Source organism: Heteronotia binoei, chromosome 3 (assembly GCF_032191835.1).
Source record: "Heteronotia binoei isolate CCM8104 ecotype False Entrance Well chromosome 3, APGP_CSIRO_Hbin_v1, whole genome shotgun sequence".
Taxonomy (NCBI): Eukaryota; Metazoa; Chordata; class Lepidosauria; order Squamata; family Gekkonidae; genus Heteronotia; species Heteronotia binoei.
The window spans coordinates 50947390-51019257 of NC_083225.1; the positions used below are offsets into that span (position 1 = coordinate 50947390).

At 41.4% G+C, this 71868-nt stretch overlaps 2 protein-coding genes and 1 non-coding gene across 3 annotated transcripts; 1 reads left to right on the forward strand and 2 right to left on the reverse strand.

Annotated features, from left to right (window-relative positions):
- The first annotated feature begins 434 nt into the window (after window positions 1-434).
- On the forward strand, window positions 435-50067 carry UXS1 (UDP-glucuronate decarboxylase 1). The gene is made up of 15 exons (XM_060233779.1): window positions 435-774; window positions 8551-8578; window positions 15090-15138; window positions 18801-18844; window positions 22168-22228; window positions 25252-25432; window positions 28011-28115; window positions 28920-28979; window positions 29973-30094; window positions 32165-32284; window positions 35148-35191; window positions 45546-45606; window positions 46351-46408; window positions 47168-47271; window positions 49245-50067. The coding sequence occupies exons 1-15, from the start codon at window positions 675-677 to the stop codon at window positions 49374-49376; spliced, it is 1269 nt and encodes a 422-aa protein (XP_060089762.1). The 5' UTR covers window positions 435-674; the 3' UTR covers window positions 49377-50067.
- TRNAL-GAG (transfer RNA leucine (anticodon GAG)) lies at window positions 6724-6790 on the reverse strand. The gene has a single exon. It is a non-coding gene; the product is annotated as a tRNA-Leu (tRNA).
- A 1668-nt stretch (window positions 50068-51735) lies between the features above and the next one.
- ECRG4 (ECRG4 augurin precursor) lies at window positions 51736-59066 on the reverse strand. The gene is made up of 4 exons (XM_060233780.1): window positions 58943-59066; window positions 57171-57218; window positions 55967-56124; window positions 51736-52117 (listed from the first exon to the last, which is right to left on the reverse strand). The coding sequence occupies exons 1-4, from the start codon at window positions 59025-59027 to the stop codon at window positions 51956-51958; spliced, it is 453 nt and encodes a 150-aa protein (XP_060089763.1). The 5' UTR covers window positions 59028-59066; the 3' UTR covers window positions 51736-51955.
- Between the last annotated feature and the right edge of the window lie 12802 nt (window positions 59067-71868).

Sequence of the window (71868 nt, forward strand, 5' to 3'; positions counted from 1 at the left end):
AAACTCACAACTAATAAAACACGCACATATACAAAATGTTTTTAAAATGTCCCAGCCGTTACGACGTCTCCCTCAACAATTCAATTTTCACTCACTTATACCGACGGCATTTCGCGGCCTCGATAGCGGGCATTTTGTGCCCCCCTCCCCACAGCTATTCATGAAGTTTAATGCTCTTGTGCACAAATGCTTATTATACTGGCATCTACACTGCAGCTCATGTTTAAGGCGTTAAGACTCAAGTTTATTTTCACGCACACATCGTGACATGAAACGGTGAGCTAACCCTTCCTCGCAAAGCGGCTTACTAAAGCCTTTCCGTCTCCCGCATCTAATCATGCTCCAAAAACATAAGTAAACCGCGGCATGCAGCCTCCCCGTCTCGCGCACGCGCAGTCGTCCAGAGTGACCTCATACCCCTTCGACCGCGTCGTCTTCTCCTTCCGCCGCTTGAATCTCCTTCCATGTCGAACGCAGGGACTGAACCCGAGAGCGTCGCTGACGCGCGTGCGTGGTGGATGTTGCGGCCGGGAACTGGTTCGGCAGCGGCTGCTGCCGCTGGTGGCGCGGCGGGCTGAGGTGGTCCGCGCCGTTGCTGGTGGGGTCTCCGGGTTGCAGATGCTTCGCGGTGCCTGCGCTCAGCACCCGGTTGTCTCTTCGTTTTCCCTCTGGGGATGTTGAGTAAGGGGACGTTGCAGCGCCTGCTAACTGCCGTCAACAGGAGGAGGAGGATGAAGCTTCTTATGGGGCTCGCCCTGGTCGCCTATGTCGCCTGTAAGTAAAGGAGAAGGGAAGCGCGGGGGGAGCTCTCATTCATTCGGCTCCGTCATGCTGCTTCTAGTTAGGGGCGCCCCTTGCCTTTTCCCAAGTGGAAGGTCGTTGCATGCTGCTTACTTGCTGCTGGTGTGTGTGTTTTGCAACTGTAGTATCAGAGGTGTTGAAGTGCACCAAGACAACAGTTGCACCAAAGCGAGTTGGGAGAGATGCGAAAGAGATAGTATTCTGGGAGTTTGAAGAAGATTTTGACCCTCAGAGGCAGGCTGAGTTTCTGGTGCAGTTGACAAGTCTCACCACGGTACAGTTCTGTTTTGGGAAAAGGGCAGCAGGAGAGAAGGAAGGGAAATCTGATTCTTGGTTATTATATTTCAGCAAAAACTTTAGAAAGTCTAAAAGCAAAAGACTGAGGCCTTTGACTCTGAAGTTGTCACCAGATTAGGCCTGGGCTGTGTATTTGAAAGCTGACAGCCATCTATTTTGAGTTTTGGTACTATTTGTGTATGTTTTGCTAGAGAACTTCTCCAGAACCTTTGTGAATGTTAACACTATGTGTTTGTGATATGGATTTATAATAAAGTATAGCTATGTCTTTTAAAAGGTATGCCTATTAGATGGGAATCCAGCTGCCCATGTTATTAACTAAGGGCAGTTTCACACGACCAGTTTGTTTGGCCCTATGTTTTGATTTTCTGCTTTTGATTTTGTAGCAAGAGAGTGTCTGTATTGTCTTGTATGTTTACTCCACTTGCAGGGTTGGCATTTAGTAGCTGCTGGAAAACATTCATTTCTGGATGTTGTGAATGCATGCTGGAAGCTGAATCATGCACATGGCCAGGAGTGGCAAAGAATATCTCAGTATAGCTGGGTTGCTGATATGTCAAATGCCTTTCACTGATCTTGAGAGCCTGGTTTTGTAAGCTCTTGCAAACAGCTTTATCTTGGAGAAATAGCATAGTGTATTGCATTGTGCCCAGGGCTTTTTTTGTAGCAAGAACTCATTTTCCTATTAGTCCACACACCCCTGATGTAGCCAATCCTCCTAGAGCTTATGTAGGCCCTCTACTAAGAGCCTTGTAAGCTCTTGGAGGATTGGCTACATCAGGGGTGTGTGGCCTAATATGCAAAGAAGTTCCTGCTACAAAAAAGCCCTGGTTGTGTCTAAAAGAGATAATCCACATGGTATAGTATGTGTTAGAGTAAGGGAGACATCTACCTTTGTTTGACATTTAATGGGATCCTAATCCTTTAGGCCAGGGGTGTCAAACATGTGGCCTGGGGGCCAAATCAGGCCACAGGAGGGCTCCTGTTAGGCCCCTGAGCAACTGACCCTTGCCTATTTCCTTTTCCCTCTTTCTTGCTTCCTTCTGCATCTGGTCCCATGGGGAGGGAGGGAAAGAGCCAGAAACTCCTTTGCCCAATTCCCTGGATCCCATGAGAGAAATACAAAGAAAGCACCGTTAAAACCAACAAGTGCTAATGTTTTAAGCATGTTTTATTTTAAGTTTTTTAAAAAAATCTTTAGTCATGTTTGTTTGTGTCCTTTAAAAAGTTTATATCTCTGCTAATCTTAAATAGGGACACACATGGCCCGGCTCAACATGGCCCGGCCCAACAAAGTCTAATTTATGTCAGATCTGACCCCCATAACAAATGAGTTCGACACCCTGCTAGATGACTGGGGATGGCAATAGCAAACCACCCCGTAAAAGTCTGCCAAGAAAACGTCCTGATGTGATGTCACCTATGGGTCGGTAATGACTCAGTGGTTTCATGTATCTCACGAAACGGTTGTGAATAGTCTCACAACTGTGCACATACACTTCTGTAGGTGCTGTGGTGTTGCCACGAAGCAACAGCTTTCTTTTCTAATTAGGGGGCAGCCTTCAGAGCTGTAGATGTGGAGACAAGGTCAGGGGAGGTGACAAAGTCTAATGAGGTTGTTACCTTGAAGTGTGTGTGGAAGAAGCTTTGCTCCGTGGTTTAAGAGCTGACATTACAGGGACATTTTGGGAAAATGTATTATATGGGAAGTGGCAGTATTTTCTTTTACTTTTTACTTCCTTTGGACACTTATCTCTCGCTTTTCCTGGAATACTTCCTCATCTTTAAACTAATTTTGGATAAGTATTTGTATGAATTAAATGGCTTAGAGAAGAGAGAGCATATTTTCATGTAGTGCTGCATATGTAGATGGGAAGGAGCAGCAGGGTCGAAAGAAAGAAATGAGGGTTGAAAGAAATGAGTTTCGGGGGAGTCTTAACTTTCCTTGTAATCTATACTGATTTTTAGTCAAATACAATGGTGGCTCGTACAGGTAATGCAGGTGGTTAACAGGAAGCAAAGCTTTGTTCTGGACATACCCAAAGATGTGGAGTGGGGGGGTGGGAACACAGCTTCATTATCAGTGAACTACAGGAAAACAGTATGTTCCATTATGAGTATTCAAGTACATGTGCTGCAATCTGTAATGATGCCTTGAGGGCGAGAGTGGGCATTGCCAAATGAACCATCCTGTTAATGGTTTGAATGCTGTTTTCTTGCTTTGAGATTCTTCGGGTAATATAGTGTGTTGGTAATGCCCAAGATTGTGAGGGGCAGGGAGTAAGGTTGTGTTCAGATCATGGATTTAGTATTGGGATATTCTATAATAGGTATAGCACATCAGCTATGCTGAAGAGACTGTATCATGTTTTCAAACTTTTAGCTGTGTTGGGATTATGTAGAAATATCAGAATGTTGGTGCTTAAGACCTCCCATTTTATTATATCCTAATCCACTGTGTGTGTTGTTCTGTCTGTAGTTTGTATAGGGTAATTTGTTTTAAATGTTTCGAAAGTATTATTTTCAAAAGTTGTCTGAGCTTCTGTTCTTTGTATTGATTTCAGGATGCTTAGTAGCCTTTGGAAAATAATGTGTGTATCTTGTGACCCCCATTGGTTGCTTGATGAATCCAGGTGGGTTTGTTCTTTGGAGGTAGTACCCACTGTTTGGGGGGATAATATTATCTTAAGAATCTGTGATATCCATGTCACTATTCCTGTTAAAGTTTCTGCAGTGTTGTTGTATCTTCTGTCTTCTCTTCATTGTTTTAGAAAGTCAATGCAAAGGTTAGCTGGTGGTTCATAGTAAACTTCCACTCCACATATCCGTATTAGCTTGAATGGTGACAAAGTCATAGCTGTGGGCTCAAAAGCCACCCTTCCTTGTGCTATGCAGTAGCTCCTGAGTTTCCTTACTAAAGATAAAGTGCACTTGTGTTTCATTGTGCTATAGACGAACCTTGGCCTAACTATACTTTTGACAGTGTTAAAGCTTTCTGGAGGGTTCGGGGTGACTCCTACCCTATTTTTCCTTAGAATGGTACACATAGACTATAAGAGAAAATCAGATCCTTTTTAGGCATTTGACAAAAGTGCATATGTTGTCAAATGGGATAGCCATACCAAGTTTTAAAAGTATCCAGCTAACTCTGTATCACTTCAGAACTAGTACAATGTGAGAAATTGCCACACATTCCTAAATCAAAAGGCTTCATAAAATGGTGCAGAGGTATGAAGAGAGTAGTGGTGGAGCGTTCTATTGCTTGGTGCTAGTTTTGTCACAATGTCCAAAAAGTGGCTGGCAGCACAATCCTATGCAGATTTACTCCAGTGTAAGCCCACTGGCTTTGTTCGGTTCACACTGGAGTAACTCTGTTTAGGATTGCATTGACTCAAGTTGATGATGATGATATTGGATTTATATCCTGTCCTCCACTCGGAAGAGTCTCAGAGCGGCTCACAATCTCCTTTACCTTCCTCCCCCACAACAGACACCCTGTGAGGTGGGTGGGGCTGAGAGGGCTCTCACAGCAGCTGCCCTTTCAAGGACAATCTCTGCCAGAGCCATGGCTGACCCAAGGCCATCCCAGCAGGTACAAGTGGAGGAGTGGGGAATCAAACTCGGTTCTCCCAGATAAGAGTCCACACACTTAACCACTACACCAAAAAAGTTGCTGTCTTACACATATCAAATAGTTGTAAAACTTCAGAATATTGCACTTTCCTTCCTGCGTTTGAACTAAAGTCTAGCCAGTCACATGCTGCCATGAGTTGTAACCCTTTATGGAAACAGACAGAAGTCCTAAGTCCCAGTGGCTCTTAAAAGAGAAGATGATGATACTGGATTTATATCCCACCCTATACTCTGAATCTCAGAGTCTCAGAGTGGTCACAGTCTCCTTTACCTTTCCCCCCACCCCAACAGACACCCTGTGAGATAGGTGGGGCTGAGAGAGCTCTTACAGCAGCTGCCCTTTCAAGGACAACTCCTACGAGAGCTATGGCTGACCCAAGGGCATTCCAGCAGCTGCAAGTGGAGGAGTGGTGAATCAAACCTGGTTCTTCCAGATAAGAGTCTGCACACGTAACCACTACACCAAACTGGCTCTCTACCACAGAGGAGGCTGTGGTAAGCTGCCTTCTGTTACTGCTGCTTGTGTTGGTCAAGAGGTTCATGGGTTCCAGGCAGGGAGAGGCATCATGGGGGTTCATATGTATACCATCCCTGCAATGGGAGCGTTGAATGAAGATTGAACTCAAGTCGCATTCGCATATGCAGCTGGTTTAGTGCCATCCCATTTTAAACAAGGCAGAACTATGGAATGTGAATGTGTCTTTTTTTGTGTATTCTGGTATAGCATTGGATTGAATGCATACATGGTATAGATTCTCCGTGTTTCTGCACTGCTGTACCAGTATGCATTCTGTTACTTCAACGCCTTTGCCAGGCAATTATTTATTTATTTAAGATGAGCCTTCTTTCATCTCTGTTCTGGAGTTTTCTTTTTAAAACCATTAAAAAAAATCTCTATTTTTCTTCAGTAGCTTAGCTATGGTTCTGCCATGTTTGGCAGTATACATCGCTGCTAACAGATTGCTTTTTAGCATTATTTTCTGTGTATAAAACCTTTCTGTATGATATCTTCCATTTCTGAAACATCATCTCCTTGGTGATTGCTCCCTTCATTGTCCACTGTACTCTTAGATTAAATAGTGCTGACGTGAAATAGCTTTTAGCAGCTTGATCGATCCACTTCTGCAGGTATATGTGCAGATAATATTGGTCTTATATGCTTCTGGTAAATGATGCATTTAGAGGCTACATGACCTTGTCTGCCTTCTTTCTTAAAGCATTTCCATTAATGGAATAGTCCTGGTGAAATGTTAACATTGATTTTTAAAAACACTTTTTAAATACAAACAGAAAGCCTAACTGTAATTATGTTACATAATGTATTCATGTGGTACTTACTGCTTTAGTAGCTGTGCAGCATACATTCAGAGAAGAAATTTAAAGACCACAGTATAAGAAATTCCCTTAGCTATTATTTTCCAGAATCATCTATCTGTAGAGCAATGCCCCACATATGCAAAAAAGAATTGCTGGTTGTAGTACCAGCAATTGCTAGAATTCCTGCTAAAAAGCCACAGGATTCTAAGCATTGCATCATTTTAACTTAACAATGGGAAAACAATAAAAGGAGATGGAGGAGGAGCTCCTGGCCATATGTTCCTTAAAAGTGGCATTGCCACTGAAAGTCCCTCTTGCTTATAATCATTCACAGCATTTTAGATTTGAGGGTAAGTGGGGGGGTGCTTTTGATGATGTATCTCAGTTCTCAGGTAGATTTCTGTGGAAGAAAGGGGTTCTTGACATCTTAATCCCAAATCATGTAGCACTGTAAAATCCAAAACAAACACTTGGGCTTAGAAACTAACTGAAAGCCAATGTGGTTGCTGTAAAATCAGAATTTTATGCTCCTGGTGAACATATGAACATATGAAGCTGCCTTATACTGAATCAGACCTTTGGTCCATCAAAGTCAGTATTGTCTTCTCAGACTGGCAGCGGCTCTCCAGGGTCTCAAGCTGAGGCTTTTCACACCTATTTGCCTGGACCCTTTTTTGGAGATGCCAGGGATTGAACCTGGGACCTTCTGCTTCTCAAGCAGATGCTCTACCACTGAGCCACCGTCCCTCCCCAAATAGTGGATACCAGCTACTTCCTGGTAGCTTTGCAGAAGAATATTACCTAGAGCACATTACAGAATTATGTTACTGTCGTGGAAAGCATTTCTGAAGCATTTACAACGTTTTCCTTTGCTGCCATGTACTTTTAAATCTGTTGGTCTGATGAAATATTTCAAGTCTGTTTCTCATTATAAAGAAATACCTGTTTGGCAAGATGGAAATCATAAATATTCTGTAAAATGCAAGATATTGAATAAAACTTTGGTGCTAGTGCTAAATGATTATGCCTAAGAAAGAAAACCAGATTTGATCTTGGCCTTCCCAGTAGATGTATTTTATACCACAACATAGTATGACATGGAAAAATGTCATAAATTCTAAGATGCTGAATAACACGATGCTACATTTAAGATGGGAAAGGAACACTTGGCTTATTCTTCTGTAATGAATGTTAAAAAGCAGGTAACCAGTGTTTTGGATGCTCTCCTCTTGCTATAGGCAGGCGCTGAAGGTGACTTTGAAGTTTTTTGATATTAATCAAGAACTGCCTTTGTTTATGGAATCTAGTAAAGTATTGTGACTAAATATCAGTTTGATCAGAGTAACACTGCCACTACATTAATTTGAGCAGCATTTTCCATGAAACAATGCACATTCATTTTGGCATAATGGTGGTTCTGGAACAAGAACAAGGCAGCAGTCTATTAAACAAACCCACCCTTCCCCCCCCCCATAGTAGCTATGGTGTGCAAATTAGAAGTTACTTATTTTAGAATCTTTTGATGTTACCCTTATTAATGACCTGTTGCCCATTGTTCTCCCATTTTATTATTTTCAAGCTGCAAAGTTGTTTTGTTAATTAACTGAAATCTAATGCACATCATGCCTATTTTTGAGTGTCGCCCCATGTTTCTCTTGTAGTACTTTCTTACTGACCCTGTCTCCCTGAAAACACTAGCGTTTTCCCCCACATGTACCATCAAGAAACAGTGAAGGCTATTGTGAATTCACATACAAATTACTGATGTTTATGGTAATACTCTTTTCAAAAGTGGGGAGGTTGTCTTACCTTCAGGGCCATCTCTTTTGGGTAAATAAGCTATATGTACCCGTTCTATGCATATGTGTGTGTGTGTGTGCGTGTGCTATAATAGGGATAGAGCCATTTTGGCACCTTGAGTATGAATGAACAGATGACATGTTGAATAATTTTCAGTGATGTTTGTGCTTAAAATCTTGTCCTAGCCTAGCAGGTGTGATCTGTTGACAGTTGCAGAGATGTATCTGCCTCTACTAAGTGAACCAATTCTGATAACTGTTTGTTCACCACCGCTATTAACCTGAAGCATGGAATTCATGAACATGAGTGTGTAATAATACAGATGTGAATTGCAGTGCTGTTTTCTAATCTGAAAGGCATTCTCTGAAGGAACACAAAGCACTCTAAAAGCATTTGAAAAAGAAACACATTAAATTCCGATTCTGCCGGAAAGCCTTGTACAGTTTTGCTGTGTTGAATATTTTTTCAATTAATTGTCACAATTTATTTTTACCTCAGTTTGAAGGACTAATTATTGTGGTTTAGTTCATTGGTTTCTGATAGTTTTCTAGCAATTTGAGGTATACGGTATGACTTTTTAAAGAATAGTTATTCTTATTAGTCTAGTTTGATTTGGAGATCTGAGATGGATGTATTTTAAAATACCTCAAATTGCTAAGCAAGGGCTAATTCATTCTCTTGTTTCTTCTTGCTCTCATGCAGCTGTCTGGGGAAACGTCGTCAACATGAGGTAAGTTTTGAAGACACCTTTGTGGCTGTAAACTAAAACTGTTTTCCTTATCTGAATAAGAAATCTCTGTTTACTCCCAAATCTTTTCCTCCTTTCCTAGAAGAAGAGGAGAGGGGAATAAATAATAGCTATCAGGGATATCTCTTGCTAAATTGGCAAGCTGCAGATCTCGGAAATGATTTAGTGAAGGGGCAAAGAGGATGCAAGTTTTGGTTATTCTTTTATATTTCTTTGGTTTTATTTGCTGGAATTTTTTTTTTTTGTCAATGCAGGACAAAAAGCTCCATTTCTTGTTCAAGTAATGCTGTTTCCCCCATTAAAAGTGCTGATCTGATACCTTCTGGTTGCCTATCTGGATTTGATGTGAAAGGGGTAGAAATAGACTGAGAGAAGTTTAACTTCTGTTAGTGTGCCTAATTCCTCCAGTATCATGTGGAACCATGTTTAGGGCCACGTTTATTGCCATTCTCTTTACTGCTGCCTCTTCTGTTGTGAAAACTACTGGAACCCCCATACCATAAAACACATGCTTTTTAAATAAGGAGCCTTTGATAGCTATACTATACATCTGTGCTCTTCATGGTAGCTTTTTCTGTGTAGAACTAATGGTAGATCTGACAGCAGCATTTTACGATGGTCTGTTGGCCCACTGCCTTGCTGTTATAGAAGTCCATGGAGTAACCTTGAAGTGGCTCACTTCATTACTCCAGGGTGGGGGACAGAGTGGTGCTTGGAGAGAGGGTGTCACCCTGACACCATTTGGTGTGTGTGGGTCCCCCAGGGGGCCATTCTCTCTCCTACATCTATATGTGCACTCCCACGCAGCTGGTGTGGAATTTCGGGCTGGATTTTCACCAGTACACTGATGACACCCAACTGTATCTGATGATGGGTAGTCAGTTGGCCACTGCCCCACATAATTTGGCTGTGGGACTGGATGCTGTAGCTGGATGGTTGAGGCAGAGCCAGTTGAGACTGAGACTGAATCCATTAAAGACAGAGGTTCTGTGACTTGTGATGTGGGGTGATTTTAGTTTGGAGTGCCAGCTCTAGACAGCGTGGCATTAACACAGGCATTGACCATCAAGAGTCCAAATGTGCTCCTGGACTCCTTATCTGTGGAGACCCAAGTAGCGAATGTTGTCAGGCTGGCATTTTCCCAACGGTGCCAGATCAGGCAACTAGCCACCTTCTTCTCTAGCCCTGACCTTGTCACAGCGTTCCACACGAAAACTGGACACTCTGAAATTGGTCAAGTCAAGGCAGGCAGCTGTAAAACTTTGGAGTCTGCGTGTGTAAGCAGGGTTTTTTTTCTTCCACCTCCCTCTCCCCCCCACCCTGGCACTTAGCAGCCAGCAGCTCCATCTGTTTCTCCTCTCCGGCCCATTCTTTGAAGCTTCCTCCGCCTCCTGCTCCTCTGCCTCCCTTCTTTCTACCTGCTGCTTTTGCTGTTGCAGTGCACTGTGCCCTGCTCAGCTCTCCCAACTCCAGGTGCCATTGGTGCCACTTCTCTGGCTTAGCCATGGTAAAAAGAAAGAGAGAAAGACTGAACCCCAGAGACCCCCCTGGAAGTTGAGGGCCCTGCCTGGAAGTTGAGAGGCAGTTCCCCCTCAGGCCCCCTTGTGGCTATGGGCCTGCTTGAAGCTGACTCAGAAACTACATCTTGTCAAGAACGCAGCACAATTTTATGCCATCAAGTCCAGCTGATTTTATTGTATCACCATAGAATCTCCAAGAGTCTGACACAACCGAATGGTTAACAGCAACAAAATTAAGTTATTCTGTATATTTTAACCTCTTGTACACCATCCTGAGCTATTCAGGGAAAGGTGGTCTAACAATAGCAGTCAACCATGAGAGCCACAGAGTGGGCCACTGCTGTCCTCAACCACAGGTTTGCTAGAACATCTGTTTTTACTTGCCCTTCAGAACTAAGCAAGATCCCCCCCTGGAAGTTGAGGGCCCTGCCTGGTAGTTGAGAGGCGGTGCCCCCTCAGGCCTCCTTGTGGCTATGGGCCTCCTTGAAGCTGACTCAGAAACTACATCTTGTCCAGAACAACAACATGTGTACTGGGTTTTCCATTTTATTTCTTCACCACAGCCTGTGAAATAGGTTATGCTGAGAAATGGTTTCTGGTCCAGTGGTCTCTTCTCAGCTTCAGATCCAGCAGTAGACTTGTGCTAATGGAAGAGTGGGTCTCTTTCCTTTTTGCCATCTCCTAATTCCTATTGCAGACCTCCAGTTCAAAACCTACCCCCTTTCCATGCTGTTCCTTTCAGCCTTTTGGAGGGCATTTCAGAATGCAGCGGAAGTAGGCAAGGAAATCCTGTTTGGTTGACTGAAATGCCATCTGTTAGCAGAGATTTACCATGAGATCTGGGGCTAGATCATGCCGCTGTAAGTTCAGCTCTCTGTCTACAGTACAGTAATGACTTTCGTGCTTCCTGCAGTGACCAGCTCTTTCTATAGAAAGAGGAAAAGTTAGCATATGCTGTTTCACTTCTTCAAAGGCTGAGGGATAGAGTCTCTTTCTGGCCTTAAAATTGCAGGTGAAAGAGTTCTCCTGATATGAGCAGAATGTGTTTGATGTGTGTCATAATTATTTTGCGTGCTTCCTTTTACCTAAACGTTTCTTTATTAAGTCAGCCTAAGGTCAGAAAAATTGGCTGGTGTCGGGAAAACATTGAAATGAGTGATGGTGTTCGATTCTGTTCCTTGTAAGTGCTTTTTTCCTGATGGCATTGGCTGGTTTGTGGAAAGGCAGCTAAGCACTCAACTGTTGAAAAACAAAATTACAAAAGGTGGGAGACTTGTTTAAATTAGAGTGCATATGGTAAAACAGTTTTGCAAACAAATGTGAGAGGAATTGTTTACCTGATTTCTCACACACAGTGGCATATGTGTATCTGGTTAATAAAAACCCTTCTGTTCCTGAAAGGGTCCCAGCCATACATTAAAGAGTCTTGTTTTTACCTAAAAGAACTTTAGTTGAGCACTGGAGCCTCCCATGAAACCCTTAGGATGCAAAACTCATTAAACGGTTCCTTTATTTTTCTGTTAAACAGTATTAAAACTAGATGCCCAAACAGATCTATGAAAGTTCACTCAGAAGTGAGTATATTAGCTTGGTGGGTACAAATTCTCCTTATGTCGCTATGTTGTCAGACTTCCTGTTTGCACAAATCCTCTTAAACAATTATATGCTAAAGAAAGTGTTTGAAATCTCTGCATGAACAAAGTACGTATTGTTTCTAAAAATCAGACCTTTTTGTAGCAGGAACTCCTTTGCATATTAGGCCACATACCCATGATGTAGCCAATCCTCCAAGAGCTTACAGGGCTCTTAGTACAGGTTCTAAAGTAAGATCCAGGAGGATTGGCTACATCAGGGGTGTATGGCTTAATATGCAAAGGAGTTCCTGCTACAAAAAAAGCCTTGCAAAAATCATTTTGAAATAGCATAATGATCTCTGAAGATGATTCTCAAAGGCTGCTTCCTGCATAGTCTCAATGTAAGGGAATGTGTATGGGATATCTATTGTTTTCGTGTGCCAGAAGGCAAATCAAGGAATAGTAGCAGCCTAGATCACCCCCCCCCCTTCCCAATTGAAGAGATGATGAGAAACATGCAGCAGTATTTATGCTGGAATTAATAATGGAATAGACTAAAAAACCAACTGCTGCCTGAAAGATGTCATCCAAATAAAGTGTTTGAACAGTTCACCCTCTATAATTGTCAGGATAGGCTCCTGACAATGGTCCTGAATGCTACTGAATGTTATTTTGATGCTAAAAGTCTACTGAATATTCTCTGTATCATTTTCATTGCTCATGAATTATGTTTTGATTGTATTTTTTGTTGCTTATGAGTTAACATACTCGTGTATTCATATACTTTAGATGTTCATGTATTCATATAGAGTAGTATGGACTGGTGTGTATCATGAACAACAGATATACCAGACTTATATTTCACCAACTGTTATGTTCTATACCAGGGTTGGCCAAACTTTCTTAGCATAAGAGCCACATAGAATAAATGTCAGATGTTTGAGAGCCGCAAGACATGAATGTCAAGATGTTTGAGAGTTGGAAGGAAGAAAGGCAAATAGATGGCAGGAGAGAGGAGGGAGAGAGAGATGGAAAAAAGCAACATTAAATGCATCTTCCAAGCGACTGGCTGGCTTGGAGAAAATAATTTAAAAAGACAAATGCCTTCTGCAAGCTGGCCAATGGGGTGGGGGGCTTCAAGAGCTACACAATATGTGTGAAAACCACATGTGGCCCCCGAGCCGCAGTTTGGCCACCCCTGTTCTATACTTAATCCTTCTGTGTAACTTACGTAAGAGTGTTCCAAGTAAAGGGCCCAGAAGAGGGAAATGTGACCCTGAGAGAATTGCTGGTTATTGCATCTCCTTGGAAACAGAAGATGGAGACAAGGGAAAGTAGCTTTGGGCTGGAATGTGCAACCTCAACTCACCCAAAACATTATGGACCTGAGAATTCTTTTAAATATATTTTGTCACTGGAATTGTGCACCCTGAATTCTGGCCTGTAAGGCTGGGGCCATTAGGTTATCTGTATATATATTTAGGTTTCATTTTACTTCTGTTCTGGCAAGGAAAGGCTTTCTTGGCATAAGTGTTTGCTTTGCTGATTTATCTCAAATAAAGCTTCTTCTGCATTCATCCTTAGAAGTTCCCTTGAGTGATATTCAGAGCAAACCTTACGATAATTACCTTTGGTTGCGTTATCCATGCAGAACCCTTCTGAAGTTGATCCAGGAGGCCATGAGAGTTACTGTTCTGTGTAAGCCATAATCTTGAGTTTTCTCTTCTCCACTATTCTTAATATTCATCAGAGAGAGAGAGTCATTTTGTATTTTATTTTTTCTAGTTGGCTTGTGCGCTGAAGGTTCTGCATAGGTAGTCAGTTCATATTAGCAATGGCAGGGGTCTTGTTGAACTTACAGATTTGCCTCTGTGAACATCAATTTGTGCTTCTGAAACATACTTTACTCACAGAAACTCATCTGCAGAATTTAATGAGTGTCTCAATATTAAACCATTCTTATTTTCCAACTCTTGCACTTCACATTTGAATGGGTTCTAAACATTTGCTACAAAGCAAATGTGACCTCATCACGGGAAAAGGGCAGTTTCCTTTGCTATCTTATTTAGATACCTGATTTAAAATCCTCATAAGCAAATGAATGAATACTGTAGGCAGTGAATATTATTGTTATAGAAGATTATGGTGCAAGTTTAAAAAGTTCTGAATTAAGTTTTCTTTGAAGTGTCTTTTTTTTTTTGTAATGTGCACATTAGGTCATTTTTGCTTGCTTAGCAATAAACACTAAATTGTTCCAGTATTCTGAAATCACATACAGCAAAATTGTTTCTGAAAATAACTGCATAAATAGTCTCCTTTTTAAAACTCTGCTTCCTGATGCATATTGGATTCAGATTGGATTTCTCTGAAAAATGTTTACTTTTGCTATTCCTGCAACAGCGATATGAAGGAAGTCAGCCGGGTTCTGCGTCACATCACTCATTGCGTACTTATATGTGTTGCATAAATTCTTTGCATAAAGCTCATAGGATTAATGTGGTTTGGCTGAGGACATTGCTCACACTCAGAAAGCATTTTATATGATGGCCCTTAAGATTAAGAATGCAGCTGAACTCCGTAAACACAAAGTTTGGGTTACCCACAGATGTTCTGAACGAAGGTGCTACCCTTGACAGGTGCAGAACAGAGTTGTATTCTCTATTGCCTGAAAAAATATCATCAGGTGCCCATGTGTTGAGGCTTGTAGATCCCTTCAGGTGTATGTGCACCTTCAGATCACACCTGATGTTCTTCATGTGGCATATGAGAGTATGTGGATGCGCAAAACTGTCTTTGATTTCCTCTGTTTTAGAGCCTCCATTCTAGTCATCTCTGTAAAGTAGCACAAATTTACATGATGAAAAGAAATTATAATGCTTTCATTCTCAAAAAAGATTTATCTGTTATATGTAAATAGCAAAGTCTCCATATTTGAGTGTAGAAAAGATGACAGTAGATTTATACCCCGCCCTTCTCTCTGAATTAGAGTCTCAGCATGGTTTATAATCTCCTATATCTTCTTTCCCCATAACAGACACCCTTAGAGGTAGATGGGGCTGAGAGAGCTCTCCCAAAAGCTGCCCATTCAAGGACAACTGTTGTGAGAGCTATGACTAACCCAAGGCCATTCCAGCAGCTGCAAGTGGAGGAGTGGGGAATCAAACCCGGTTCTCTCAGATAAGAGTCTGCACACTTAACCACTACACCAAACTGGCTCTGGTGGTCCTGATTACCAGGTTCTGGAGGAAACAGGCAGTGGCTGTTGCTTTCATGCCCTGCTTATGACCTTGAGGGAGCATCTCGCCATTACTTGAGACTTATTCTTGGATTAGACCTTTTGTCTGACCCTGCAAAGCTGTTCTTACAGACTTCTGTTCTCTTGTGGCTTTATACCAACAGGTCTATCCAGGATAATGGTGATCAAAAAATGGAAAACAAGATTGAAGAGGTACCCTGCTTATTTAATATTAGATTGGATTTATTGTGTTCTGCTCCTGCAAACTTGAAATATTTACCCTAATTTCATTTCCAGATATGAGTGTGCCCTCTTTTCCTTGTTTGTTTTAAAATGGATCTTCATCCCTTTTATTTCCTCCCTCTGAAATGTTGCTGCAGTTCTTAAATTATCCATTCTACTCTGGCATGCAGTTTTGCTGGCCTTCGTGCCTGTTTATTCATGCTGAAAAGCACAAATCCATTGGCAAATGTTTTCTAGATTGTTTCTATTTTTATGCCCCACCCTCTCCCAGCTCTTATGGTGGATAACATATGATCAACAATGATGCAAACATAAAAATCCGTTAATATGCAACCAAATTTACTTCATGCTGTTCAGAAGTGCTTATCTACTTTCAAGGATTGCATTATATATGAGCACTGGAATGTGCTATGTGTCCTTTTGGATGTTTGGTTAGCTACTTAATAAAATGCAGATATTTCAGGGCAACTCTGGATTCCATTTTGTACCTGTAATAATTATATTAGTCAGTCAGTAAATGGTTCATGTTGAATATCAGATTGAACTGCATAGTGTTCTAGTATTTGCTGTGGATGGCTACTAGAAGCAATTAATAACATACTTGGCGAAGAGTTAACAGAAGGGATACTTGATGCCTCTCCCTTTCTACTGAAGTCCTCTGAGGCACCCCTCCATGCACAGCTCTTGGGAGGTCAGAGGAAAGTTACCAGCTTTCAAAAATCACCCATTCCTTTGCATTTTAACAGCAGTTTGACTTTTGCTCTGATCAATGAATTCTAGGTCTCCCCTCAGTATATCATCACCAGTCCCTGATCCCTGCTGTGTATGCAATTTTCTAGAGCTTCTAAGCAATGGAAGGCTTTAGATTTGCCAGAGAGGGAAGGGAGGGGGGAATTGAGAAGAAAAATAAACTATAATGGGAAAGATGGATCTCAACTATATATAAAGCTAGGTGGATGGACATCTATAGAGGAGCAGGGTTAGCTTAGGAATCCTGTTATAGGCAGGTTAGTGTACATCTGAGATATAGCATGTTAGTGACTCGTTAGAGGAAGGAGGGGAAAATCCTGAGAGACAAACTAATGCTATTCAGGAGTCGGAGATTCCTGAGTTTATTGAGCCATTCCAAGTAAAATCAATCCATCTCTCACTGTCATTTCTGTAACCTTGAGTATAATACTGTACCCTTTTAAAGCAAAGCTTCAGCTCCCCTTAGCTATAAATAGTTACTATACTGGTGTACCCCGTTACTTGCCCATCCAGCCATTTTTTGTAATCTCTCCTTTAAAAAGACAATAATTTATTCTTGTCTGGTTGAAAGAAAGTGTCAGTGTGAATCATACCAGGAAAGTGGGAGAAGAAATAGAAATAATTTCAGATACTTGTGCTGCCACCACTCCCTCCCCCAATGCTGTCTGTGTCTTCAGCACATTATCCAGCATGATTATTTTTCATATCTAGTTTTATTGCCCACTTGCAAATGTATCAAAACCCTAATGGCTTGGTCACTGGCACTGGGGGTGTGAGACAGTACCCTGCTGTCACAGCCTTTCCTGAAAGTGATATGAAAAGCTTTGCCTGCTTAATACTTGCACACCAAGCTGCACGGAAGCAAGACCAGGAGGGCCAGTAGTATCTTGCCTCCATGTATTAGTTTTCAAGGGATAGACAGATCTCACATTGACGTGTGACTAGGGATGGGCATGAACCAGTAAAACCCGAGGTTCATTTTGGTTCATGGGACTGCACCTTCCTGTTTACCAAATAGGTTTCTTTTGTGGGGTTTGTGATGCAGTCAAATGCCCCCGCCCCCATCAGCTAGAGGTACCAAACTCACAGTGAGTCTAACTGACTCTCCTCTACTGGCCTTCCAAGTTTGGTGAGGATTGGATTTAAGGGGGCCAACTTATGCTCCCCCCCCCCTCAAAGTAGGTGCCCTCAGGAAATTGATCTCTGGGGAAATCACAACCAAAGGTTCAGGACTGTGTCAAATGATCCTCTTGCAAGCTAGAGGCATCAAACTCATAGTGGACCTCTCTGGGATTTTGCTCTACTTGCTCTCCAAATTTGGTGTGGATTGGCTTGGGAGGGTACCATGAATGACCCAAACCTCCCAAAACCACATAGAAGGTCGTGGGAAGTTCAGTTCATGAGCTGAACTTCATGTCATCCCTTCATTTGACATTTCCAGCGATTTTAAGACCAGGGGTAGGGAACCCTCAAAAACATATAAATATATGCAGTCCTAATGTTCTTATCAAACCCATTTCACTGTTTTAAAATCATAAAATGCATCATTCATAACTTTGGTAGCATATACTTCTTGACATATTTATGAATACTCCTCTAACATGGTCTTATTAGCTGGAGAGGTATCAACTATCTCCCCACCACCACCACCACTACCTTTGGCTTGAAGTGCAGAGACTGGGCTTCAATTTGCAGTTTTCTGTATTTGTATGTTTATGGAGTACATTTATATCTGTTTTTATATATTATTTTAGATCCCCTGACAAAAATATTTGTGGAAACAATTAGGAATCTCTTAAGTGAAACCTAATAAAAATCTCTTCCCACTGCACCATAGTTTGTTTCTTCTTTGCTTTCACTGTGTATCGATTGCTGTCCCACTTTCTTTTACACTTCAGTTTTCAAAACCATGTCAAGGGTGTGAAAGAGTTAAAATCCCCTTCATTTCTGAGCAGATCAAGTCATCCCCCTGATTTGCAATATGGGTATAATAAAACTATTTTTAATGTTGGTAGCATAGTGTCCTGGCCCAAGTGTTGAAGTAGGGATGTGGGAGACCCAGGTTTGAATTACCACTGTGCCGTCAAAGCTTGCTGGATGACCTTGGGCCAGTTACACACTCTGTCTAACGTGCTTCATAAATTTGTTGTGGGGGTAAAAGAGAAAAGGAGAATGTTGTAATCCACATTGGGTCCCTTTTGGAGGAGAAGGGTGAGTTATGCAGTTATCTTGTTTACATTTACAAGCAGCCATCTTGTTTACATTTACTTGGGAGGAGACCTCCCAGATCTCAGCAGGAGGTTTTCAGAGCAAGTGTATGTAGGATTGGATTGTAAGAGAGAGAGATTTGGATTGGCATTTTTTCCAGTAGGACAAGGCAAGAAGATACATAAACAATATCAGATTTCCCAGGTGCTTAAAAAATCATAGTGTGAGTTCCACTCCTCCTTCCACTCCCATATTTGAGGTCATGGAGACAACTAAGCAGTGTTAGCATTTCATTGGTGATGGGTTCACATGGGGGCATTTAAAAGCTTTGTGTGGGGCTGAATTCAGCTACTTTCTTACTACTATACGGTACTAGCCTATGGGCTTACTTTCACCTTTGCTCTTGTGTAAACTGAGCAAAACAGTTGTGAAAGATGGGCCTGTTTCTATTCTGTTAAATCTCCCTCATCCCTCTCAAGTTACACATTTGTATTGCAGTGTGTATTTTGAGAGCATAGCTTTAATATAAATCAGTGAATCTCAGTTCTATTACCTAATATAGCCAGGTACTAGGCACTAGTAATTCTTGTAATCTCTTATGATATGTTGCTCTTGTGGAGAAACATGTGCACAAGAAGAACTAAAGAATATTTACTTATAATTTCTGTGCTTAGGTTGTTGCACCTTTAAGGGAGAAGATCCGAGAACTGGAAAAAAGGTATGCATGTTTGAAGATATTGCCTGTAGACCATGCTTAATTCTTTTGAAAAATGAAAGTACTTGACCAAAAATATTGGCATGGTAATTTGGAACACTGACTGGCTCACATTTGCATAGCTTCTCTGCAGGAAATACCTAAGCCTTGTACATTCTGAAGTCTGTGACATTGTTTGAAGCAGAGCTTCTAGGCCTGTGTTTGGGGGATCTTAGTGTAACGTAGTTAATGAATACATCCAGAAAATGCAGTCAGATTGAAAAAATGATATTGCAAATTTTGAGCCTAGAATACTTGTTTCCCCACCTTTCTTCCTTGCCCCAATGTATTCAACGTCCAGCTTGCCTCGACCAGGGCCAGGGCTTTTTCGGCCCTGGCCCCGACCTGGTGGAATCAGCTCCCTATGGAAATTTGGGCTCTACTGGATTTGTTGCCATTCCGGAGGGCCTGTAAGATGGAGCTGTTCCGCCAGGCCTATGCCTGAGGCAAGTGGGCATCCTTATTTTATTACATCATCTAACTGGCCTCCCAGCCCTGATTGCCATCTTGATTTTTAAAAATTGGGCTGATACAGTTGTATCTTTTTGACACCTAAACTGTGACAACTATGTCTTAATTTATGTGTCCACACCATCCATGCTACCTTAAATTAATTCTGAGCTAATGGCTTAATTGTTTTAATTTCTGAACTCTTTTAAATGTTCTACTGTTTAACTGTTTGATTGTTGATTTTAATTGTTTTACCATGTTGGAATCCACTCTGAGTCCATTATGGGAAAGGGCAAACTATAAATTTACATAAATAAATAAAGTTAATGGGTATATAATAGAATAACTTTGTATAGGGTGGCAATGTAAATGCACGGAATTACAAACTCACAAGAAAAACTACTGTAATATCACTCAATAATTCAATCATATTAAAATATTACAAAAAAATCATAGAGTAATATATGCAAGACATAGCTACTCAAAATCCAACACTATGCAATGTGTACAGTTATAATTCCTATGCTACATGCTGCATTAATCCACAAGTCAAAGTGCATACAATGAAAATTCACAGTAAAGTGTAGCCTTCATAATTTGCATATGTCAGAAGAATCAAGACAAGGAATTGGAGGGTCAGTTCTCCTCAAATGTGCAATTCACATTCAGTTCACAGGAGAAATCCTTAGTACAAATCTCGTTCCGATAACCTTCATCAGTGAACCCACTGGAATTACAAGATAGCAAATGACCACCAAAACTATAACTATACTATGCTGGGAATAGTGCTTTAGTTAAGCTTTGAAGTTGTGATGGTGCCTGAGAGAAAATAAATTGCTTTTTTCTTTGGATTGACAACACAGAACTATGCATAGTTTTGGTGGTCATTTGCTACCTTGTATATCCAGTGGGTTCACTGATCATCTTAAATTGTGCTGGGACCAGATTTGCTGGGACCAGTTGTGCTGGGACCAGATTTGCTGGGACCAAATCACTAAAACACAGGAAGAACACATTTCCTGGCTGGCTGAATGGCCAGGGCCTGCAATGCATCCACCATGCACAAGCAGTCACTCTTGCATGTGTGCGCCTGTGCCTCGGCTGGTAGCAGAGCAGGGGCTGTGTGGTTGCCACAGCACAGATCAAAGAGAACCAGCGTTTTCCAAGCCAGGTTACTGCTGTGCCAAATTTCCAGTGTGATTCCACCCTCTGTTACGTACCGAAGGCAGCAGATCCTGCTTGAATATTGTGATGCCTTTCTACACTGTTACCCAGAATGGAAAACTTAATCAGGGATCTGACACCTCTACATATCTTTACTTTACGTTCCTAGTAAAACCAGCCTTCTGTCTCACTCCCATTTTTTCAGTATCCAACTGTCAGACTGACATTCCAACAGTCTTCCAGTACTCAGCTCCCATTGGCTGGTACAGATTGCCACTGTTGTTGGTTCTGTCATTGCTAGGGAAACCTCTGTCCTCTCCACCACAATGGGACTGTGTCTCTGGTTTGTTTTTAATAATGTTTTATTATATTGCATGCTACTTAAACATCTTGTGAATATTTAATATTTAATAAATATAAGTAGCTGTTTTTAGGAGACTGTTCTGGGATAGCAGGAGCCAAATGGTAGTTGATCCCAGCCAGGTTGATAGTGCGTACAGGCAGAGTTCACGTTGTGTTGAGTAAGATATGCCACTTGCAGGTATATCAACAGATAATAGGTTTGTGGAAAGAAACAACTGGAATTGGAAATGTTTCTGTCCCTGCAAATTTGCAGTTCAAGTTTCAGAATCTGGCCTGAACATATCCTTGAGATCTGCAGGTTTGGGATTAATTCAAGGTAAAGTGTAGGTCGTTGTAGTAGCTTTAGATGGATGCTTCCTACACCAATTCATTACATTCTAGATGGAAGAATCACAAGTTGGTGGGGCAGTGGCATGATTCCCTTACTTCCTGAATGCCCTTCCATGTTCAGCCTGCAATGATTGCTGAAACACTCTGACACAGCTGTGGAAATGTACAAGCTGACCACTTCTGTATTGAAAATTCCAAAGTTTTGTGCTTTTAGACTAGATATGGCTGTACTAATGAACAGTTTAGTATCAACTATAAGCTTTCACTTTTAAAAAATATTCCTCCTGGAATTCAAGAATGTAACTGATGTTCTTCGACTTTAATGGAATTTAATATTTTCCATCAAGAATAAGGGCAAAAAGTATGCATTCAAATAACAGTAATTATTGGTGAATAAGTTCCCATAAGAGCAGCTTATATTCAGAAAGTCCTGTGTTCTGCTGCAATGGTATTGTGCTGCCAGAACAATAGAGTTTCCTTCGCCTCTAGTAGATATTTTGCACAACGCAAAGAGACCATGGGGGATCCAAAATGAAACAATAGTTTTCTATTGAAATCATGTTTAGACATCATTATTAAAAACTGTAGCATTGAACATTTGCTGAAAGAGTTTTTCTTTTAAACATCTTCATTCTCACTGTGATGAATAAACAAATTATTTCAGTTCTCCAAAGTACAACATTTCTGTTCATTTTGACCATGTGAAACTAAACACTTGGAGAAAACCATGCATGGTATTTTATATTCTGTAGTAATCTTACATATTTTATGTAATGCATACCGGACATCAGTGAACAGTTCTCTAGCTGAGTAAAAGTAGGGCAACACTAAAACTGTAGTATGCAGCGCAGTAAAAATGGCAAGTAAGTGATCTTCAGTTCTCCTGTGTTTCCTTACAGGGTACATACATAGAGAAGTAACAGTCTGCCAATTTTACCAATCATTAAATCTTTATTTTTCTGCTCCAAAATGTTTCTTAGTTTTACTCAGAAGTATCCACCAGTGAAGTTCCTATCTGAAAAGGATCGTAAAAGGATTTTGGTAAGTTAATACCTTTTAAAAATAATCAATGCTCCAAAGAGCCCTATAAGGTTAATGAGCAAAAATTATAAGACATAGATACTTTCTATGTGGCCTAAATGAATGCACTTATTTAAGGCTTTCCCCTTCTTCCCTACCCCCCTTCCTAAAGGCTCCAGGCTGTTGCACAATAAAACATGTGAATAGTAGTCAGTAAATAAACAAAGGGAAACTGCAAATGATGCTTCAGTAAGTCTCCAGTAGAAGGTAGCTGGAAGCTAAGAATGCCCTAATCGTGCTTCTTAATTTGGTGTGCAATACAGTATAATTTGGGATGTGAAATTGTATGCTGTAGCCTGAACTCGATCAGATTTTGGAAACTAAGCTGGATCAGGAACCAACAAATTAAAAACATTTTAAAATTAAAATACATTTTAAAAGCCGCTAAAACCAACAAACGCCATGTCATTAAAACCAGAGCTAAGATACAAATGTAAAAACATACAAAATTAAATATTGTGCATTGTTGAGAGAGCACTAAACAGTTTTTACCTGCTGGTGGAAGATGGCAATGGAAGGGGACAGACAAGTCTCCCTGGAGAGAGAGTTCTAGAGTTTTGGTGCCACATCCTAGAAGTCCTCTCCAAGTTTGATATCTGCCTGCCTCATCTCAAAAGCCAAGGGTATTCAAAGCAGGGACTGAATAGGTGACCACAGTGGTAGGTTCATTCACAGTATTTTTATCCTGCCTTGACTAATGGCAGGTTACAGTGTTGTTTAAAACCTAATGTAATAAACTGTCACTAGCAAACCTACAACAGCCATGAAAACCAGAAGTCATTATTTAGTCTAAATTCCAAAAATCAGAGTTACATAGGTGACAGATTTTGGATTGTGCTTGATCTTCTGCAGATACTTTGGTCACATTCCACCATCTGAATATCTCAAGTACTAAAACAGTTCATAGGAATAAGGGAAAGAGTTTAGATTCAGCTACCATGAAGGTTTGAAGTTCCATCCTTGCAAGCTGTATATCTGTCTGTAGCTTTATTGCTGTGTAGAATTGAATTTTGCAGAAAGATTATAGCTATAAATGTGAAAAACTACATTAGGTACATCTTTAATGCGAACTTTGAATGAATAGAAATACTATTTCACTAGTGGCTGTAATACAGTAGTTCTTATTTCTGAATGTGCATGGATGCTATCTAAGAAGAATACAGTACTAAATTTTGTTAACATCAATGACAGTATTTAAAAATGAATTATTGTGTTTGCATATTAAATATCTGTGTTTATAGTACCATTTCTTATTGACTGCTTTGTCAAACATTTGTATTAAATGATAAAAGAGGAAAGTCAGGCTAAAATCATTTAACTTGTTAAAGACAGGCATATAATTCCTTTCATAATCTAATATATTTTCCTGTTCTTAACAGGAAAATGGACAAATAATTGGAGAAGGTAGTACATTTTTAGGGAGGTTTAATATTTTCAGTAATTGCAAGTAACGTATCTGAAGTAGGTTATGTGCACATGAAAGTTTATACCTTGAATAAAACTTTGTTGGTCTTAAAGGTACCACTAGACGAAAACTTTTTTCTGCAAGAAAATCTATTGCTAATTATTCTGAGTATCTGTAAGCACTTTCTAAGTCCATGGTTGCTATTTTGGTTTCCTTAGCTGAGTATGGAGTTTGGCTGTTATATAATTGAAGAAGTTGCCACATCAGACTGAAGCCCATTTGTTTGCTTCTGTGGTTCAATAGTGCTCAGTTGTTTTCTATGCCCTCTGGAATGCTGTGTGAAACAAGACCTTCTAAATGACTCCAACTATAGAGCCTTATGTCTGCCTCTGTTACCAGTGGAGAGACCTACAATTTGGATTTAATATCTGGTTACAGAGCTGTTGAAAACTTGCTAGAGACGAGATACATGGGAAGGATAATTCATTTTACCTTTTTTTCATTATCATACTGGAGGTCAGAGAAATAAAAAAGTTTGTTGCACATACCAAGAGGTGATAGTTTTATCCTTAAACTATATTACATTGAAGCTTTTCACGGAGCAAAAACAGATGTACAAAAGTAGCACGTGGTAGAGCCAGGAACTCATTTGCATATTAGGCCACACCATCTAAGCCAGCTGGAATGGTGTTCCTGCTCAAAAAAAGTCCTTTGTACAGCCAATAGATGAAGTTATTTCATGTCAGGTCAAACTATTTCACTTGGTCAGGTCTATAGTCTGGTAGTAGCTCTCTGGGATCTCAACTAGAGGAAGGTGTTACACCTATTACTTTTGCTAGAAATGGCTAGAATTGAATCTGGGACTTTCTGCGTTTATCCTGGGCTATACATCTTCAGACTAGGGGTCCATAGAAAGCTTGTCATGTCCCGGGAGATGAACTCTTTCCTTGATATGAAAGCTTTCTGTGTACAAAGACTTTTTTTCTTACTTGTGGCAGAAGTCAAGCATGCAGTTCCATACCTGGAATTTGACCTGTGTGCCTGTAGAATCCATCCAGAGTCCGGACAGCAGATTCTCATGCACTTCATTATTAATCTGTGTTGGTCGCCAGCAGGCATTCTGAAAACTGTTACAATCTGTCCTTCAGCTGAGGAAGGGTTGCAAAATTCCATACTTTACATAAAATATAAACATTTTGGACTCTGGAAACCTTCTGATGTCCCTAGTTGTTCTCAGTTTCTGTTATTTCTAGTGAAAGAAAACAAAATGTATTATTTAAGGAGTGGGGTAATAGTTTGCAGAAGAAACCAAAACATTCTTCTGATTTTTTTTTTGTGCTTATTTCAAAGTTAACAGTTCTGAATTTAGAAAGCCTGTGGTTATATGAAGTGAACAGAAGTGAAGAAACAAAAGCAGCCTTGGCATTCTTTTGCCTCTTCTTCCCCTTTCCCATTTGTCTAGTTATAAGCTACATTCTAACAGCTGCGTTTAATTCATGTGATGTTTGTAGACTTTGTCTGCTTTGTTTATATTCTGTAAAAGAGAAGAAAAATTTATATGCCAACTATCCTAATGCAGATAACTGGAGGAGCAGGGTTTGTGGGTTCTCATCTTACTGACAAACTAATGATGGATGGCCATGAAGTTACAGTTGTGGACAACTTCTTTACGGGCAGGAAAAGAAACGTGGAACACTGGATTGGTCATGAGAACTTTGAGCTGATTAATCATGATGTTGTAGAGCCCCTCTACATCGAAGGTGAGTAGCTCGTCACCCACAAGCTACACTGACTCTGCATGAATTCTGTTGCATATTCTCTCGTTCTGATACCTCTGTGGGGCTCGCAAAACTTCTGTCATGAAATTGGAGGTATGCTGTCAATGCCATTGTGGGAATTGTACAGCTGTAGTACTCTCAGTAAGGAGCCCCGTGGTGCAGAGTGGTAAAGCTGCAGTACTGCAGTCGGAGCTCTCTGCTCACAACCTTAGTTCGATCCTGGTGGAAGCTGGATTCAGGTAGCTGGCTCAAGGTTGACTCAGCCTTCCATCCTTCTGAGGTCAGTAAAATTGAGTACCCAGCTTGCTGGGGGGAAAGTGTAGATGACTGGGGAAGGCAATGGCAAACCACCTTGTAAAAAATCTGCTGTAAAAATATTGCGATGTGACATCACCCCAGAGTTGGAAATGACTGGTGCTTGCATGGGGGACTACCTTTACCTTTTAGTACTCTCAGTTGGTGGAAGCAAGGAAGGAATGTGGCAGGAAGCTGAGAAATCTTTTAGGCCTAGTTGCGCTGGGGAAGCTATCCAATTCAGAATGACCATAATTTTAGAAGAGATCAGTTGGGACCATTCTAAAGCTGTGCATGGAATCTCCATTCATCCAGTTGTGTGGCTCTTCAGAACATCAGTACCTCGTGTTGGTTCCCTCCACAGTGATCATATTTGGTGCACTCCTAGAAGCCATCTAGGAAAAGCAAATAACTACATGGGCAAGAAGTGAAGGGTAGAATCTGTTGTCCTTTTTCTTTGTATCAAATCATCTCAGAAATATGTCCACATATTTGGGGTTGTGGGTAAAATATGTATAGGATGGGACAGTTGGATTGCATCCAGTCTTCCTTCTAGGTGTGGTTTACTTACACCTGACTCTGTTAAAGCTAATGCCAGCCATTCATGTATGATTACTTCAATGTGTAGTGGTTTTATGTGTTCAGTCTTGTTCTTTGCATTTAAATGAATATGCATGTATTACCTATAGACTTTATATCTGTGTGTCACTGTGGTCTTGCTTCCGTATTGTATGTTCTCTCCAAATACTATAGAATCTTCAAGTAAGTTTTTAGTGTGAAGTCAAGGTTTTGACAAGCTTTCAGCGCATTTGAAAAAATGAAGCTGTTTGAGTAACCATTGCCTTTAGTTCTATAATCATAAGACCATGGAACATAGTAAATGTAACTGATGTAACAGAGATTGTCACATTCCTAAGAAAACATGCTTTTCCCTTGTCACTGAAACTGTTATAAACTGGAATTAATAAAATTCACCCCCTGCTTCCAACTCCAGTGTAATTGGATTGTTTGACCACTTTTGCTTTTGGATCATAGAGGTGTAGCTGCACAGTTGGAATTTGCTAATAGCCTGCAGCACTTCATTTATACAATCAGTGGCTTTTGGTTAAATAATACCAGTGGGACACTATTAAATCAGCAGCCTGTTTTTAATGCCAGGTTCCAGCCTTGGCTGGGTATGAATGTATATAGCTTTTTTTTGTTGTGTATATGAAAGGCAATCCCAGTGTGACTGAACAAAAAGACATTGCCCAGTTCAAAGTGTCTGGTATATGTCAGTGACAAGGGGAAAATACAGAAGAAGACAGAAATTCACAGTTTTCTGTAAAAGTGCCCCCTTCAAATTTACATGCCAACTATAGACAAACAGTTTCCTATAATAGTGGTTTAAAAGTCAGTTTGTGTACCTAAAATATTTATCCAGTTTATTTCAAACAAACCGCATGGAACAGATAAATAGGGGAAAGTTTGTTTCTCTGTTTCTAATATGTTTTTATTTGATCAGTGTAATTTAGTCAATTGAATGGAGAATTTGAGTGATTGTTTCAATTTAAATTTTCTGCTGGTTACAATAAGATGTGGAAAACTAAGCTGATTTCCTTTTTTTATAATTTGCATATTACAAAAGTTTTTCATACCTCTCTTAACCGCTAAGAGTGAAACAGACTGAATTTTTAGGCTGTGTTACTTTTTTATATTCATCTGTCTAGCATCTACTGTCATAGTAAACTATTGCCTACTTGTTGTAGCATCTGCTTACTGAGTTTGGCAGAAAATTGACTACTGTTGGGTTTGCCCATGAATTTTCCTCCTGTTGTTGTATCCATCCCACACTTCTTTCTGTTGATATGAAGAGCAGAGGTTTGACTGGGTTATCACCTGATGACTGCATCAAGATACCATCAAGTTGCTGTGGATTTCTATAAATTGACTTTACAGATTCAAGCAGCAAATCAGGGGTTGAAAAATCTAGCAATAATACATGCACATTTGAAGTAGTCCATGACTGTTTGGAAGGAGTATTGAAATTACCCACATTTTCTAATTCAGTTTCTCCTAGGATGTTCAAATTGTACTATATATTCCATGCAATCTTGCAGTGGCAAAATGCAGAACAAAATACATGCATGTATACAAAATGTATACATTTTGGTCACATATATATTTCCACACAGAATTATGTCAAGGTCGAGGAATCATATTGCTGTTTCCCCCTAACTTTCTGATCTGATAAAATATATATTTTTTAAACTTCTTTGTTTTATAGTGGACCAGATTTATCATCTAGCATCTCCAGCTTCTCCACCAAATTACATGTATAATCCTATCAAGACTTTAAAAACCAATACCATTGGGACATTGAACATGTTAGGTGAGTTTAAATCTAAATTGACTCCTTTGTTCAGTTCTAAAATCATATTAAGCTTTTGGTGTGATTTTATTTAAATGAAATCCAGCATTCCAATTTCAAATGTGTTCAGTAGCATATCAGACTATAAATATTCTACTTCTGTAATAATTGGTAATTTTTCTACTCATGTAGTATTTGTCCATTGTTAATTGGTTGATTTTTATTATGATTTTATGTTGATGATCCATACATCTTTTTAATAACTGTCAAACTTGCCTGCAGAGTGCAGCATACTTTAACTTAAATTGTGATAATCATAGTGACTATCATGGTATTACCAATGGATCAATTTTGGCATGATGGGAAAGAGGAAAATCTATTTGTACATGCCTTCTTCTATACCCTGTAAATAAGCTATTTTCATTCCATCCAGAAGTCTGAATCCCAATAGCTGTCAAGATAATCTCCTGTCTTTACCTATTGGGATTGTTACAACCTTGTAGGGCCTTGACCATAAGAGGTTCTAAAATCTGTTGGGCAGAAGGCAGGTTGAAGCTCAGAAATTTAATGAGATTGTATTGTTGGCTAGTACCATTTTCATTACATGGGGTAGTGGATAGCTGTGCGACAGAATTTCCAAGCTCAAAAGGCTAGTTTCGCTTCAGAAACAGAAGACTAGTGAACATGTTCCAAAGGGAGACCTCCTACCATTGTCTCCTCACCAAAGCAGTCTTTGACTTTTTGTTGTGCTATTTATTTGCCCTAAGCTGTTTTAAAAGGAAAGAGAGTAACCACATTTTCATTTGTTTGTTTTTCTGTTGTAAGGGTTAGCAAAGAGGGTTGGAGCAAGGCTTCTTCTCGCATCCACCTCAGAAGTGTATGGAGGTAGGTAAGAAGTGGGCTTGTCTTGGCATAGTAACAGCAGCTGATTTGGGTGGAAGTCAGTCTTTGCTGCAGGGTGAAGCCCTACAGTCTGATATACTTTTAACATCTCTCTTATGTTTGTATCAGCAGCATTTTGCTGTGTTCTTTTTCAATCAATTCAGTCACTTGTTCTCTGTGAATTTTGCTGTCATCCCTTCATAAAGCCATTCAACACACATATACACTTTATAAAAAGCTGTTGACCTGTTTTCACTTGTGATATTTAAGCTCATCCTTTGTCCATTAATCCATGGTAAAGCAATTTGAAAGATATATGCATCAGTCTGTCTTTCATACAATGAAAATTGGGAATCAGCTCAGAATAACTTTCATTGAAATTAACTTAGGCTCTCTAGTTATACCCTGGGATAAAGAAGTTTTCCATCTGCTTTTCATAGTTACAGAAGATGAAGTTACAGTAGCTGTGTGTGTGTGTTTGTGTGTATCTCTCTCTCCCTCCTCTCTCTCTGTGCCTGTCTTTGTCTCTCTCTCTCTTACATTAAGTAAGGCAGAATAATAAACCTTCCTGCCAAAACTAAGAATGAACAAAAGGCAATGTTTATTTTATTAAAACTTAATTTGATAAATTGGTGGTCACCCATTAAATATGTGCCTTTCTCTGCAACAGTATGTGTGTACCTATGACTGAGTCATATGACCAATATAGGAAGCATTGCGCTTTCTCTAAATTGTTGTCATTTGCCATTATTGACACATAATAGAATGTGGTTCTTTAGTGTGATCATGTATGTGATTCTTGATTGTCTGGGATACTTCAAGAACAATGGAAATGGTAGAAGGGAAATGTTGGATAGGATTGCCACTTTCTAAGCAAAAAGCAAATTGGGATGGTGCTCATCTCAAATGTACTCTCAGCTGCTCTACAGAGTTAGCATACTTTCTTTGTGAACTGGCTAAGGGACAAAACTCATAACATCTTCATCTCTCCTTAAGATCCTGAAGTTCACCCACAGAATGAAGATTACTGGGGTCATGTGAATCCCATAGGACCTAGAGCTTGTTATGATGAAGGAAAGAGAGTTGCTGAAACAATGTGCTATGCATATATGAAGCAGGTATCTGAAATGTTTGTGTTAAAAAATACAGATTATAACCAAATTATTGTTGTTTTCAAAGTTTCTGTTTTAATTTAGAAGCAAAAATATGTCAGCAGATGTCTAGGTGGAGGCGGTCATATATACTGACAAATTTTTCATAAATATCCCAAAGTTATATTAGAATTGTCATGAGCCCTAATGAGTGGGAGCTGGAAGGGTTAACAGACCTGGAAGAGTTGCCAGCCAGTTCCTCAGTTGAACAAACAGCAGCTGGCCCATCAATCACTCTTCAGGCACCAGTGTCAGCTGTTGATGATCAGTTTCCTCCAAGCTCTCCTCCTCCCCCCCCATCTCAAGAGTTCGAAGCAGGCTCTGGAAAGAACTTTCAGAGCGAAGACATGAGGCACGCCGATGCTTCAGATCTCTCAGCCCTGAGTTCTAACAGAGTCATTGCCGCCCAGGGATCAGGCTGATTGAGGCTCCTATATAACTCCCACCCAGGATCTGGTAACCTTGTGGAAGCAACAAGTCTATTCTCTGGCTTGCATCCACGCTCCTTCCTGATCCCTGATCCTGACCTGCTTGATTTCCTTGGCACCCTGACCTTTTGACTTTTGGACATTGACTTCTGATTCCGGTTTGTGATTCTGCATTGGTGACTTGGCTCCTGCTTGACTTCCTGGACTTTGACCTTGGACTGGCTTTGGACTCCTGCCTGCCTGCACCCTGAGAATGTGACAAGAATCTCCCAAACTAAAAAACATTTAAAATGCATGAAATTAGTTTCCCTTCCATGGGGGGGGGGGTATTGTGGGGGGGTGTAGGAGGGAGCCATAGGATCTAGTCTGTGATCTGATACATTCTAAAAGACTTGATATTGTATTTGCTGTTTCAAAGTCATGGAGCATCTCACAGTTAGCTTTAGATTGCCAGTGTGTTTCCTGTTCAGACCTCTATGGCAGTGTTTTTCACCATTTCCAGACATGGGACCCACTAAGAAGAAGTCACACTAAGCTGCAAGTACATGACAAAAAGTCTTGTACTGTCAGAATCATAGCAGGAAAGAGGGACCAGAGTTATAACATCATCAGGGTAAAGATCACTTTGGTGTAGTGGTTAAGTGCACAGACTCTAATTTGGGAGAACTGGGTTTGATTCCCCACTCCTCCACATACACCTGCTGAGTGATCTTGGGTCAGTCACAGTTCTTGAAAGAGCTGCTCTCTCAAGTTCTCAAAAGAGCTCTCTAAGCCCCACCTACCTCATAGGGTGTCTGTTGTGGGGAGAGGAAGGAAAGGAGATTGTAAGCTGCTTTGAGACTCTGAGTGAAGGGCACGGTATAAATCTAATTTCCTCTTCCTCCTCCTCGCCGTTCCCTCCTTTCTTTCACATGATTCTGACATCACGTGCCTACCCAAAATAGCTGGACACAGGAAAAACAAGCTAAGTGCCTGGTTACATAATGATGAACAAGTCAAGGGTCAAAGCTATGGAATGATCTCACCTCATTATCCTGCTCTGATTTTCAGCATGCACCCTTTCTGCATAAGCAGCAGGCCCTTTTAAAAAGCAGCCAGAAATGCAGATCTCTGGGACCCACTTAAGTATCACACTCTCAGGGACATGGCAAAGTTTTATCCTTTTGAATTGCCTTCCAGTTGGGATGTAGCAATATGGAATGAACGTGATCCAAATTGGCTTTTGTAACAAATTAGCAAATGCACAATTCTTCAAAAAAATCATATGACTTACAATATAGGAAATCTGATTTGGACTGGCCATTTTTGTTTGTGGTGATTTTAAAGGGAAAGCCCTGGGCCAGCTGATATGTTTCAGACTAACTTCACAGGGTGGGATGGATAGGATCATAAACCACTATGAGCTCTTTAGAGATAAGGATAGGTAAGAAGGTGATTGACTTTGGCCAGCAAATACAAGGGGGTTTTTTGCCTTGAGACTAAACAAAATGCACTTAGGTGGGACTTTTCTGTTAGATGTCTCCTTTTAGAGCCTGGCTGCTTGTGGGATGCATTTCTTCAGTTAGCAGTGATTTAAAAAATACCTATGTTGGCTATCTTATTGTTTCAGGAAGGTGTAGAAGTAAGAGTTGCAAGAATATTCAATACTTTTGGTCCACGAATGCACATGAATGATGGCCGAGTTGTCAGTAACTTTATCCTGCAGGCACTTCAGGGAGAGCCTTTAACAGTATGTATTCACCACCTCTTCCTTGGGAACATTCACTGGATATGTGGAGGAGGCCTAAATGAACAGCTTTCTTAAGCCAAATCTATCATTGAGAGCCAGCCACTTTTGCTCTGTTTAGGATTACATTGTTGATTATTTATTTATTTATTTATTTTATTCCACTTATATCCTGCCCTCCCCGCCGAGGCAGGCTCAGGGCGGCTCACACAGACATGCATATGCGTGATTCAACATGGTAGTACAACATTGAAACCATAAAACATAGAGTAAAAATAAACATAAAATACATAAAAATGTTTCAGTGCCATGATCTTACATTTCCAATGTTATAGTTCTCTGTATAGCAGATCTTAAGTTATCCTCTCTGCAGCTGCTATACAACAGATTGTTGGTGGTGGTTCATATGTTGCTTTAAACTGTAGTGGCCAGCAGCCTAGTTCACAAATGCCTGGTGGAAGAGTGCCATCTTACAGGCCCTGCAGAACTGTATGAGCTCTCGCAGGGTCGTGACCTCTTCCGGCAACTCATTCCACCAGCGTGGGGCCACTACAGAGAAGGCTCTGGATCTAGTCGACATGAGCCTGGCCTCCTTAGGGCCGGGGATTGTAAGATTTTGTGATCCAGACCGAAGTGCGCTCTGGGGAACATGTGGGTAAAGGCGGTCCCTCAGGTATGCAGGACATATAGGGCCTTAAAGGTAAGAACCAACACCTTGAACCCAGCATACAATAGGCAACCAGTGCAGCGCTTTCAGCACAGGTTGAATGTGTTCCCATATAGGAAGGCCCATTAACAACCTGGCTGCTGCGTTCTGCACCAATTAAAGCTTCCAGGTTCAAGACAAGCCCCATGTAGAGGGCATTGCAGTAATCCAATCTTTAGGTGACCATGGCGTGGATCACTGTTGCCAAGTCACTGTTCGAGGTAGGGGACCAACTACCTTATCAGCTGTAGATGATAGAAGGCTGATCTGGCAGTTGCTGCCACCTGGGCCTCCATATTTAAAGAGGGATCCAGGAGCACCCCTAAGCTTTTGACCTTGGGCACCAGTGTAAGTGATGCCCCGTCCAAGGTCGGTAGTAAGACCTCGGTTCTCAGACTGCCATGACTTAGGTTCAGGACCTCCGTCTTCGTCGGATTCAACTTCAGTCGACTCAGCCTGAGCCACCCTGCCACAGCTTGAAGTGTCATGGTCAGATCTTCCACGGAGTTCGACTGACCACCCATCAGTAAATAAAACTGGGTGTCATCTGCATATTGATGACATCCCAGCCCAAACCTCTGGGCGATCTGGACAAGGGGGTGCATGTAGATGTTGAACAACATCGGGGATAGAACTGCCCCTTGTGGCACACCGCACACAAATGGGTGCCGACGGGACAGTTCCTCCCCTATCGCCACCCTTTGTCCCCGACCCTGAAGGAAAGAGGAGAGCCACTGTAAGGCCAACCCCTGTATCCCAGCGTCGGCAAGGCGGCAGGTCAACTGATGATCGACCGTGTCAAATGCGGCCGATAGATCTAGAAGCATCAGTACTGCCGAGCCACCTCTATCCAGATGCCTCTGGAGGTCATCCATGAGAGTGACTAGAACCGTCTCCATTCCGTGGCCCGGGCGGAACCCAGATTGAAAAGGGTTCAGTACGGAAGCATCATTCAGAAAGCTCTGTAACTGCACCGTGACCGCCCTCTCAATAATCTTGCCCCAAAAAGGCAAGTTTGACACTGGCTGGTAATTTGCCAATACGGCCAGGTCCAGAGATGGTTATCAATTATGCGAATGGCCTGTACTCTGGAGCTGATGTTAAGTGATGTGAAAGTGGTTCACACCTGGAGATCATCTCTCTAGTCAAAGAGAGATAATGTGCAAACCATTTTCTTAGATGATTTCATCAAATACTACCCAAAGTCTTGCATTTTCATTAGGAGTCTTATCTGTAAATGCTGTAAATAGAGAAGAAAAAATGAGACATTCCTATGAAGTTTTAAAATCCTCACTCTTTGTTGGTTTCCTTATGAGCTGTTTATAACCTCTGTATTAGAAATGTGAACCTCTGTATTAGAAAACAATACTCAGCATCTTCTCAGGAAGAATCTTAAACAAGGATGTATCAAGGTATTGCACTTGTTTTAAACCACAGTAAAAACCACTGAGTATCTCCTAAGAGAGCTCTCACAGAAGATTGAAATATCTTGTTTTCTGGCAAACAACTGTATGCCAGTAAAGCTCTTCAAGTTGACAAGGGTATTGCTAGGGCATGTGATCCTCCCACTCTCTCAACTTACAGTTATGTAGGTGCTAGGAAAAGAGGCTGGTGTAAATTTTCTTCAGGTTGTAAAACTGTCAGGAAAGTCATTGGGAACACTCTCTTCTACTTTCTCCACACCATGTGCCTATTTCAGCCTTGTACAGAACCAAAAATGAAGTATTTGTTTATTTTCAAAAGATTCCATCTCAGTTTTTAAAACATATTTGTTTCTGGCAGGTGGTACATTGAGACTAAAAGCTAGGAAAACCAACATCTAGATGTTACCCAAACAACCCAGTTTAGCTGCTCTGAACTTGTTGTGGCCAATATTTTAAAGTGCTCTTAAGCTAATTTTCTTCCAGTTATAATACATGGAATATTTCTGTAGGTTAAAGCTAATAAGCTGAAAAAGAGGCACTTGAAAAGCATTTCTTTTTTTCAAGTGCCTTGGTTGGATTCTCCATTTTCCTTTAAAACCATTTTCTCAAATGCATTAGTCGGAAAGTGTTTCCATCTGGATGCTAAGGCCAAGTGGTCATAATTGCCTGCAGCTTGTTGTCTGTTCTAGATCATCATGCATCAGTAATGTGGATTTTAATTTGTTTTCTTCCCTAGGTATATGGGCCTGGCACTCAAACAAGAGCATTCCAATATGTCAGGTACATTCTTCTATTCTGAGTGATATATTTGTAGGATAATAACAAAATAAGAGCACAAAGGGAGTGCTGAGGTTGTTTTAACAGCCACATAGTGGCATCAACCATGTAACTTTTCAACTTCTGGGGTTTTTTTAAATCTGAAGTCTTATCCTCTTCTTTCTGCTTCTTCCTGGTTGCTTAGAACACCTGTTCTCTTACAACTAAAGTGCTCTCATTTTAACCTCCTTTGCCTTTTCAAAGCATGTGGGACAAACCACATTATGCCATGTGGAAGCATCTGTCATTTGAACCATACCATACATACATAATATATTTTAATTTTAAGACTGGCTGCACTTTAAAAGGCAAGATTCATAAACTTTTCTTGTTGTTATGCATGCTTAGCTGACAAGATCAAGTCTCAGAGAGGCAACTCGATTCTATTAGGCCACTTAAAAGGCCCTGAACCTGGGATTCTAACGTGTCTCGTCATTTGATTGGAAGGGATTTTGTTCCGAGACAGCAAGGAACTTGGTCATGGTATTAATTAGGAATGTATATCCTCTGGGCTGGCTGAACAGGAGTGAGAACAGACCAGGGAAAACTTTCAGAGTTGTTCATGGGCTCTTTCCACATGGATGTTTTGCTTTATCTTGGTTTCCTAACTGCAACACTGTTTGGGGAGTATTTGCATATCGTGCTTTTGTCCTTTTCCTGGGTTTCCACCCTCTTTGGTTCAGTGTTCCCAAACCTGGTTTGATATGTTTTTGGAAAGATCATAGTGAGAAGCACCTATGGATGCTGTGGATAGGGGTTCATACTTTCAGGTATGGTTTTCCTTAGCTGAGTCCCTGCTGTAGTCACTTCTCTCCACTCCCCACTAGAGGGCTTCTAAAAATTGGTAATATAACACTAGACTAGAGCATGTAGGTAGATCACAGTCGGTTGGAACTGTATTGGTTCCTAGATTTCACAATTGAAAAGTTCCTTATCTTTTTGCACTGGATTTCTTTCTCATAATTCTGCAACCAAAAAAGCTAGAGACTAAAAAGAAAGACACCTGGAAACTGGTACATTGTAATAATAATAATAATAAACATAAATTTATATCCCGCCCTCTGCCAAAGCAGGCTCAGGGTGGCTCACAGCATAATATAAAATACAAAGATTACATAATAAAACAACAATCTACAACATGTACAATTTTAAGGAAATTGTACAAATTTCCTTAAAATTCCCTTAAAACTATTCTAATTAAAACCAACAATTTCATGTGATCGTACTTGGTGCTACATTTTCAAAAATTTCCGAACTTGCTCATTTACAGGTTTTTATAACGACGGTACAGCAGAATCCACATTAAGAAAAGGCCAGGTGAAAGAGGGTAGTCTTGCACTGAGCAAGACTCCGCAGGGCCCAGACCTCCTCTTGTAGTTGATTCCACCAGTGGCGAGCCATGATTGAGAAGGCCCTTTCTCTTGTAGTTTTCAGTTTGGCCTGCTTCGGCCTGGAGATTATCAGTAGATTTTGTGAACCTGATCTCAGCACCCTCTGGGGTACATATGGGGATAGACGGTCCCTAAGATAGGTCCTTGGTCATATAGGGCTTTAAAGGTAATGACCAGCACCTTGTAACAGATCCGGTACACAATTGGCAGCCAGTGCAGCTCCCGTAGCCTCGGCTGTATGTGCTCCCACTTCTGCACCAGCTGTAGTTTCTGGGTTCGGCACAAGGGCAGCCCCATGTAGAGGGCATTACAGTAGTCCAACCTCAAGGTGACCATTGCATGGGTCACTGTTGCCAGATCGTCACGCTTCAGGAAGGGAGCCAACTGCCTCGCCAACCTAAGATGAAAGAACGCGGATTTGGCAGTGGCTGCTATTTGGGCCTCTATTGACAAAGAAGGCTCCAGTAGCACCCCCAAGCTCTTGACCTTGTGCGCCAAAAACTGGTAGGGGGATTTCTCCTCCCAGACCGCCACAACTCAGGCAAAGGACCTCTGTCTTCACTGGATTCAACTTCAGCCTACTCAGCCTGAGCCATCCTGCCACAGCCTGTAACGCCAGGTCCAGATTTTCTGGGACACAGCCAGGCCAGCTGTCCATCAGTAGATAGAGCTGGGTGTCATCAACATATTGATGACAACTCAGCTCATACCTCCAGGCAATCTGGGCAAGGAGACACATGTAGATGTTAACATCGGGGAGAGGACTGCTCCCTGTGGCACCCCACAGTTAAGTGAATGCCTCCCCCAATCGCCATCCTTTGTCCCCGACCATCAAGGAAGGAGGAGAGCCATTGCAAAGGCAACCCCTGAATCCCCGCATCGGCGAGGTGGGTCAGTAACCAATGGTCGACCGTATCAAACGCTGCTGATAGGTCTAACAACATCTTCTGCAAAGAATTCCACAAAAGCCTCACAGCCGATCTCCAATTCCCTAGCGTTTGGTCTGCCTTGCAATAGTATTGTAAAATTCCGAATTGTCCTAAATAATTGTGCAGGGCACGAACTTGCAGACGCAATCTCAGTCACAAAGTAAATCTTTGCGGCTTTGACTGCCATCTCATAGGATCTCATAAACTCCATAAGATGTTCTAGTCGCTTTGTCTCAAGCCTGCCACCATTGCCTCTCTAGCCGTCTCAGTCCCCGTTTCAGCTGCTGTAATTCCAGGATATACCAGGACGCCAGCCTAACACAAGAGCGCAGAGGGCACCGAGGGGCGATCTCATCAATGGCTCTGGAGAGCCGACCATGTCACGACTCCACCAGGCCATCGAGAGAATCGCCAGGGGGCCAGGGATCCTGTAGAGCCATTTGGAGCTGCTCAGGGTCCATCAGGCTCCACCGGCAAGCCAAAATAGGCTTGCCGCCTAAACGGGCGTGGGGTGGAACATCCACTCAAGCCTTAAGGGCGAGGTGGTCCGACCATGGCATGGTAATATCATCCACTGAAATCCCGATCACAAAGACCAGATCTAACATGTGCCCTGCCTGGTGAGTGGGTGTTGTAACAAATTGGGAGAGCCCCAGTGTCGCCATGGATGACACTAGGTCCATCGCTCGACCGGAGGTCGCGTCATCAGCATGGACATTGAAGTCACCCTGGATCATAAGCCTTGGGTGCTCCAATGCCCAGCCTGCTACGGCCTCCATCAGGGACGATAAGGTGCTGGCTGGTGCATTAGGCGGACGGAACACCAGCCATATCGCCAACCCCTCCCCAATGTCCCACGCCAAACAGGCACATTCAATACCATTGATCTCGGGCCGGGAGGGCCCGAAAGGAGTAAACCTCTCGAATGAATAGTGCCACCCCTCCCCCCTGTCTGTGATTGGTGAAAGACTTAGTATCCTGGGGGAGCCATTTGGAAGAGAGCCACCGTCTCTCCCTCTCACACCCAGGTCTCAGTCACGCAAGCCAGGTCTCCATCCTGTTCGAGCAAGAACTCATGAAGGACTGAGGTCTTATTTATGGACCTGGCATTGCATAACACCAATGATGGAGGCGAGTAATTTAACCTGACCCCACTGCCTCCCACCATTGGGATGGGACACAGACTGGAAGGGGGCCGAGCACCACCATGTCTCAGTCTCCTTCCCTTATCTCGATGTCTGTTCCCACCGTCATATCTTCCCCTCCCCAGGAGTACTGGAATCCCCAGGCCAGTCATCCCCCCCCCCCCCCCCGATCTCCACCTCAGCCTTAAACTTGATGTAAACACAGCTCAGTATAAACAATGTAAACACAGATCACCACCCCGCAATTAACTAACCCCCAGCCCTCTCCACCCTTGCCAATCCAATTAATTTATCGATCTACCAATTCTAACAATCAGCTAACCAAATTTAAACCCTGCCCCCATCAATTACACCTTAAATCAATTAGCTAAAAATAATTACTTAATTATAAAAACCCTCCCGCAATTTCCACCCGTAATTAATTTACCAGAAAAATATATATTATATCATACAGCCAATTGATTAATTAAATATCACATGTATATTAGTTGACTAAAAACAATCAATTTAGCAGCTAAGAAGTCCAATTATAATTCGTTTTTTGAAGATTAGCAGCTTGGAGACAGTTAGAGGTAGATGTTGTGATAAAAAATAAATAAAGTGCTGCTGTGTCTCTAAAGTACAGATGTTAACTGTAATATCCTTAAAGTGCGGTTGTGCGATGCAGGACTCCACTCCTTCATTCTTCCAGCGCTTCGTTCTTTATGCTGGTCATCCCTCCCACGCAGCCTAGCAGACCCGAGAAAGGTAAAGACCCCCCCCCGTGCCCCCTCACCGGGCAGTCAGGCTCTCCAGCAGCCCTGCCAGCAACAGAAGCAGTGGGACCGGACAGCATCCGTGCAGCTCATAAATGGAGTCTATGGGGTTTTCAGCCAGGGTCAGGGCCGCAGCCATGGCCAACAACGCCACCGCTGCACTCTCCAATTTATTTTGCAGCAGATGGAAGTGCCGCCTCCTCGCAGCCCAGGAATTCTCCCCACTCCTTGATGTCCCGACCAGTGGTCTAGCCGCTGCCAAAGTCCTCTCCCGGCCGACGCCCCACACCCCACGGCCGACCTCGCTCTCCAGCACCCCGGTCCTCCATTCACTGCTCGGCCCCGCTCACACATCAGGCCGAGGTCACAGCAATCCTTTGCACCGGCACCAGGCCCAGCTCGCCGGAGTCGTAAGCGGTGCCTCTCTTGTCTTTTGGGGGGATTAGGAGCCCACAATATTTCCAAAATCCATACCACACCTTCCCCCAGCAGCATATTACTCTGTCACTCCTTTGATGTTATAAATGCAGGGTGCAATTGAGCTGTAGCAGATTTCCTTTCAGGAGCCCTAGCACCGGAGCTCCTGCCTCGTCACCATTTTTGCAACAAATTGTTATAGTGCTATAACTCTATAGCTATTGCCATTTTTAAAAAGCCCTCTGGTTAGAGCAAGGGGGAATAGCAGCTATGGAGGGCTGAGGCAAAGAAAGTGCAAATAAACTCTCTTTGTGAATGCTCTATTGCAGGGGTGGCCAACGATAGCCCTGCAGATGTTTTTTGCCTACAACTCCCATCAGCCCCAGCCAGCATGGCCAATGGCTGGGGCTGATGGGAGTTTTAAGCAAAAAACATCTGGAGAGCTATTGTTGGCCACCCCTGCTCTATTGCTTCTGCAAATTCCTTTGCTTTTGCAGTAGCACTGAGAATTACACAGAGAGTCATCTCTGAGTGGAAGCAGCCCTGGAAAGAGAAGGGGAAAAGACCAGCAGAACATAACCTAAACTTCAGGTATTCAAATGAAACCACCATCAGCCACTGTGGTCTGGCATCTGTCTCTCTAGGCTGAAATCCTTTGTATTGGAAAACAGAATTAAATCCAGCACAGTTTTATATGAGAAGTAATTGTGATGACTGCAATTAGTCATATCTCTTGGTGCCACTCAACCAGTTTGAGCTATAGGTTCTCAGTGACCAATCAGCGCGTCTTCTGACTTGTGTTCTGGGTGACTGTAGTTAACAGCAGTCCTCTGAGCTCCTCATCAGAAGAGGGGAAAGATTATTTGATTTACTTTCCTTGAAGGAGAGAGATTCTGTCTCCATTCCAGGAAGACTGAGAAAGCTCCGTTTTCATGTTAACTGAATGGCATATGAAACTGGAATACTACTTTGGGACCTTTGGGGGACTGCTCTGTGCTTGAAAAAACAAGATTCCTGCCACCCCTAACCCAAGACTTGAAAATGGCAATTTCCTCATGAGTGCACAGTTTATGGAATAAGGCTGATATACCTCTATTTAAATACTGTAGTAGAAGAAAATTTAAGTCCAGTGGCACCTTTAAGACCAACAAGGTTTTATTCACCGTATGAGCTTTTGTGGACATGCACACTTCCTCAGATACAATGAAATGGAAGTTACCAGCCCATACATATAGGCAGAGGATGAGCAGCAAATTAGCATGCAACATAATGAAGACATTTAACATATGCAAGGACCAAACAGGAATAACAAGTTTTATTTATATGGTCACCATTTGTTTCGATTTAATTCCAGGGGGAAAACATAGTGAAGCCAATAAACATATCAAAATTAATTGAGACCCTGTTGTTATGCTCCATCGGTCTCCTCTCAAGCATGAAGGTAACTAACAGCACCCTTTTCTTTAAGGTGGGGTGACTGGTTGTGCAATGTTAGGTCTCCTCTGTCACCAGATCAGAGAAATACATTCCAGTCTACCATTCCAAATTACACTACATTCTACTAGTCATTGCAACTACATTACAATCAATATTCTGATCTATTATTCCAAATAAATACAATAAAATAAAGAAATGTGTGGCCCTTCTTGGTGAGAATACAGATGTAAGGATTGAATGATGTAGTGAGATAAGAAACCAATATCCCTGTTAAATCCGGGGGAGGTCTGAGTGTTGTAATAACTTACAACAGCAAATTCCCTTTTCGGGGTGTTCTTGAAGTTCCTTTGCAATAAAACAACTACTTTGAGGTCACCCACTTAATGTCCTGGAAGTGTTCTCCTACAGATTTTTCAGTCTTGTGATTCTTATTGTCAGATTTGTTAAACATCTTCATCATTAAAAATCTGTTAAACATATTCATTATAGTGTGTGCTCACCTTATCTATACATATGGAATAGTAACTTCCATTTCAATGTATCTGAAGAAGTGTGCGTGGATACAACAGCTTATACTTTGAATAAAACTTTGTTGGTCTTAAAAGTGCTACTGAACTTGAATTTTGTTCTGTTACTTCAGACCAACACAGCCACCCACCAGAATACCCTAGTAGTGATCGTTAAAGTCCCACCAAAGTTGCATCTTTAGCTTTTTCTAATACATCATTGCCACCTTGTGTTTTAGCTTGGATATGCAGTTTACATTTGCAAAGGAGAAATTTGGGGAAGGGAGCTTTCAGTTTAGCCAACAGAGGTTTATTTCCAATAATTGCTCCTGAAATGAGTTTGAAGCTGTGAAAGCTAAAGTAACAGTATATTTGTTAATCTTTAAGGTGCTGCTGTTGTCATTGTTATTGCTACACGCTAACATCGATATTTCTAAAGAGGTCTTCCTAAAGTGGGATAATTCTAATTGATTTTTTAAAATTTTTGCATAGTTTAGAATTACATTAGTTCTTCTTCTTTCTTTCCTTTTTTTGCAAAGTGGCTATATTTTTCATACAACATTAAAACTAAAACTACTGGCTAATTAAAACTAAAACTACTTTTACAGTAGTAAGATTTCATTGGCACTTCTGGGCATTGAGAACTAATTTAGACTTTACTTTTTTAAACGGGCTCTTCAATTAAATGGGTCCATTTGCCACTTAATGCTGCAGATAGGGCACAAGCATTCAATTGTCTTAGCTTCCTCATAACAAATGCAGAAACTGGTCCTGATCTTTCCCATTTCATTGTTTGTTCCAAGGATGACCACCCTCTGAATATATGTGTGTCGTTTGCAAACAATGGCATTGCATGGGTCTTGACACTTGATGGGGGGGGGGGGGGTTGGGCCAAGTTCAGAAATTGATTTTAGACATTGATGTGTGTATATACACCCAACCCCCCCCCAAACAATCATACAACAATCACAAACTCATGAAACATCAACAGATTTTGCCTGAATACAATTATTTGCAGCCATTTAGACCATATTTCCTCAAAGTTTTTACTGTTCAAAAGAGATATAGATGTAGCCATTAAATAGATTTCATTCAATATGACTGTTCTTGGATTTGTGAAATTTTCTTTGATGTCTGGTGCCCTGCATACACCAGTCTTTCTGCCATAATCAGGTTTAATAAAATAATTTGTAATGTACTGGAAATTAAAGGAACATAGTTTAATAGCAATATTTTGGGGAGTTTGGGGATAGTGCTATTTAAATTATAGTTAACAAAATTGCCTTGTTCGAGTATTTCACTGCTCCTGGACAAAGCCATCGCATGTGGATGAAATCTGAAAGGGTAGCATACCAATGCCAACAGTCCCCTAAACAAGAATGATAAATCTTAGCATCAATCTTGATGTTACGCATCACCGATGTTACAGGCAGTTTAAACTGCACTGCAGGACAAGCTGGCCCTAAACCAACCTGGCTGAAATGGTTTCTCCTGCAGCTCAGTTTAAATTGCATTACAAAAGAAGCTGGCCCCAAGATCTGCATGCCATGGGGAGGTCTCTCCCTGCCGCTTGCAGCCCTGGCTGGGATGGCTTCTCCTGAAGTACTGTCAGGGTCAGCCCTAGACTCTCTGGCACCCTAGGCAAGGCTAACTTCTGGTACCCCCCCCCACCCCCCCCACACACACACTGATAACATCACCGAAACACCATTTGGCTCCCCCAGAAGGCCAGCTCCCTAGGCAATCACCTTGTTTGCCTAGTGGTAGGGCCAGCCCTGGGCACAGTTTAAACTGCACTGTTTTCAGATCTGCCAGTAATTCCCAAATGTATCTGGGATTTTTTGGGGGGATTTTTTGGATTTTTTTTTATTTTCCTAAAAAAAACCCTGGATACCTTTGGAAAGCTGAAATATACCCCCCCAAAAAAAAAAATACCAAGAGAATATTTTTCAGGTATATTTTTGGCTCATGCAGAAGGCACACCCCTATTGTAGAGCTTGAAGGGTGTGCTTTTAAATCTCATGGTTCCAAAGACTCTACCTGCTTAATGTAAGCTCCTAATAGTGCCTAAATATTGAATCCTATTTTCTAAAGCAAGATTAAATGTTTTGCCATTAGGGGTATTATTAGTAGGCTTTCATGGATTCTGTTTTCTGAGCGGCTTTGTGAGTCTAAATCTTGAAAATTAGGTACTATTTGGCGTTTTAAAAAACTGACTGTAATAAATATACTGTTGCCCAAGACAAGAGGATTACAGTTTACATTTTAAAAATGGACTCCAGTTTCAGAGCTGGATACTATAACTAGGTCGTTGACCCTCACGACTCTTGCAATGGTGAAATGTTTGTCCATAGCATTTAATAATGCTATTCTATAATTAAAGACTGCATTTATAATTATGTATTTTGTATCTTTATTTGCTTATGAACAGGGCTTTTTTCTGGGGGAACTCAGTGGAACGGAGTTCTAGAACCTCTTTGTGGAAACAAAATTATCAACAAATGTTTAAACGTTCACAAGGGGCACCCATGTGCTTCTCTTTCATTTCCCTCTTGAGAGCTCCAGCACCTTTTTTCCAGAAAAAAACCCTGCTTATGACCAGTTGGTCTGTGAGCATTAATAAATTGACTGTAATAGAATATCAAATAACAACTGATGGACTATTTTATAAATATTTTCTTCAAGTCCAAGCACACAAGATGTGCCTCCAAAGCAGAGGAAACTTCCAAACATCTTCTGTAACTTCATAACTTTTTGTTGTGATCCAGCCTGAGCCCACTTCCAGGGAGGGTGGAATAAAAATCTGAGCAAATTAATAAATAAATAACCTACAGCTTCATCCTATTTACTACTAAATTTTGAAGTTTCTATAAATACAGCACTAGTAATCATAACATAGAGTTCTCAACAGCTGTCTCCAGCTCACAGCATTAACAGATATGCCTCAGTTGTTTTAGTGTTGAGGATACAAACATTAGGAAGGTGGTCTTTAAGGTGGAAAGGAAGTTTCAAACAGCCTAATTTTACATCCTTTCCTGACTTCTCTTTCCTCTCCCAGTTATAGCAGCAAGATGAAACTGGGGGGAAACCGTCCTTCCTGAACCTATGCTTTCTTGTTTGCATCACACAGTGATGGATGTAGCATTTGAGTTGGCCAGTGTTCCACCTAGACCAGTGAATACCAAGGAGAAACCAATGGGATGCCTAGAAACTTGATTTGAACAAAATAATTTTTAGCATTCAGTCCTGGCAGCTGCTTCACAGTTCTCCCATTGGTGAAAGAGGATGTCCATTACATGTAGGTTATTCCAGACATCTGCTCCAGCAGACAACAATGTTGCTCTCTATGAGGGACCCATTGGGGGATATAGGCAGGTTCTCTCAAGGGCAGTTCTTTACAGAGCTCTCTCAGCTCCACCTACCTCACAGGGTGTCTGTTTTGGAGAGGGGGAGGGGAAGGGAAATGAGATTGTAAACTGCTCTGAGACTCCCAAGTAAAGTGGATGGTATAAATCCTCCTCCTCTTCTTCTGTCTTCTTCTTCTTCTGTGTTCTTCTTTGTTCTTCTTCTGTGTTTCACTATGTTTTGCTTACTTCTGGAGCTGGTATTTATATAACATCTACCACTATATAGAAATTTTCCATGTGGAAGTCTTAAGAAGCACACAGCAAAATCAGGCAGTGTGTGTGTAAGGAAATTATTCTTGACTTTAAGTAAGGTTGTCCTCTTTTTTTGCAGTGACCTTGTGAATGGATTGGTGGCCTTAATGAACAGCAATATCAGCAGTCCTGTTAACTTGGTAAGCAAACACTTTGCTTCCAGTTTTCTCCTTAATGTGGATTGAAGTGAATGGAAAGGGGAGTAACACAGTACCTCAATCAATTGAACCTAGTGTTGAAGAATCCTTATGGCACTGTGCAGTTCTGTGGGTTATGGTTCTACCCAGTGTTCTTTTTTGTAGCAGGAACTCCTTTGCATATTAGGCCACATACCCTTGACATAGCCAATACTCCAAGAACTTACAGTAGGCCCTGTAAGAAGAGCCCTTGTAAGCTCTTGGAGGATTGGCTACATTTGGGGGTGGCCTAATATGCAAAGGAGTTCCTGCTACAAAAAAGCCCTTGTTCTACCTACTCTGCTGGTTTTATTTGCTGCACACGTGTAAGAAAAGATAGAAGTGAAACAGGGAAGATAATTACCATTTAGAATCTATTAACATCATTGTCTACAGAAACAATAGCGTTTTCTGTTTCTGTGTTTTACATATCCATTGACAGCATTTCATAACCGACGGTTGACATTTTCTTGTCCACTGTTATAATAATACGCTGCATCCCAAGCTTCTGTTGTCCAAAGGGAAAAAAAAGTTGCCTTAAGCTATTTGAAAATAATATGTGTTTTCTGTTTACTGTCACTCTGAAATAAAGTAACACTTAGGAACATAGTTTATTCTACTATAGGTCATGTTACCAAAAACGCCCCCACAATTTCCCCCAGAAAGTAGGATTATTTGCTTTTTAATTAATCCTCATTTTATCCTTAGGGGAATCCAGAAGAACATACTATCCTAGAATTTGCCCAGTTAATTAAAAAGCTTGTTGGTAAGTAAGAAGCATAAGTACTTTTAAGCAAAGTCAGGCAGCTATCTGTTGAGAATCTCACCACTTAAGAGTGGTCCATCTGGCATTGATGGACCTGAGCCCAGGTATTTTCCATCATGGCTCTGTGGAATGGGCTCCCTGAAAGGGGGGGGGGGGGGGGCTTCATCCCTGCCTGTTTGTCACAGCTTTGAGGGAGTATGAATTGGTAGGCATCTTTTAAGGAAAGGGGGGGGGGGAGATTTGGGTTTTGTTATTTCATTTTTGCCTTTACACTGAAAATGTTTTTACCATTGTAAAGCTGCCTTCAACCACAAGGAAAGTTGGGATATAAATGTTTTAATACATAAATAAAAATGTACCTATCTCATACTTGTCTTTGCTGGTATATAGTGATGGAATGGTTGCAAACTGTTGGGGGAAGGTTTTATGTTTTTTAGTTGACCATATTGATAATATTGATGCAGGTTTGATGAAAACCATAGCAAAAAAAGGGGGAGGGGTAATTTGAAGCCCTTGTATACACCCTTGAAGTGCTTCCTATCTTATATGCTTGGCTTGGAGATCAGGCATTATGAATACACCTGGCCTTTGTGATTTGTTGACTTTGTATGTTGAATGTTGGTGATTGTGGAGCCTTTTATGCAATCTGTCTAGGAATATCTGATAATGTGGGGACTTTAGAGATTACCTTACATGGCCTGTTCACAAAAACTGAAAATATAAAAATTTGCAAATTAACTCTTCTGTATGAATTTATAGGCAGTGGAAGTGAAATCCAGTTTCTGTCAGAAGCGCAAGACGATCCTCAGAAAAGAAAGCCTGACATTAGGAAAGCCAAGTTACTACTTGGTTGGGAACCTGTGGTATGTATTGCTTGCACAGTATCACTATATAGGACTTATTTTCAAAATGTAGCCACATTAGTTGGTGAATAGGCCTCAGTGCTCCTTACTGTCTATGTACGGCAGACCTAATGAACAGATAAATGCACTACTTCCTCTTCAGGGTGACATGAGGAAGGGCAGAGAAAAAATGTTGATGACACTATGGGTAGAAATGGGAAATTGCCACCATTCTTTGGTTTACTTTATTATTTGTTCTTAATACAAAAAGCAGGGTTACTTAAATTAGCAGAGGCTTCAATATGTCAGAGGCTTCAATATGTCAGCAGATGCTCTGCTACTGAGCCACACAACCCCTCCCTGTGTAAGGATCTAGTGTTTTACTTGCAGCATGGAGGAGCGAGCTGCCCCTTCACAATAATTGGGGGGAAATCACTCTCCATGGTTCATTAGCAAGGTGCCATGTGCTGCAATACACCTGATTATCAAAAAGCAATTAAGTGGCAGATTTGGGCACCACAGACACTCTGGTAACACTTCCCTGGCTGGCAGGTGTTAAACACAGGCCAGGACAGATAAATTCTGACCTTCAACTAATCATAGAAACTTGCCATTTTTTTTAATCGGTAGAGGTTGCCCAAGCTCTTCAGCAGCTACCGCTATGGATGTGGTGTATGCCAGCTATCCCACACTTTAATGCCAAGCTTTTGGAAGTAACTGTGCAGGTTCTGGCAATGCTGTGCAGAAGGGACTAGAACAGCTTGATTGAGATGTTCTTTTTATCAGTAGTCGTGTTCAACCCATGTGTTTTAATTTGTTGAACAATTAAATGTAGTTGTCTGGACTGGAGTCATTAGTGGATTGAGAGAACATCAGACCCATTATGCCTTAGGGCTTCTGGCCTACCGTTTTTAAAAAGCGAGGGTGAGAGATGACTTCCTGCTGCTGCTTGAGATAGCAAGACCCCTTGTCATGATCTGTGCTGTGAGAGAGAGGCCTAATGGACCTAGGGAGCCTGTGAGGCCTGTGTCTCAGTATGAAGAGACAGCCTACAATCCCCAGAATGAAGAGACAGCCTACAATCCCCAGCCAATCGGCGTCCAAGTAGGCTCTGAGCAGAATAGTTTAAAAGCTCAGGAGACAGACGCTGTTCTTTCTTCCTGAGAGGTCGAGCAGGCAGGACAGCTGCTGTTAGGAGGAAGACCCTCACTCTGAGGGAGAGAATGAGCAGTCTGAGGCCTGGGGCCTAACAAACAAGGGACAGTTAAGTTCAGTCACGTTAGGGACTTTATGTTTATTTTCCTTCACCCATGTTAAAGCACCTTATCTGTTCACTTCCCCTTTATTCATTTGCCTGTTTAAAATAAACCTATTTCTTGTTCTTTGGTACTCTGCCTGGTCTACAAGCCTATTTTCTTGGCCAAAGCAAGGGATTAGAAAGGCTTGGGAGGGTATTCTGGGTCTTCCAAAGGGATCCTAATTCCAGAGTGGTGGCAGCATCAGGTGGCACCCCCATCTGGGTCATGACACCCCTGTGACCAACACAGGTCTGTCCACCTTTTTCCTGCCGCGTATGTTTCCAACGAAGGGAAGAGGAAGAGATGCATTAGTAGGAAAGCATGTCTTTTCCCACATCTCCCCCAAAAATAATTCTTTGCTGCTGCTTTGGTGAAAAGAATGCATTTTGGCAAATTGTGGCTTCTGAGAGTACAGGTTGTTAGAGTCCTACCAGATGTTGATTTCACAAATTTTTTTGGATCTGAATAGCTTAGCTTAGATTTGCATAGCTTTCACAGGCATAAACTCTGAAAAATAGCTGCAGATAACTTGTTGAGATATCTAAACATATAATGATTATAATTGCATCTGTTGCATATAATCAGCTTGTGATATAGCTATGATGATGAAAGATTGCATGACCAGAAAAGTATTTTCACAACTTCAACACAAAACAGCACTGTTCATTAGGCTGTATCTTATCTCTTTGGAAACAGGTCCCTTTGGAAGAAGGCTTAAATAAAGCAATTCATTATTTCCGCAAAGAACTGGAATATCAAGCGAATAATCAGTATATCCCTAAACCCAAACCTGCCAGAATAAAAAAAGGAAGAACCCGACATAACTAAAAAAAAAACCCTACTGAGTTCAACAGGAAATAAATTCTGTATCTTACATTTGAGAAGGTGTAATTGTCTTTTTTAAAAGAGACTTCAGGAACAGGTATCATGAAGAAGAAAAAAAACTGGAATTTCACTCTGAAGCTTGCTTTAAAGAAGTGGATGTGCCTAAATAAGAAAACTGCAATCTTTGCCTTGCACTTTTTAAACCTGTCTTTTTATGTAAAATAGGAATAGACGTATCTTTTTTTTAGTATTCTCAAGTTTTATACCTTGTTGTGAGACTGTTTTGTTGTGACTGTCCTTGACAGTTTTATTTACTGGTTTCTTTGTGAAGCTGCAGATGAGATGACAAAATGCCAATTTATTTATAAAGCCGGTACTTTAAAGGAGAGATACTATGCATAAAGGAAAAAAAAGCTTGCAGTATTGTCAGGTGATTCAAAACACTGGCATTTAGTATTAATAGAATTATAAAAATGCTGTATGAGAGCTTTATGTATTCTTTAAAACTTTTTCCCCCAAAATGTTTTAGTTCTAGTTGCACACTTGAATTTGAAATATTTTCACTGACTATCATGGATAAATGCTATTTTAAATCACTACTGTGTTGTGCGTATTCCAGGGAGAAAAAAAAAGGTTAATGTATTATTGGTTACCGGTGGTTGAAGATGCTATTTTAATAAAATACTGAAACTTACAGATGTCAATTTTTCACATAAAATCTTCCTCTGGTTGGGGTGTGTGTGTCTGGCTCTGCACATAATACAATAATATGAACAGTGATACAGGAAATATAAGTGCCTGACTTACTGACAGTCTTCCCTCTTTGTATTGTTAATATATGAAATAATTTCAGTGGCACAATCCAGCCTTGAGGAGTATTAAGGTCCACAGAGATTAGTTAAGCACATGCCTAAAGTTTCACACAAAGCTTTTCTCATGGCCAAAGGAGAAGCAGCACAACAGTTCTTTGTTGTATTAGTAGACATATTCCCAGCATCCATTCACATTGGCCTAAAGATCAAAGTGGATAAAACCATGCCCCCAAGTCTGCTATGGGTATGTGCTTTGACTCTATTGTAGAACTTTTTTACTTTTGGAATCACCACAGGAGAGAGATCCTGCTGGGGACCCTAGAATGTGAGGGGGGCGGGGACACAGGAGTGCCTCAACCCCCAGTGCTGGGACCCCCAGCAAGATCAGGCCCTCGAGCATTTTCAGAAGTAAAAAGAAAGCTCTAAAATGACAGCATGTCCCTGTAGTAGACTCATGGATACTGTATTGTATTGTCTAGTTTAGCTCTACATTTCCATGGGGATGATGCTATCCTGTTCTGTTTAAAGAAGTAAAACATATTCTGGATTTTTGTGAAGTAACCAAAACTCTCATTTCTGCTGTTCATAAGAATTATTTTAGCCTTTATGGCTGTAATGTGTGAGGATGTTTATGAGCCTCTGCTCACTATCCCCCCTCACTATATGAGCAGTGTTGGTGGTACACTGCCATCATATTGTATCTTTCTCCCATCTGTTTTGCTTATCTGTACAGTGGGGACCCAAAGCAGCTTACATTGTTTTCCCTGCTTCCTTTTGTCCTTGAGCAACCCTGGAATGTAGTGAGGCCAAGAAAGACTGACTGGCCCAAGGTCATTTTGGCTAAGTCTCCCAGATCCTACTCTTAAACTTCAGTGCCCTGACTTGGATAGCCTGATCTTGTCAGGTCTCAGACGCTTAGCAGGATCAGCCTTGGCTAGTATTCGGAAGGGGGACTTTTAAGGAATATCAGGGTTTTGACCCAAAGGCAGGCAATGGCAAGCTGCCTCTGAAACATCTCTTGCCTTTAAAACAAGTCTAGCTCACCACCTAGTAGTGCATAACGCTAAAAGAGCTAGAATTTCTGGCTGCCGGACAATCTTCTACACAGAATGCCATATGATAATTAATTACACCATGCTAGTGGTGTAAGCTTTAATGGGTTAGAACACTTCAGAGGATAGCAGTGTTTGCTGCCTTGGATATTTGTAAGTGGAGGACTGAAGGACCGCTTTAGATCTTCAAAGCCTATACAGTCAGGCTTGTGATGTTTCTGTAGTACAAGCATGCCTACTGGTGTGTCGAACAGGACTAGTGCTTAAGAAAACTGAGTGGTGCTGGCTTTTGATAGGGGAACTGAAGCTTGTGCTGTTCCTCTTTTTGCAAATCAGTGGCTTGGATTTCTCTCCTCCCTCCTACTATAGCCCAAAATATGCTGCTCCTGAGGGACAAGACTCCAACCCATTGTTTTTGTATAACAGTTCTTAAAAATGTGAATAGATAGTTCATAGGAACATCCTACAAGATCTAGGAATTTGAAATTGGACCAATTATTTTTATTACATTGATGAAATAATTCAGTTTATTATGAAGCTTCAATTCTAACACATCTATATATTGTGCGCTACTGAGTGAATATTAAAAAAAGTATAATTACATTTTTTTCTCATTACGTTTAACAATTCTAACTAAAACCTGAAAAAGAGGGGACAGTAAAGGAAGGAGAGGTCCTTGTTACTCTTCAGGATGTGCTCGATCAGAGAAAATTCAAGGTTAATAATCATCATAGTTGACACTGGCTCCATGCCTGAAAGTGTGTGGGTTTCGTGGGCCAATAGGAGCATCTTCATCATAATGGTGGTGGTAATAACCACCATAATATTCATGGCCACTGCGTCCTAAGTTTGACCAATAGGAGACATCGTCTTCAAATTTCTGTATGCAGGACAAAAGAAATACAGTGCAGTTAACTAAAAGTGGCAGCCTTAAAATATTTATACTCTCCTCCAAGAACTGCAGCTGCTTCCTGTAGGCACACACTGGGCTATGAAGCCTGTTCTAAAACATCTTTGTATATATTTATATCCTGTTCCCTTGTGTATAATTCCAGTTTTAAAAACCCAATAAAACCCCATTTAAGCACTCTCCTCAAGAAAATGCCTGGAGTTTAGACTCCATTAAAAGCCTTTACCTTACAATGCCTCCTAAAAACTTAAGGATGGGGCAATCTCATCACCTCAGGGAGCTCAGTCGATTACCTGACAAATGCAGAATCTTCTAAGATTCCTTAATGGAGTTTCACAAAAGTGATTAGACACCAGCATAATACTTAAATCAGTTTCTGCATTTGAAAGTAGAAGCCAAAGGCTTCACTGGGTGCTATCATATACATGGAGGTCATGCTGGGAGTCCTCGCTGCCCGCCCCACCTTCCCCCTCCACAGCACCTCTTCCCTCCCAATTTTAATACCTGGGAACTGGCAGTAAAGCGCTGTGCTCCCAGGCTTTTTAAAGGCTGCCCCCCCCCGCCAATCAGCTGATCGGCTGGTAAAGCCATGCTACAGGCCGGCAGCTCTTATGCTGGCTCTCAGGCAAGCTCGTGATCAGCGCAGGGGCAGCGGCGGCAGGAAGGAGGAGCAACCACTGAGAGCGGCCACCACCACTTCCAACTTCCTGGATTGCGTGGGGAGGAGGCAGCAGTGGCAGCAGCTGTTTCTCAGCTGCTTGTTCATCTTTTCCCCTGCCACTGCCTGCACACTGATCACGAGCGCACCTGAGGGCTGGCATAGGAGCCGCCAGCCTCTGGTATGGTTTTACCTGCCGATCAGCTGATCATGGGGGAGACCTTTAAAGAGCCCAGGGAGTGTGGTGCTTCACCGCTTGTTCCTGGGCATTAAAATTGTAAGGAAGGGTGAGAGGGGGGCAAATAGGGATTTGCCTATGGGGCAGGGGCCAAATTTAGTGCCCTCACCCTGCCAGTACCCTAGGCAAATGCCTAGTTTGCCTAGTGGGTGGGCTGGCCCCGGCTGGGACATACAAGTTCTACTCAGCTATCGATGATTACAAGGTTAGCATTTTACATAGTTTGCACCACATTAACATTAAGCAAGCATTTCTGTTTTAATATCTGTTTCTTATTGGTTGACTATTGTAACATTTCTTGACTTGAAAAACAAAGAATAAGCTATGCCAAGTGCCCAGCACAAAACTTTAGTTGCGTCTCTGATGTCATAGGAAGGCTCCAAATGCTGGTTTGTGTTTTGCCTTGGAATTGGTAGCTTGATAAGATGCAAACTGACCTGCACCACAAAATCTCAAAAATACTTTGGTGTTGCCTTTCCAGTACTCTAAGTGGTTTCTACTGTAGTTTTCTAAGATCAGCAATAAAAGCAGACAGCAGATATAAAACAAAGCATTTCGATAAGCAAAAGGAGTTTGTGTATTTAGATTTTTTCATCTTCCCATAACTGTCCATGAGTATTCCAAAAATCTTCTTTACTTAGAGTATCAGGTTGGGATTTGGAAGAACCACATTCAAATTCCCTCTGTGCTCACTTCCTTGGCCCAGCTGCACTTTCTGATCCTAAACCCATCTACCAGAATTATTATGATTAAATGGCGGAGGGAGAATACTGCGTGCTTTGTTGAACTCCTTGAAGAAAGAGCATGATGAAATGGTACAAAATAAATAAAACGTGCAAAACTATTCCTGTATAAGAAGTGGCTATATGGGAATGAGCTGAAATCAAACTTAGTGTGTGAGAGCCAAAATTACTGTGTCTTTGCACACTAGACACAGCTCACATCTCCTGTTCATCTCTTTCATATTTTAGTGTAACTTTACTACTCTTGTGGTCATCTCTAGTCCAAAATGGCTTGCAGCCTAGTTTTGTCTTATATTCTAATAATGAAGTTGGCCACATCTTTGGATACTTAAATCCAGTGACTGGAGCTGTAAGTGGTCAAGACAGATCTTTCTGCAAACCTGCAAAGGACCCCAGGTTAGCAGAAAAATGTGAAATTTAAAAAAGGGATTTTTAAAAAGATGAAAATGATCACAGGAGAATTCCCTCAGTGGCTGTTGATAAGCAGCCACAAGGTTCCAAGGCCTGGTCCTCTCAGTAAAACCAAGAGGGAGGGAGCAAATCCATTCTCAGGCCTACTTTGGCCTTTGAGGGAGGACATCTTGCAGCTAGGCCTAACTGGAGTTGCCAGCTCCAGGTTGGGAAATTCTTAAGAGATTTTGTGATAGAGGGTGGGGGAGAGGCTTCACCTCAATATAATGCCATAGAGTCCACCCTCCAAAGCAGTTATTTTCTCCAGGGGGATAGATCTCTGTCATCTGAAACTGAGTTGTAATTCTGAGGAACCTCAAGGTCCCACCTGGAGACTGGCAACCATAGACATGGAAGCAACATCTGGGTGATAAAACCACTGGACTTGCATGACTCAGCTAGGCCTGGCTGCTTGCTACAGCTACCCTATGAAAGTCAATGTAGTGTAACAGAGTACGGTCTGGGAGACCCAGGGTGGTTTCATACAGGAGATTTGCCCCAGCCTAGCCCCGCCTCCCATTTGGATTAAAAGTGCACGATCACACAAGCACATCTGCCCTTTGAGCTGCACCCGTACTCACCCCATATCTAGACACCTCCTATCCACATAAAAAAGATACCTGGATTTTCCTGGTGTTATCCCCCTGATTCGGATGTAGGTCGCATAATTGACTGCTGTCTGAATGCCCTGGGGCGATTCATAAATGGAAGAGCTGTGTGATTGCGCCAAGTCATTTCTAGCAAGGTTGGGATTTTTTTTCCCCTAACCCGTCTCCGAGGAGCGCTTGTGCTCTTCTCTGATAGAGCACACACAAGGGGGCCTTTTTAAAAAAGACAACCCTTTCTGCAGCAGGTCTGTGGTTGAGCTGAGCTAGCAGTGTGAATGAACAACCTCTGACTGCTGCTGGGATCCTGCTGCTTCAGCCTGGAAATAGTTTAAACTGAAGGGGATTTTTTTTGCAATGGGATAAAATTGTGTCAAATTTCACAGTGTGAAACCAGCCCCAGGTTCAACCCCCCCATTTTCCTACGGAAGCTCACTGGGTGTTTTGGGGCCAGTCATACTTTCAGACTAACCTGCCTCACAGTTTGTTATGCAGATAAAAAGGAGAGGAAAATAATGTATGTTGCTTTGTGTCTCCACTGTGGAGAAAGGTGAAGTATAAATGAAGTAAATAATAAAACTAGCTGAAGATGGCAGGCAGATAAAAAGTAGGCTGGTGAATAGCTGAGGAGGAGAGAATGAAGCAGGGAAAGGAGAGAGGATATGGGGTTGCCAGGAGAGAAAGAGGAAATAGTGTGTGTGTGGAGAGGGAAATGTGAGATAGCACCCCACAAGTCCTTGAGTATGCCTACCATACAAGTGGGCCTTGTTCAGTATCTGGCACCACATGATTTGGCCATGGTTTTCCTAGGTAGAGGCTGCCAGGTGGAGGAGAAAGCTGAAGACAGATGGGCAGATAATGGTAGGTTGGCTATTGAGTGGAAAGGCGATAGGGGTACCAACTCCAGGTTAGGAAATTGCAAGAGATTTGGGGACTAGAGTCCAGGGAGGGTGGCATTTGAAAAGGGGAGGAACTTCAGATGGGTATAATGCCATAGACTCTTCAAGACTATGTCCACAGATACATCAAATGGGGAAAAAAACACCATTTCACAACTATGTGGCCATATGACCTGTAATGTTTAGTATTTCTCTCAATGTTTAAACTGAAATTTTTGTGACTTACAGCTTCATCAAATCCCAAGTAAAGGAACTGCTGGTACCATTGTTGTACATCAGGTTGACTTCTGTCCCAAAGCTGGCGTTTCTGGCGTTTCAGGCTGCTTAAGAATTCTTTCGCCTTATCTTCTTTGACTGACACTTCTCCCTTAGCTGGAACTGGGGCTGGGATGAGAATAAGAAAACACATGTTTTATTATTCTAAAGGCTGCTCATGGTATATGAACACACAAATACATGAAAGGTGTTGCTGGTATGGCTTGGATCCACCAGAAATTTCCATGGATGGAGGGATTTCCATCATCAGCCTGTAGGTTTTTCACCTCCTTCCTCCCACTGTGGTCCCAAATGCTCCCCAAAATGCTGTTCCTGGGCCCCCTTGCCCAAAGCAGCGTAAGGAGGAAGCTGGAGGTCTGCAGTAGGAGAGGAAATTGGCAAAAATCCTATCCTCACCCCTCCATTCTCTGTTGGATGCAGGTGGGAGACCCAGAATAAACAATATCACCGAACTACAGTACGTATATTTATGCAAGATGTGAAGACAATATTGAAGTTAAAGGTAACATCCTTTAACATATCTCTATCACAGACAGGTGCAGGTCTGGAACTACATATGCCTTCAACCATGACCACAATTTTCCCTCTGAAAAGCAAACCTGGAATAAAAGAAGCATGGAGAAAGGGTACTTGACTCTTCCTCCACCTGCCAGTTTTACTCTGCAATTCCACACCTAGTGTTTGCTCCTACCAACTTTTCTTCTGGCAAAAGAAGAACCAGGAGCTTTTTCTTTTTAACCACTAAAAAGTTATGCCAGGTATTATGAAATTCACAGAAGTAAAAGCCATATGGGATGGGGGTTGTAGAGAGGAGCAGAATCAGGTGAGATCCAGTGGAAAACTGAAAGGATCCAACCCCAGTCTCTTTCATTAACTAGTTTTAGACTTGTTCTTTCATTACAAACATTCCATGGATCTGGAATCTGGGTGGGTTTATGAAAAGAGGAAAATAGTGGGAAAGGTTTACTCTCCCTGAAAACTTTATTCTGAAAAATGTCCTGGGTGGGGGGGGAGGCAAACTAAAATGGGTCTTCACAAAAAAGAATCAATGCCAGGGGTTTCAGGACACAAGGAGCAATTAGAACATGTGTTTCTGGCCTAATTAAGCTATTGGCACAAAAACTGGGAAACTAGGTGAAAGAGATTAACCTTACCTTCTCGTCTTTGAAGCATCACCTTAAGTTTATTTCCTCTTGTAACACCTAAATGAATCAAGTACATACATCAGATTTTTTAAAAAATTGAAAATATTTAAGTAACTACTGCCTCCTCAATGAGGAACGTGACTGTATATGCAAGCAGGGAAAACAAGATGTCCAGGGGCAAATTAAGGTTCCTTTCTTTGCCTATTGAAGAGAATACACTCCCACAGCCTGTACACAAATACCTCTTCTAGTCATACAAAATAAGCATTAGTAAAATCCTTCCACTTCTCTTGAATCTGACACATACACCCTAACTTTAAAAGGATTGACACAGCAAGCAGGTGCTGGCTGTTTGAATTTGTTTTGGTTTTTTCCTCACTGAAGGTTTATTGCATTTTGATGTATTTTTAAATACGTCAAGCAGCTTTGAACTCCAGAAGAGCAGCCTATCAATATTTAGATAGCTAGATAAACCATTGGCTTTGCTGTTCTGCGGTTCTCTTTGCCCACCATCATTTCCAGCATGCTGTGACTTGAAAGCAAAATGACATTCGCTTTAACAGAGTTGTGCAAAGGGTGACTAATGAGTGGAATTCAGGGCCCATAGCTGCATCTTCACATATAGCTTTACAGCTTTTAATAGTAAAAGTGTGAATTGACCACTAAGTACATGTCAATTATTAACTAGAATCTCTCTCTCACTGAATTATGCTGTTCCTCACTGGTACATCTTTAGCTGGGCAAAGAGTCAATTGTACATTTCTACTTACTATGCTTGCCATTAAAGACAAAGATACACGGGGGGGGGGGGGCACAGTACTTTTTAAACACAGAAAAAGGCTAGCCTTCTTCCCTGCCTTCCAGCTTCAAAGATATGTAATATTGTAATACATGTGTCTGGAGCCTATTTCTATCACTACATCACTGATATAGCACAAGAAGCATGCAAGGTGAGACGGAGAATACAGATGGGTCATGGTATCTTAGATGCAAACAAAAGATTTAAAAACAACCATTTGCCAGAGGAATTGTGGGAAGGAGTGATAGCAGGCTGTTCCTTCCCCCCCCCCCCTCTCTGGGAGCATCGAGTGCCTTAGCAACTGTATGACAGGCAGATATTCCACCAGTGCAGCCTTTCCCAGCATTGCAGGTCCACATTTGGGGGATGTCCTGAATTTTGATCTGACAGTGCAGCCATTGAAGACATTGCCAGAAAAAAGGTTGGGATTTGATTAACAAGTGTTTAAAATGGCATTAACAAGGGTTAGAAACTCAGATTTGTCAACGGGACAAAGTTTGAATCCAGTGCCACCTTCGTTGCATAAAACGAAGTTTTATGCAAAGTATCAGCTTTCCTGTGCATGCACACTTCTTCAGATACAAACAATTTGTCAGGTCATTTCCCACCCCCCTGGCAAGCCTCCGCGCGTCTGAGTGGCAAGCAGAAATCCAGCAGGCAAAGCTGTATCACTGCATCTCCATGCTGGGAGAGAGTGTCGTTGCCTGAAGAGTTCCTTTGAAAAGCACAGAAGCCTTTCTCCAAAGTTCCCTTTCAGCAACCGCGTTTCCATCAGCTTACATAGGCTAGGATCCAAATCACCCACTCGTCCGCCCCCCCCCCCGATAAATGCACCCTTAAGGGATCTTGGCGGGGCTTAAGGGCCGTAGACTGTCTGGGGAGGGGGCGGCACACATAAGCTCCTCTCCAGCAGCTTCCCCTCCCCCTTGCAAGCAGGCGTTCTTGTCCCCACGTGCGGGCTGCCTCCCTTCTTCCGACTCACCGGGGCTGAAGGCCACGACGAGGACGAGCAGCAGGGCGGCCAGAGAGAGCGCCCCCCGGGCGGACAAGCGGGAGAGCGGCGACATCTCGGCAAGAGGGTCTCCGGCGACTGGCGAGTGCAGCACCTGGGAAGGCGAAAGGGAGAGGGCGGGAGAGCGGTCTGGACTCAGCAGAGCGGCCCGCCAGTTTCCCGCCCTGGCTGGCCGCTGCCGAAGTGTTGCTGGTGGACGCCGGCCAGGGTTTACGGACTGAGGCAAATGTGCTTTTCTCCGACAACTGCGAGCAGGTAGGCCCCTGGCCCTGGCCTCTCTCCCCCTCCCGGAGTTGGTTGCAACAACCACGAAATCAATAGGAGCCTGTGGCACGTTAGAGAAAAGCCCGTCGATGGCGAGGGTCCCCTCAGTCAGGGCATCTGAAGAAGTGGCCACTAATTGGTTCTGGAATGAAATGTTGTTATTCTTGAAAGCGGCCTGTTCACACACCCCCTCCCCGGATTTGCAGAGTGGCTTCCAACCGGGTGCTCAGTGGAAACCATTCCCTCTCACACAAGACATGCCTTGGGAGCTACTCCTCACTGGGAGGCACTTCAGCTAACAAAGTGAACTGGCAGGCATGCTCGACCAGTCCTGTGGATTGCCCAGCCAGGACACGGCTTGTGCAAAATTGTTGCACATTAAATTTGGTCGTATAAGAAAGCTCTCCACAACCTTGTTCAGCCTTTCCAAATTTTGAGAATAGGTAGTGAGCACCACTGAGGATTGCCAGCTTCTAATTTAAGAACAGAAGAGCCCTGGTGGATCAGACCAGTGGTCCATCTAGCCCAGCATTCTGTCTCACACAGTGGCTAACCACTTCCCCTGAAGGGCCAACAACAGGGCACAGAGGCCAAGATTTCACCTGATGTTGCCTCCTGGCTCTGGATTCAGAGGTTTAGTGCCTTTTAATGTGCAGATTTCCCCTCCATCACCATAGCAAGTAGCCATTGATAAACTTATCCTCCATGAAACTATCTAATCCCCCTTTAATCATGTTTATTCCTGTGGCCATCACTTTATCCTTTGGCAATGAAGTAATATTCCATTTTGTCCATCATGAACCTACTGCAGATCAGCTAAATTGGATGCCCTTGAGTTCTAGAATTTTGGGAGGGGGAGAAAAATGTCACTTTGTCCACTTTCCCCACCCTGTGGTGACCAGAACTCTACACAGTATTCCAAATGAGGCTGCACCATAGATCTACACTGGGGCATTACAGTATTGGTCATTTTACTCTCAGTCTCTTTTACATAAGAACATAAGAGAAGCCATGTTGGATCAGGCCAGTGGCCCATCCAGTCCAACACTCTGTGTCACACAGTGACCAATATATGTGTGTGTATATATATATATACATACACACATATACATATACTGTGGCTAATAGCCACTGATGGACCTCTGCTCCATATTTTTATCCAATCCTCTCTTAAAGCTGGCTATGCTTGTAGCCACCACCACCTCCTGTGGCAGTGAATTCCACATGTTAATCACCCTTTGGGTGAAGAAGTACTTCCTTTTATCCGTTTTAACCTGACTGCTCAGCAATTTCATTGAATGCCCACGAGTTCTTGTATTGTGAGAAAGGGAGAAAAGGACTTCTTTCTCTGCTTTCTCCATCCCATGCATAAACTTGTAAACCTCTATCGTGTCACCCCGCAGTCGACGTTTCTCCAAACTAAAGAGCCCCAAGCGTTTTAACCTTTCTTCATAGGGAAAGTGTTCCAAACCTTTAATCATTCTAGTTGCCCTTTTCTGCACTTTTTCCAATGCTATAATTTCCTTTTTGAGGTGTGGTGAACAGAATTGTACACAGTATTACAAATGAGACCGCACCATCCATTTATACAGGGGCATTATGATACTGGCTGATTTGTTTTCAGTTCCCTTCCTAATAATTCCCAGCATGGCGTTGGCCTTTTTTATTGCAATCGCACACTGTCTTGACATTTTCAGTGAGTTATCTACCACGACCCCAAGATATCTCTCTTGGTCAGTCTCTGCCAGTTCACAACCCATCGACTTGTATTTGTAGCTGGGATTCTTGGCCCCAATGTGCATTATTTTGCACTTGGCCACAATGAACCTCATCTGCTACGTTGACGCCCACTCACCCAGCCTCAACAGATCCCTTTGGAGTGCCTCACAATCCTCTCTGGTTCTCACCACCCTGAACAATTTAGTGTCATCTGCAGACTTGGCCACTTCACGGCTTACTCCCAACTCCAAATCATTAATGAACAAGTTAAAGAGCATGGGACCAAGTACTGAGCCCTGCGGCACCCCGCTGCTTACCATCCTCCACTGCGAAAACTGCCCATTTATACTCACTCTCTGCTTCCTATTAATTAGCCAGTTTTTGATCCACAAGAGAACCTGTCCTTTTACTCCATGACTCTCGAGCTTACTAAGGAGCCTTTGATGAGGAACTTTATCAAAAGCTTTCTGGAAGTCAAGGTAAACAACATCTATTGGGTCCCCTTTGTCCACATGTTTGTTCACCCCCTCAAAGAACTGTAACAGGTTAGTGAGGCAAGATCTTCCCTTACAGAACCCATGCTGAGTCTTCCCCATTAACTTGTGTTCAACAATGTGCCTGCTCATTCTGTCCTTGATAATGCTTTCTACCAACTTTCCCGGTATTGAAGTCAGACTGACTGGCCTGTAATTTCCCAGATCTCCTCTGGAACCCTTTTTAAAGATGGGGGTGACATTTGCTACCTTCCAGTCTTCAGGAACGGAGGCAGATTTCAATGAAAGATTACATATTTTTGTCAGGAGATCCACAAGTTCAACTTTGAATTCTTTCAGAACTCTTGGATGTATGCCATCTGGGCCTGGTGACTTATTAGTTTTCAACATCAATCAGTTGTAGGACCTCCTCTCTTGTCACCTCAATCTGACTCAGGTCTTTCAACACCCCTTCCAAAATTAGTGGTTCTGGAGCAGCAAACACTTCTCATCTTCCACAGTGAAAACAGAGGCAAAAAATTCATTCAGCTTCTCAGCCATTTCCCCATCCTCCTTCAGTAATCCTTTGACCCCTTGGTCATCCAAGGGCCCCATTGACTCCCTGGCTGGTTTTCTGCTTCTAATATATCTAATAATCCAAAACATAGACTTTCCCCTTTTCACCACTGCAGTACACTGAGTTGACAGTTTCTTTGAGGTATCCACTACAATCTCCAACCCCCTGCTCCTGTGGCCCCCATCTTTTTTCTGGGCAGTGGGAGGAAATTTGCAGGAGAAATGGGGAGTGCAGTTATCACCCCTTGCATGATGATGTTGCTTCCAGTGTGACCTGGAACAGATTTTACCACATTGGGTGATGCTCTGGTATTTGCCCCAGACTCTGTGATTTCATAGTTCACAGTGGTCGCTAGTGCATCCTCTGTGTGATGATGGCATTTCCACGTCATGCCAGAAGTGATGTCATTACACTGAGGACACAAATTCTCCTACTCAAACCACCATTCCCTACTTCCCTCATCTGCTGGTTGCCAGGGTGTGCTTGGCAATCTATGGCTGCCTTGATACCACTCACAAAATGCTGGAAATTTCCAAAAATGCTGAGAGGTTTCAAGCCAGAAATGATATCATGCTGTTGACACACCTCTGATTTTTCCAATTTCCCCCCTCAGCACCAGAAGAAGAGTAGATTTTTATACTCCATTTTTTTCTACTTCAGTGAATCTCAAAGTGGCTTATGGCAGGAGTGGCCAACGGTAGCTCTCCAGATGTTTTTTGCCTACAGCTCCCATCAGCCCCAGCCAGCATGGCCAATGGCTGGGACTGATGGGAGTTGTAGGCAAAAAAACATCTGAAGAGCTACCATTGGCCACCCCTGCTTATAGTCTTCTTCCCTTCCTCTCCCTACAAGTGGCCCCTTGTGAGGTAAGTGGGACCTTTCACTTGGAAGAGTTCTCCAGATTAGAGTCCCCCACTCTTAACAATTATACCACTCTGCTCTTTGACTTACTGTTCACCGCACTGAGTGGAGGGCAGGAGGACATCTGGTATAAGCAGATGGCTTAATAAAAGATTAGATTGAGTTGTTGTTCCAGAAAGGGAAATTTTTGTGTACCTGGAGTGAAATTAGATGAAGAAAATGTGCAAATGCTGACTTAGACCAGCGATGCGTGAGCTCTACAGTCCTCTGGGCACAGAGAGTGCAGTTATGGACTCATTGCTGTCAATAAACAAACCATAAATGGTGATCTGGGCTCACCCTCATGTTGGATAATCATATTCAGCAGAGATATGAGGCAGAATGAACTCTTCCATTAGAGAAAATTGTATTTCTGGAAATAGCCTTTAAGAATCAGCGGTCTCACCAAGGATTATTCCTTTTCACCAACATTTGGATAAGTTGTTTTCTCACCCATCTCACATTCTGACCTAAAACCAACTCTACCAGACCACATACTAACATCCGAAGCATTACCACCATGATGGATGATGCCTTGAGCCAGACAGTAGAAAAAGAAGTAAGCAACTCTCTAGGAAATTACAGTAATAATTTGTACTACATTTATTAACACCCCAAGCAACTTGGAGACTCATAAGAAAGCAAACACTAACACATTCTGTTCTCCTTAGGTTCTCTTCCAAAATTCAACAGGAATCCAGCCCATTCAGCATGCCAAGATGTGTCTTCTAAAGGCCTGCTTTTTAAAAAGTCAATATATATTCACCTGTCAAAATTAGTTGCTGCGAGAGCTTTCTCAAAGCCTCTAATTATTTGTCCCACAAGAGACTTCTCTAGTTATTCAATGCTGCAGTAAATAGCTACTTTATAACACTTTCACAGTATTGTGCATACAATTTCATCTTTAACAAGGTTGCAAGAACCATAGTTCAGTTTTTAGAGCATATGTTTTGTATCCAGGAGATCCCAGCTTCAGTCTCTATCCTTTTCAGCTTATAAAAATTCAATACCTTTTATAAGAGACTTTAGAGAGTAGCCAGCTGAGTAGACCAGTTATCCCCAATGTGATGCAGTGACCAATGTATGGCCACTTTCTTCTTCCCCAAAGCAAAGCTCCAATCCTGGTTTTCACCTGCCTCCTTGGTGCAGAAGATGCTACGGAGGAGGCCGCAAGGAATCATTTTTATGTTTGCACAAAGCATCCATTCAGAAACTGTTGCCTCTGCCATAGGAGGGTTTTTTAGGTTAGAACCTCCCAACATTTTGTAACTAGCCCTGTTTCAATAGGTTTCCTCAGAGCAGAATTCATGTAGTCTCAGTGAATCTTTTCCTGCTCAGGTTCTTCTCTGCATGTTATTTCTCTGCAAAATGCTCACACTCAGTGAAATCTTCTCTTGCTCAGCTTCCTCTATGTTCTCTCTCAAAGGCTTAGGTGGATTCTAGAAGAAGGTGAGCGAGCTTGTCTGCAGAACTGTGACCTCTTATGCTACATGTCCACATCCTAACACTAGTTCAAGAAAGACACAGAGAATGTTTATTGACTATTGCACTTTATTTGTACTGAATAATGCTTGAGGTGAAGAGGACCAAGCTGACTCCTGCAACCAAGCCTTCTTTAAAAAAAAAAAAAAAAAAAAGCAGGAACACACAGGAATGCAGTTCTGGTTGGCTTGGTGTCAGGGACTGTAACCTAATATGCAAATGAGTTCCTGATGGCCTTTTTCTACAAAAAAAGCCCTGTGTGAAACACTGGTGATGTTAGGGAGTATGGCCTGATATGCAAATGAGTTCCTAATGGGCTTTTTCTACCAAAAAATCCCTGCCTGCTACAGAGAAGAGCTTGAGATGATTGGACTGTGCTTGTTAGCATTATAGAGTCATTCCTTGTTGTTTATGCTTATGTGAATATGCAGAAATGTATTAATATTTATCTATTTTTAAAAAAAAATTATATAGTCCTTCATAAATATATCACAGTTGTTATTATTTTCTACCACCTGAAAGTTGGTGTGCCTACGATCAAGATTTTATTCGATGGATTCTAGAAGGGTGTAATTGCATCTTGTTAACATTGCAACAAAATAAAAAAAATCTGGCACAAAGTGCTTTTAAAATGGTATTTTTTACAGACAATAAACAGAACAAAATTGGTAATTAAACAACACCAGTTTGTGACATTAAATCAAATAGTAAATCTAAATTTGACCAGAAATTTAAGTAAGGACAATTGTTTCAGTTTTATAATCTATCCTGACTAAGACAAGTTTGATGACTACAAAGGGACAGAATTTCTACTTTTTTAGTACAAACGTCCATCTCAGTAAGCTGTCATTAATTTCTTTTAATGAATTTTCCTATATTACTCGAATTGAATTGCCTTCAGTAACTGGTCACATGTTAAATGCAACTTGGCATTTCAAACTGGTTTTTAAAGTTAGTTCCAAGAAAACTACAGGAGTCATGATTGTTCTCTTCACACAATAAGAACACTAAAGCCATCGGTCAAATCCTCCCAAAGTATTTTGACTTTCACATTATTGTATGCAGAATTTAGCTGATTCAGTAGAAAAATAGTATCTGAATAACATTTTTACATCAGTGGCTTTTCTTCCATAATGTTTCAGGCTGTTTGTCAACCTTGAGCTGTTTCACCAGTGTGAACAGGAGAGGTGCTATAAGAAAGGAGAGAGGGAAGGGAGGGAGGTGTTTTGTCTAGGAAAGAGAACCAAGTCCAATTCAAACTGCTGGTTATGACCTTTACAGCTGTTCATGGTCTAGGCTCCAGATATCTAAAGGATTGTTTTTCTCCTGTATGTCCTTGTGAAACAATTATGATCTTCAGGCTGTTCCCCAATTAAGGGGGAGGAATCTGGCATCAAACAGAGCCTGTTTTCTTTTCATTCAAGCCCCCACTGTGTGGAATAGGGTCCTTAGAAGGTGAGATGAACTCATTTGTTAGAAATCTTCAGGAAGCATTGCAAGGACATTTTATTTACCAGGGCTTTCAATGTAATATAAACTCCAGGTGTCTTTTTTTGTGGGGAGGGAGTATCTGAGGATTTATACTGTTGCTTTTAAGTTGTAATGGTTCAGCTGTGGTGTGTAAACTACCATGAGTCCAAGGGAGTCAAAATATAAATATTAAAATAAATAAGTAAATAATAAATGCCCCTTTCCTTCTAGTAACAGCAGCAGCAAAGAAAATATTCTGAGTTCAAATGTCAAGTTTCCCCATCATTTGGTAGACTTCTCTGTACTCTTTCATAACTGCTGGTGATTGAATGGTTCACTATGGTTACCTGATAGCCAGGCAGGTTAGTATTATATACTATAGTATGGATGATTTAGCCTGCAAGATGGTACTTTGTTCATTAGTCTTATTTGGCAGGAGAATTCATACAAAGAAGAAACTTCAGATATGCTGAAAACTGTGTTCAGAATGGGCAGGGAATCAGTAGAGGGGAGGGGAATTCAGATCTCACTACCTGAATATGGGCATGTAGTACTATTGTTCATTACATTTTCCTGGCTTTTGGTTTGATAGTAGTGGGGATTCTTTCTCCACTTCTGGTCTTAGCACTGAAATGGGAGAGAGAGGAACTCATATAAAGACTCCCTGTAATTATCCATGGTAACATTCATTGGTACTACAGACTTGGACCAAGCAGCCGTATTGCTCTTAGGATGCATTGTCATCTGATATCGGGAAGCCTCTACTTAATGAAGCATTTGTCAAGCTGAGTCCAATATCCAAAGCAAGCAAGGACTGGACTACAGTAATTGTTTGGAAAATGATAGCTTTGCCTACACCAAGCACTTCCTAGCCTGTCTCTGCAGATGCATAAGTGAGTGCCACACAGCAGACAGACCTGTGGGGTAGTTTTATTTCTCTAGACAAAGAATCAGCACCAGTAATAACTATATGATGATGATGACGATGCAGAGAGATCCACAAAATGAAGATCATCCCCGTCTTGAGCTGAATGCTTTTGAAGAAGTATCTGCTGCTGCTGATTAGCACATATTTTCATGTCAAGTGTGTGACAGCATGTGTGACGTGCAGTGTAATTTTCAGCGGGTAATCACTTGTAAATTGAGGGAAATAGAATAGAATGCTCAAAAGCCTTTCTTTGACTGAAGGGAAAATCAGGCAAGTACAAAGCATTCATTCTCTGCAGTGAACATCGTACTAATGTAGAGTGAAACTGTGGTTCCCAAGAGGCTATTACATGAGCAATCTGGACAGATTTAACATATTGGACACTGAAATTTCCACTAGGAAGACACGTCCGTGCTTAAAACATTTAAAATCCCCCAATTATTACCACTTAACATGGCTGGGGGAAAATTCTTTGGTAATGCTTATGACTTAGTTTTAATTCATTTTATGACATATTGGATTTTTTGTTCAAAATTTGCTAAGGGTAGTAAAATATGTGGAAAGGGAATAATCTAGTGTACTCTGGGCTTGAATAAGGCAAAATTAATCACTTTTAACATACCACTAGTTTTAGCACAAGAGAATTAGCCAAGTTGAAATCAACAGGCTTTAAAAGTGTTTAACTTTAGCTGTATTGTGTACTTAGATTCTTATGGAACTGGAATTCGCTGTTCTAACAGTATCTGTATTTAGAACCAAATACTAGTACAGCCGAACCTACAAAAGAGAATATCTCGGTTTAATCAGTATTTTTTTGTATGTACAAGTTGTCTTTGACCTTGAGCACTTGCTTTTGCATCTGATGTACATTGTTGTTTTTCTCCAGGTTGTCAAGTGGATTCCTCCCCCACCCACACTCACACACACTAATTAGACTGAGATTCAAGTTGTGTGGGGTGATGGTTGCTTTTCCACCATTCACCAATAAGAGTGCTCCCTCAGTTCCACATTGAAGGCCTTGAACAGCAATGGAATGAATGGACAGTTGACATGACAACAAGAATAATATATATTTTTACCATCACTGTATGTGCTCAAAGCCAGTCACCACAGCTATTCTGGATGGTGAAATATTATATTCTGGCCCTCATGTAGTAGTAGAATTCCTAATGGATTCTATAACCAATTGTGATACACTTTGAGGATAAAATCCCTTTTATCTTTTCCAGCTTGGACTTTACCTACAAAATCAATTATTTCAGTTGTCACCTCCTGCTGAGAAATCTTACAAGCGTAAGGCCGACTACCTGAACTCTTGAACCTTGCCTTCCTTAACTTATTAAACAGCTAGAGTAATAGTTATCAGATGGATGGATATGATAAATGCTGAATTAACAAAAGGCATAATTTCAACTGTTTTAGAGAGGCAGCTGCAGGGCCATTTCTGGGGAAAAGCCCCTTGACCTTTCTGTTCTTAACCATTTTAGTTGCAGGCATTTCTGGATAATAGCCAGGTCCTACACATTAAATCTCAAGATTTCTGAATAGTAACAATTTATTTCAATTCAGATAAATAGTAATGAATGATCAGGGCATTTTCTTTGGGTTAGATGTTAATCTCTGTATGTGCATCTGTATGTACATATATTTTAGGAATTGTTGTTTTCTGTTCTCTCCTCCACCCTAACAGCATTTCTACCTGTATTATAGAGTTTGTTTTTATGTTTTCATCATTATTTGTGTCCTGACCTGGATAGCCGAGGCTATCCTGATCTCATTAGGTCAGATGCAAAGCAGGATTGGCTGTGGCTAGTATTTGGATGGGAAACCTCCAAGGAATACCAGGGTCATGATGTGGAGGCAGTGAGTGACAAACCTACCTCTCTTGCCTTGAAAACCCTCCAGGGTCATCATAAGTCAGCTGTGACTTGACAACAAAAACCAAAAACTATTATGAATAGAATGGCTTAAGAGAGGCTTTTTTCTTGCACTGTCACAGAATAACGATTTCTGCCCATTTATGACTTGTCAGTTCCTGCATTTCTTGTTATGACATTTAACTGTGCTTTTAAAAGATTTCCATTCCTCGTAATGATCTCATTGAAACAACCAGCTCAGATTCATATAGCATAATGAAAAGATTCTACTGAGGTTTCTTCTTTAATGGTAAGAATCTTACTCTTTTACACATTGTAAACTCTCATATGCACTTTCAAAATTCACAAACCTACACCGCTCTCTTCAGGTATCAAAAGCTCATGTTATTATCTACCCACACATATATTTCTAAAAGGCACCAAATATTATTAAAACATTTATTTTACTTATTGAAATATCTAGGGAGGGCAAAATATTCTTTAAACGTTAAACTCTGCCTTCTTACTGGAGTGGAGAGCTGAAAAAGAAATCTCAATAGTAAAGGAAACATACAGCTGGAAGGGTTATCAGGGTCATCTAGTCCAACCCTCTGCACAACACAAGAAATCTACCACTACCGCCTCCCTCATTCCGCCCTCCCCCCCCGCCCCAGGAAGTAATGAACAAAACAAAAAGTCTTTTCAAAATGCCTTGCTATGCAACTGTTTGACCACCACTAAAGACACAGTCTTGGACCTGATTGATCTTGGCTCTGATCTAGAAAGTGTCTTATGCTGAATACAGCCACTAGAGAACCTCCACTAACAAAAGAAAAATTAGTCTCTGCTTTTAAATGTCTCCTGAATGAAGAAGTTGCATGGTTGTGGAGCAGTCACACACCATTGGTCCAGAAATCCATCTAAGTCCTTCAGCACATAGAAATCAGTCATGAAATCCAGAGCAGCCTTTTTACTTTGAAATACTGAACATAGGCAGATGAAAAGGCCATGTCTCCAACTGATTATATATCATGGAGAATAATCATGCATCTCCAACTTGCCTTTTATGTAGCTGAAATCTGCCCTGCCTCATCTGCCAAAACATCTTGTCACAGGTGGATAAGGGTGGAAGGTCATATATTATCTGCTTCTGGTATGTGCATGGGGGGGAGACACAGCTATGATGACAGAGACCATCCTCTCCTGTGTGTGGGGGAGGGACAGCACTCCAGGTGCTAAGGTGGTGGTCATCCGAATACAATAGATTTGGTGGGGCACTATTATACCTGAATAGGAGGCTGCTTTTGTTTCCTTTATCGGGATGATTGTTGTTAATGCTAATACATGTCTCTCTTCAACTGGTCCAAACACTTAAATACATTATTTTTCTTGAGATACTATTGTCTGTCAGGGTGGGTTTTTCTCTCCTTCACTATGCTAAATCATGTTTAAAAGAACAGAAGTATGATGCGTTGAATTCAGTCTCTGGCAGAGCTATTTTTCAAGGACATTATGTTTGTTCTTAAGCCTCATGCTGCTAACGTGATCAGTTATAACCCCCCCATCCTTTTGTTAAAACAGAAGATAAAGCTGTATTTTTAAAGAACTCTTCAAGTGTTTGTTAAAATTCTGCTTCTTCTCAGGAGTGCTAACTCTGTGAAGAATTCTAACACAATGCTAAGGTTGAGTGAATAGTTTAAAATAAAACAGTGTTAAAAGAGATAATTTAACCACATGCAAAACATCTGTGCTGTCTAGTTCTGCTTTTTCTTCATTTTTTTCACCATTGCTTTTAATTTGAGTTTCAGAGTGGAATCATATTGGGCAAGAAGACTCAAGTTTCATAGAGCCTAGTAAATCCTGTCATATTACTGTGCATTAGTTTTTCCATTAAGTTTTAATCTAAAATCCAATGATTTTTCATCTAAAAATATATAAGTGGAAAAAAAATAGTAAGACCATACAGAACAAAAAAGAATGACATTTGGATAACACCAGAATGCAATCCAGTAAGTACATTTTATGTTAAAAGATCTTTTACATTCTCAGATGTGAACGAGTGTATTGTATCATGATATAATTCTAGAGAATCTTAATGCTTCACTTGTTGTTATTCCTTACCCCTTCTATATCCTATAGTGTTAAAAAAACAACAACCAAAAAAGTACTTATTTAGGTTATTAGTGATAAGCTCAACCACTTAGCAGTTTATTGTGACAAGTAGTTCAAAATGCATGCTTGCATAATCTATACTCATGTTGCTGCAATATAGATTATGCAGGCATGCATTTTTTTACCACAATGCATCATACTTTACAAACCAGAGACTTTACAACACCTTTGAATGATAGAAATTCAAAGTACAATATACCCAATGTGAAATTTACCATTCATTTCAATTAAGTGCATGCAAGAAAAGCTCTGAGTCAATTATGCCTACAACATGTTAAAAAATGCATAAAGAGGCAGAACTCTTCACATAAAACAATATGACTTTATTCATGCTGAGATCTACATCTACAATTAATAGAACTGAAGATTTTCACTGTTTCCCCCCACTTTTAATCTGTTACACATGGAAAAGGGTTTAACTTTGCAACAACGGAAGCCTCAAATTGCAACAGAATCCTCAAGTCACAGAACCTGATCTTCGTTTTAACAGCTGAAATAATTTAGGAATAAATCTCTACAACTGGGGGGAGGAGTGCAGCTTTATTTAACTACTTAACATATACAGTGAGTTGAAACAAACATCTTGCACAAGCTACATTGCCCTGAGCAAACAATATTACAATACACCAATCTGTGACATTTATAATGAATCCCAACATCCTACTTCTGTTGTCTTAATATAATAGCAAATTATGTTTGATCTTATTACAATAGAATAGTTGATAAAATAGTTTTGCATTTTTATAGTAAACACCTTTTTTTAAAATTACCTTTCAAATAATCCGCTTCCTATCTTCACGTCTGGCCAAAAGAAATTAGATTCCCCCCTTACAGAAACAAGTTGGTCTTTATTTAAGCACACCTTAAGTTTTGAAAGTGGGGCAAGAAGTAACCAAGCAGTATGGGAAAAATTTATTACAGCTTTTTGGAACCACTACGACAAATATATGAACTGCACATTGATTCCATTCCTCAGGAATCTGTCCTTCTGCAGAAAAATTTGCCCTAAGCACTCTAAAGATGAATTTTTAAGAATCACATTTCGGCTCATTCAC

What these genes read in the sequence shown, in the direction of transcription:
- UXS1 (XM_060233779.1), top strand. Translation starts at nt 675, where the DNA reads ATGTTGAGTAAGGGGACGTTGCAGCGCCTGCTAACTGCCGTCAACAGG. An exon ending in CACCTCAGAAGTGTATGGAG is followed by an intron (nt 28,980 to 29,972) that starts GTAGGTAAGAAG and finishes TCTCTCCTTAAG; the next exon opens with ATCCTGAAGTTCACCCACAG. An exon ending in TTCAGGGAGAGCCTTTAACA is followed by an intron (nt 32,285 to 35,147) that starts GTATGTATTCAC and finishes TTTCTTCCCTAG; the next exon opens with GTATATGGGCCTGGCACTCA.
- ECRG4 (XM_060233780.1), bottom strand. Translation starts at nt 59,027, where the DNA reads ATGTCGCCGCTCTCCCGCTTGTCCGCCCGGGGGGCGCTCTCTCTGGCC. An exon ending in CGTCGTGGCCTTCAGCCCCG is followed by an intron (nt 57,219 to 58,942) that starts GTGAGTCGGAAG and finishes TGATTCATTTAG; the next exon opens with GTGTTACAAGAGGAAATAAA. An exon ending in GATGCTTCAAAGACGAGAAG is followed by an intron (nt 56,125 to 57,170) that starts GTAAGGTTAATC and finishes TTCTCATCCCAG; the next exon opens with CCCCAGTTCCAGCTAAGGGA.